The 72,089-nt window shown below is 39.3% G+C and overlaps 1 protein-coding gene and 2 long non-coding RNA genes across 4 annotated transcripts; 1 reads left to right on the top strand and 2 right to left on the bottom strand.

Moving 5' to 3' along the window:
* Positions 1-15,739: 15,739 nt before the first annotated feature.
* Positions 15,740-19,638, bottom strand: LOC140837094 (uncharacterized). 2 transcript variants are annotated; one of them, XR_012119215.1, is made up of 3 exons: positions 18,273-19,638; positions 16,738-16,812; positions 15,740-16,028 (listed from the first exon to the last, which is right to left on the bottom strand). It is a non-coding gene; the product is annotated as an uncharacterized lncRNA (long non-coding RNA). The 2 variants fall into 2 exon arrangements; XR_012119214.1 differs by having other exon boundaries at positions 16,738-16,830; positions 18,281-19,638.
* Positions 19,639-31,952: 12,314 nt separating this feature from the next.
* Positions 31,953-42,009, top strand: LOC140836096 (uncharacterized). Its single transcript, XR_012118978.1, has 2 exons — positions 31,953-32,398; positions 41,810-42,009. It is a non-coding gene; the product is annotated as an uncharacterized lncRNA (long non-coding RNA).
* An 18,735-nt stretch (positions 42,010-60,744) lies between these two features.
* Positions 60,745-62,452, bottom strand: LOC140835658 (uncharacterized). Its single transcript, XM_073201057.1, has 3 exons — positions 61,723-62,452; positions 61,344-61,611; positions 60,745-61,207 (listed from the first exon to the last, which is right to left on the bottom strand). Exons 1-3 carry the CDS (start codon positions 62,450-62,452, stop codon positions 60,745-60,747), a joined length of 1,461 nt encoding a protein of 486 aa, XP_073057158.1.
* Positions 62,453-72,089: the final 9,637 nt, after the last annotated feature.

Here is a 72,089-nt window from a genome sequence, read left to right as displayed (position 1 = left end):
TTAAAAGAAAAATGATATATATATAGGCATGAATTTTTATAAGTGACGAATATAATGAAAGGTTGAAGGAGGTGACTTGATTGTGACTAATACGATGATATGATGATATGTAAGGCCAAGACTCAGTTGACGAGTGAGAGTGTCGCTGATGTCCCCACCATCTGTTACCATGGTTTTACGTAGATGGATCCATCGACCTACACCTGATACGAAAGTCACAATTAATGATCTGAATTCATTAAAAGGGAAACGTATACATATATGATGAAAGGAAAAGGGGTTTAAAGTTTATGCATGTTTATGAAAAGCTATTTAATTAAAAGTATTTTCACTATTGCATGTGAATGTATATGTACTACTTGCTATCATTGTTAAGGTTTGCTGAGTCACTAGACTCACTAGGTGTGATCGATGCAGGTCAGCAAGATTTTGATAGAGGACTTGATGGTTGAACTGGTTGGACTGAAGGTGCACATAGCACGAGGACCGTCGCTAGTTTTTCCGCATTAGTATGATTTAAAATTATTTTAAAGATTTTATAACGTTTATGACTTTTGAGGCTTTTGAGAGTTTTTGAGAGGATTTAAGATTTTATGCTATTTTGAAAAATATTAGTTTTAGGTTTTGGTTGACAGTTTACGATTTTAAGTTACATTGCGTTCGGTTGGATTTTCAAATAATAGGTTGGTTGGTTTATTTTAAATGATACAAAAATATATATATGTAAGTATATATTTCGGCCGAGAGGTTTAAAGGTTTGAAAAAAAAAATTTCTAGTATATTTTAAAGAAAAACGAGTAGTAGACATTTCAGTTGATATCAGAGCAAGCTCTCCTGTAAAGGGTTGTGCCACCACCAGTTCCGGAAAGCTCAATCGTCAAGCCTCAAGTCTGTAAGTTTAAATATTTTAAATGATTTTAATGATAACACCTGCATGTTTACATGATTCATATGTTTAAGTTACATGTTTAAAAGCTTTTTGAAGTTAATAGATATTCATGCTTAAGTGATCGATAAAGGATTTTTATATGCCACATGGTTTGAAGCTTAGATATAAATGCATGTTGGTTACGTTTAGAATTTGAAAAACATTCAGATATAATACCCCCTAGACGCACGCCTAGTACTGATAGGCAAGTTGACACTAATGAGGATCGTAGAGAGAATGTACCACCTCTCAGTGGAGATGCTGCTACTCGTGTCCTAGAGGGATGGCATGTTTCTTTGAGCAGCAGGCTCCGAGGTCACAGCACGACATGTATAATCAGTTCCGGAGGCTAGGTCCGAAGTAGTTTTCTGGCACCATCGACCCATTTGCTGCCGAGGGTTGGATTTGATCTCCTGAGGTGCATTTCCGTTATCTGAATATAGGAGATGCTGACCGAGTTAGATGTCCTACTCACATGCTGCGAGATGATGCTTTTCTTTGGTGGAAAGGAGCTGAACATGTAATTAATCTTGCCACCCTCACTTGGGTGCAATTCAAGAAAATCTTCTATAAGAAGTATTTTACCGCTGACGTCCGAGGACGCTTGAAGAAGAAGTTTATGAGCCTCCGTCAGGGAGATATGTCTGTGGCTGAGTTCATTAGGAAGCTTGATAGGGGTTGTCACTATGTTTCCCTTTTTGCTAGGGATGCTGCTGAGAAATTGAGGCACTTCATTGATGGCCTTCGTGTAACTTACCGTACTTTTTACTACTTAAAATTTATGGAAAAATTAAAAATTTTCTTAAATAATACGTGAACCTTCAAAATTTGATAGAATAAACTGTACGTCTCCAAAAGTTGAAGCAACCAAAGATCTCAAAATAATGTTTGCCAAAAGTATTTGCTTGAACCTCAAAACAGTAACATAAATCAGAGTAATTTGAACATTTTCATAAATTCTTAAAACTTGGGAGGTCCTCGGGTCTAGCCTCTTGCTCAGTTTAAGCCTGCTCTTTGGTCCCCATCCCTCGTCTCCTTGAAGTCATACTCACCTGCATCGATCAAGTCTAGTGAGTCTAAAGACTCAACACGTATAAACTGGAAGTAACAAGTACTACATAATAAAACCACAAGCAACTTCAAAATAGAGCATGCATACATAACATAGACGTGCCATAACGTGAAAACTTTTCATAAACGTGCTTGCATACTTGTACATACATAACTTCATCATTTTGCGTAGAGGCATGTTTCAAAGCAAGTGACCCATAACATAATCGCCTGATCAGACTAAACCACAGTACTAGGCTGACAGGGAAACATCCACTGCCACATACATGAGATCCTCGTTCACGCTTTAACGGGCGGATTGGTCCTCGTTCATGATTTAACGCTTTCCAATCCCGATCTAAACTCGTTCATGCTTTAACGGGGTGGAGAGGTCCTCGGCCACGTTCACCGACTTCCAAACCCATTCATAATTTGGTCACAAGACATTTAGCATACCTTAAAAACTTAAAATATTTTCTTTGCACGTCAAACATACTTACTTGGCGTTGAGGGATTCGTTGGATTTCACTTGGGGCCGCTGCTGCACATACAAACATGAATTTAAATACTTAACTTGCATAATTTAGATGTAGCTAATCATGCCCACCACCAAAGTAATTAAATAACTTATGACATTCTAGAACACTCGAGACTTGACCTCATTTAAATCATCGTACTAAACCATGACGTGAAACTCCCATGAACACAATACATATTTCCCAAAATAGGTGGTACACGGACCCCGTGCACAGGTCCGGCTACGGGTCCGTGTATGTTCGCTACAAGACCTACCGAAAAGAAGGAAGGACATGGACCTCGTGCTAGGGTCCGTGTAGGTGCGTAAATGAAATACTCGGGAAGAAGAAAGGACACGGACCCCGTGCCCAGGTCCGGCTCTGGGTCCGTGTACGTGCGGTGAAATTTATCGTGAAGGAAAGAGAAGGCATGGACCCCGTGCCCTGGTCCGTGTGGGGGTCCGTGTTGGCTCGCAAAAATGGCACCAAGAAGAAAACGAAGGCACGGACCCCGTGCCCTGGTCCGTTTGGGGGTCCGTGTACCCTCGCTGGATGCAAACTCACGAAATTTCTGTACATGTGTTGCTTAACCTTCTAAACTCGATTGTACGGACCATGCACCGACACCCCGAGACCCATCCTAGTATACCATAACATTGAATCAACTCGTACAAACACCCCAAAGCAACGACGTTCACCCTATGACACATACAATTCAAAAACACGGCAATTGACACCAAATCGTTTCCTACGACTTCTAATGAATTCCAGTGCCTATCGACACTAACCGACATATCAAATACAAACCCGACATCATACTAAGCATACCTAGATGCAACAACGATCACCCGTAGATCCCCAACGAAGCCTGCAACAATAAAATCTCAAGAAAACATCAATACGTAATTTTCTGAAAAAAACAGTTTGAGCAGTCCCACGAAAAACGCCATAACTCACTCAATTTCTATGCAAATATTTCGAATTTACTGTCAAATCGAAGGTATCAAAAAGTTCTACCGAAAAATTTTAGTTTTAAATATGACATCAAAAACGTGATTTGAGATCCAAAAACCGTTTCAAAATTGATCTAAACATCATTGCTCAAACTTCCACACATCGCACATGTATCTTTACGCATAAATAACAACACAACGCATAATATGACGAAATCGATGCATAAACGAAATAATATACGTGCCTTTGATATTTAAAAATACCAATACGACGATACCGACGCGGGAAAGAAGCTATATTGATCCGGGACGACTTGCGGCTCGACTCTTTTGCAATAAAATCACCGAAAACTGCTGAAATTATTTGAAGGGAGGGCGGCTGCTGAGTTTCTCAAGAACCCTAGGTTTTCACTCTTTAAAAAAATAAAATTAGAATGAATTGTGATAGTGTGTGTGTGTTACCGAAATCGGTGTGTGTAAAAATGTGTAAGTCTGTGTGTCTAGCGTGAGTTTAGAAATAATTAGGGAATGATTTTGCTTAATTATACCATTAACCATGCTAATCAAGATACTAATTAAAATGTTAATTCAATTAACCAATTAATTAAAATACTTTCCGTACAAATCTTTAAATATAATCCCCTAACAAAATAAAGAGCACAAGCACTAAATCTTGAAAGGATTTAAAATCTTAAAAATCACCTAATAAATAAATTAGGCTTTAAAATGCTAAACTAAATAAATTATTTAAAATGCCCCGTCCTTGACTTAAAATAAAATACTGCATTTTAAATTTCCAAAAATCGTCACCGGTCTTTTCCTCGTCCTCGCCTCGAATAATCGCCTGAAACATGAAACTCGAAAAATATTTTAACGTGCATCGCATAAACATAAATAATTTAGAATAATGCATTTAAATAAGTCATGGCATGGCTAATACTCATTTAAATTTAAATAAATGATTTAATAATTAAATAAATGCATGGGTTTTACGCGTACTGATTTTGGGCACTACAGTTCCTCCCCCACTTAAATAAATTTCGTCCTCGAAATTAAATCTTACCGAACAAATCCGGGTAGCGACTTCTCATATCTGATTATGTCTCCCAAGTGGCTTCCTCCACTGACTGATTTAGCCTCCGGACTTTGAACAACTTGGTCACTTTGTTCCGAAGTCTCCGCTCCTGTCTATCTAGGATTTGGACATGTCTTTCCTCATATGACAGATCTGGAGCCAACTGCAATGGCTCGTAGCTCAACACATGCGAAGGATTAGCTAGGTACTTCCTCAGCATTGAGACATGGAACACATTGTGTACCCCAGCCAGATTCGGCGGGAGGGCAACACGATAAGCTAGTGTCACAACTCTGTCAAGAATCTCAAACGGTCCAATAAACCTCGGACTGAGCTTGCCTCTCTTCCCAAATCTCATAACACCCTTCATGGGTGCTATCCTCACGAAAACGTGATCACCTACGGTAAACTCTAGATCTCTTCTTCTCTTATCAGCATAGCTCTTTTGACGACTCTGGGCGGTCTTCATTCTGTCTCGAATCTTGACCACCACATCTGCAGTCTGCTGAACAATCTCTGGACCAATTTCTGCTCTTTCACCGACTTCGTCCCAATGAATCGGCGATCTGCACTTCCTTCCGTACAATGCCTCGTAGGGAGCCATACCTATAGACGATTGGAAGCTGTTGTTGTAGGTAAACTCCACTAAAGGTAGCTTCGATTCCCAAGTCCCCTGGAAATCTATTATACAGGCTCGCAATAAATCCTCCAAAATCTGAATCACTCGCTCAGATTGGCCACTGCATGCGGGTGAAAAGCTGTACTGAAAAGCAACTTCGTCCCCATGGCTGCATGGAAACTCTTCCAAAAAGACGATGTAATCACCGGGTCCCTGTCGGACACAATAGAAACTGGGATCCCATGCAATCGAACGATCTCCCTGATATAAAGCTCCGCATACTGGGTCATGGAGAAAGTCATCTTTACTGGAAAAAAGTGCGCTGACTTAGAGAGTTGGTCCACTATGACCCATATGGCATTAAAACCTCTTACTGATCTTGGCAACCCAACGACGAAGTCCATGTTGATATTCTCCCATTTTCACTCGGGGATAGGGAGCGGCTTAAGCATTCCTGCTCGCCTCTGATGCTCTGCCTTCACCTGCTGACAAGTGAGGCATTCAGACCCAAATTTGCGGATGTCTCGCTTCATCTCTGGCCACCAATACAAAATCTGCAGGTCCTTGTACATCTTGGTACCCCCTGGGTGAATAGAATACGAAGATGTGTGTGCCTCTGTCGGAATATACTCTCTGATCAAATCAACACTAGGCACCCACATTCTATCTCTGTATCTCACAATACCATTCGAAATTGTGTAGAGTACACTGCCCTTGGCTTCATCCTTCAGTCTCCATTTCTGTAACTGCTCATCTGAAGACTGATCAGCACGAATACGGTCTACCAGAGAAGATTGGACTATCAGATTAGACAGCCTCGAAGCTCTGCCCTTACGATAAAACTTCTATACCAAACCTCTGTATCTCGGACTGAAAATGTCTCTGCACTGACAACTGTGCTACAACTGCCACTTTCTGCTCAAAGCGTCTGCCACAACATTAGCTTTCCCCGGATGGTAGCTAATTTCACAGTCGTAGTCCTTCACTAACTCCAACCACCGTCTCTGTCTCATATTCAACTCTTTCTGCGTGAAGAAATACTTGAGACTCTTGTGATCAGTGAAAATCTGACATTTCTCGCCGTACAAGTAGTGTCTCCAAATCTTCAACGCAAAGACAACAGCGGCTAACTCCATGTCGTGAGTCGGGTAGTTCTTCTCATGCACCTTCAACTGCATGGAAGCATAGGCTATAACCCGAGCCTGCCGCATCAAAATTGCACCTAACCCGAGCTTAGATGCATCGGTGTAGAACACAAAATCACCTTGCCCTGTAGGCATGGCTAACACTGGTGCTGAAATAAGATCTTGCTTCAAAGTATTGAAGCTCTTCTGACACTCGTCACCCCACACGAACTTAGCATTCTTCTTGGTCAGTGAAGTGAGGGGCACTGCTATCGAAGAAAACCCCTGAATAAACTTACGGTAGTAACCGACTAAACCCAGAAAACTGCGGATTTCTGATGAATTCTTCGGTTCCACCCATTCTCTAACTGCTGCCACCTTGGCTGGATCCACCTCAATCCCACTGCTAGATATAATATGACCCAAAAACGATACCTTCTCTAACCAAAATTCACACTTACTGAACTTCGCAAACAACTTACGACCCTGCAGAATCTGCAAAACTGTACTCAGATGATGGCTGTGCTCCTCATAGCTCTTTGAGTAGATGAGAATCTCGCCAATAAATACTATGACGAACTGATCAAGGTAAGGTTGAAATACTCGGTTCATGAGGTCCATGAAAATTGCTGGAGCATTAGTCAGTCCAAACGGCATCACTAAGAACTCGTAATGCCCATACCTGGTCCTGAAGGCTGTCTTGTGAACATCTGCGTCCTTCAGCTGATGATACCCTGATCGAAGATCTATCTTAGAGAACACTGTAGCTCCCTGCAACTGATCAAACAAGTATTCGATTCTAGGAAGTGGGTACTTGTTCTTGATCGTTACCTTGTTCAACTCTCGATAATCAATGAACAGTGTCATACTCCCATCCTTCTTCTTTACAAAAAGCACTGGCGCGCCCCATGGTGAGAAACTAGGGTGAATAAATTCTTTGTCGAGAAGCTCCTGAATCTGCTTTTTGAGTTCTAACATTTCAGCTGGAGCTAATCGATACGGTGCCTTAGAGATTGGCACAGTGCCTGACATGAGATCAATCGCAAACTCCACCTCTCTCTCTGGTGGAAGGCCGTGACGTCACCAGGAAAGACGTCTGGGAAGTCTCTGACTACTGGCACATCTGATAATGACGGAGTGGGAATGTCAGGTGCGAAAATAACACTGGCCCAAAAAGCCTGACACCCTTTAGAAATAAGTCTCCGTGCCTGCATGCACGAAATCATGCGTGAAAAACTCCTCCATCTAGCTGGCTCAAAGAGAAACTGCTCCATATCCAAAGGTCTAACCAACACTGATCTCTTCTGAAAATCAATCAGGACTTTGTTCTTTGTTAGCCAATCCATTCCCAAAATAATATCAAACTATGGCATCGGTAAGACGATCAAGTTGGCATACACTAGGTGGCCGTGCAATTCTAGATCAATGTCTCTGACCACACTAATAGCTGATAATTCTTCCCCTGATGGGATTGTCACTGAATAATTCATGCCAAGGCCGATAGACTTGATATCTAAATGACTAGTGAACGTTTCTAAGATAAAGGATTGAGTGGCTCCTGAGTCTATCAGGGCCTTCGTGGATACTCTCTTTATTAAAATATTTCCTGAGATACGTTAGCACAACACAAAACTTATATCCCCAAAATTATAACATTAACCTCAAGCATAGTAGAAATTTCTATCCCAAGTCACCAAAATATAATTAACATCCTAATAATGCCAAATAAAATTCCAACATGCAAGGCAAAATAATACTGAGTTTAAGTAGAAAAGTTTACCAGTCAGTAATGTCGTGCCTGGGTTCGCCTCATGTGCATGCATGGCGAACACTCTTCCCTGTGTTGGTTGCGTCCCCTGTGGGCAGTCCTTCAACATGTGGCTACTGGCTCCACATTTAAAGCATTTCCCTGATCCCCATAGACACTGCCCCGGATGTTGGCGATTGCATTTCTGACACACTGGGAAATTACCGAGCTTCTGAGGCGCCCCCTGCTGCTGAATTGGAAGCTTGCCCTTTGGCGGTCCCTGATATGGCTTCTTCCCTGGCGACCCCTGGTAAGGCCTCTTAGGCTGGGGTCGCTGATGCTGCTGCTGGTGCGGTGGTGTCTGGTAGAACCTCTTATCCTTCCTGTCAATCTCGATATCCCTCTGATCCTGTTCTGCCGCCAAAGCTCTATATATTTCAACGACGTAGGTAGTCGGACCAGCAACCCTCACATCGCAACGCAAGATCGGTCGCAATCCATCCATAAAATGCCTCAGCTTCTCCCGGGCATCATTAGCTATTAAAGGCACAAAGTAACACCCTCTCTCCTCATTCCTAGCTTCCCTGTCCTCATCCCTTGATTCACGGTTAATCAAACGTCTAGGAGGCATACTGTTCCAATAATTTACCCAACACGTAAACCCAATATGCATGAATATAATAACAACAACATAAGATGCACATACTTTGAACTAAAAATGTGAACATGCTGAAATCATGACTCAATGCTTACTACATGACATAATTCAAAACTTTAAAAACTTACAAACTTGAGGTGTGACTTCGTGAGCTTCTTGCGACTGGCAATAGGAATAGCCCTTTACAAGAACACCGTTCTGATACCAACTGTAACGTACCGTACTTTTTACTACTTAAAATTTGCGGAAAAATTAAAAAATTTCTTAAATAATACGTGAACCTTCAAAATTCGATAAAATAAACTGTACGTCTCCAAAAGTTGCTACAACCAAAGATCTCAAAATAATGTTTGCCAAAAGTATTTGCTTGAACCTCAAAACAGTAACATAAATCAGAGTAATATGAACATTTTCATAAATTCTTAAAACTTGGGCGGTCCTCGGGTCAAGCCTCCTGCTCAGTCCAAGCCTGCTCCCTTGTCCCCACCCCTCGTCTCCTCGAAGTCATACTCACCCGCATTAAACGTGCTTGCATACTTGTACATACATAACTTCATCATTTTGCGTAGAGACATGTTTCAAAGCAAGTGATCCATAACATAATCGCCTGATCAGACTAAACCACAGTACTGGGCTGATAGGGAAAAATCCACTGCCACATACATGAGATCCTCGTTCATGCTTTAACGGGAGGATTGGTCCCCGTTCATGATTTAACGCTTTCCAATCCCGATCTAAACCCGTTCATGCTTTAACGGGGTGGAGAGTTCCTCGGCCACATTCACCGACTTCCAAACCCATTCATAATTTGGTCACAAGACATTTAGCATACCTCAAAAACTTAAAATATTTTCTTTGCACGTCAAACATACTTACTTGTCGTTGAGGGATTCGTTGGATTTCACTTGGGGCCGCTGCTGCATATACTAACATGAATTTAAATACGTAACTTGCATAACTTAGACGTAGCTAATCATGCTCACCACCAAAGTAATTAAATAGCTTATGACATTTTAGAACACTCGGGACTTGACCTCATTTAAATTATCGTACTAAACTATGACATGAAACTCCCATGAACACAATACATATTTCCCAAAACAGGTGGTACACGGACCCCGTGCCCAGGTCCGGCTACGGGTCCGTGTATGTTTGCTACAAGGCCTACCGAAAAGAAGGAAGGACATGGACCTCGTGCTAGGGTCCGTGTATGGGTCCGTTTAGGTGCGCAAATGAAATACTCGGGAAGAAGAAAGGACACGGACCCCGTGCCCATGTCTGGCTCCGGGTCCGTGTACGTGCGGTGAAATTTATCGTGAAGAAAAAGGAAGGCACGGACCTCGTGCCCTGGTCTGTGTGAGGGTCCGTGTTGGCTCGTAAAAATGGCACCAAGAAGAAAACGAAGCCACGGACCCCGTGCCCTGGTCCGTGTGGGGGTCCGTGTACCCTCGCTGGATGCAAACTTACGAAATTTCTGTACATGTGTTGCTTAACCTTCTGAACTCAATTGAACGGACCATGCACCGACACCCCGAGACCCATCCTAGTATACCATAACATTGAATTAACTCGTACAAACACCCCAAATCAACGACGTCCACCCTATGACACATACAATTCAAAAACACGGCAATTGAAATCAAATCGTTTCCTATGACTTCTAATGAATTCCAGTGCCTATTGACACTAACCGGCATATCAAATACAAACCCAACATCATATTAAGCATACCTAGATGCAGCAACAATCACCCATCGATCCCCAACGAAGCCTGTAACAACAAAATCTCAAGAACACATCAATACGTAATTTTCTGAAAAACGCAGTTTGAGAAGTCCCACGAAAAAAACCATAACTCACTCAATTTTTATCCAAATATTTCGAGTTTACTGTAAAATCGAAGGTATCAAAAAGTTCTACAATTTTCATGTTGAACGTTTTCTCAAAATCACGATTGAAAATCGCACTTTTAAATATGACAGCAAAAACGTGATTTGAGATCCAAAAACCGTTTCAAAATTGATACAAACATCATTGCTCATACTTCCACACATCGCACATGTATTTTTACGCATAAATAACAACACAACGCATAATATGATGAGATCAATGCATAAACGAAAGAATATACGTGCCTTTGATATTTAAAAATATCGATACGACGATACCGATGCGGGAAAAAAGCGAGGTTGATCTGGGACGACTTGCAGCCCAACTTTCTTGCAATAAAATCACCGAAAACTGCTGAAATCCTTTGAAGGGAGGGGCGGCTGCTAAGTTTCTCAAGAACCCTAGGTTTTCACTCTTTAAAAAAATAAAACTAGAATGAATTGTGATAGTGTGTGTGTGTGTGTGTGTGTTACTGAAATCGATGTGTAAAAGTGTGTAAAATATGTAAGTGTGTGTGTCTAGCGTGAGTTTAGAAATAATTAGGGAATGATTTTGCTTAATTATACCATTAACCATGTTAATCAAGATACTAATTAAAATGTTAACTCAATTAACCAATTAATTAAAATATTTTTCCTACAAATCTTTAAATATAATCCCTAACTAAAATAAAGAGCACAAGTACTAAATCTTTAAAGGCTTTAAAATCTTAAAATCACATAATAAATAAATTAGGCTTTAAAATGCTAAACTAAATAATTATTTAAAACGCCACATCCTTGGCTTAAAATAAAATATCGCATTTTAAATTGCCAAAAATCGTCACCGGTCTTTTCCTCGTTCCCGCCTCGAATAATCGCCTGAAACATGAAACTCGAAAAACATTTTAACGTGCATCGCATAAACATAAGTAATTTAGAATAATGCATTTAAATAAGTCATGCATGGCTAATACTCATTTAAATTTAAATAAATTATTTAATAATTAAATAAATGCATGGATTTTACGCGTACTGATTTTGGGCACTACACTTCGACTTACCATACGCTGTGATCTGAAGTTGATGCGACCGACGGATTATGCAGCTGCGACCACTTGTACATTCCAAGATGAGCAAGCCCTGAAGGATATTGATTTTGAGATGCAGCGCAAGAGGCAGCAGCACCAGCATAATTCTCAGCCAAATAAGAGACAATTTATGGGACCTCCCAAAGCTCAAGGGCAGCAAAATCCCCAAGGACAATGGAGGAAACCGGGGCAATCGAAGCCACCACAGCTGAAGCACCAAAACCTGAAAAGAAGCTACTGTGCAAAGAATGAAATCGCTTGCATTTTGGCAAGTGCATGTGGGGAACATAAAAGTGCTTCATATGCAAGGAGGAAGGACATAAAGCTGCTGATTGGCCAAAGAAGAAATGACCAACTGTTGGCAGAGCTTATGTCATGCTTGCTGAAGAAGTCGAGGAAGAGCCAGACACGACTCTGATTACTGGTAACCTAGTTATTTAACGTCTTTATATTTCTTTTATTGCATAAAATGTTAAATTGGTTATGAGAATTGATTGAGATAATGAAGAACTTAGAGGAAAATAGGTTGCATGCTCTACTTTAGTTGGAATTAAGGGATGACAATGAAAATTATAGAAATTGAGCATAAAATATAATCTTTAATAATGCAATGAATGAATTGGACCAAATTAAGAATTTTGATACTTGAAAATGGGGAAACTGAGAAATTGGGACTTATATGGCATAAAATCGAAAACTTAGGTACCAAACTGCAAAAATCACAAATTTAAGGGCTTAATTTCTTAAGACCGAGATTTCAAGGGCCAAACCGTAATTTCTACGTAGTCCGGGGACTGAAATTGAGAGGACCGAAAATTCTAATCTGGAATTTGGAATATTCGAAAATTCAAGGACTAAATTGCAAAGTTTTGAAATTTCAGGAGCTCTTTTGCGAATTCTAGAAAATCATGGGCTATTTTCGCAATTTCTTGAATTCTATGGAGCAAAACAATGATTTTCGAGATTTTAGAGCCTAAATTGATGGAATTCGAAATTATATGGGGCTAGAATGCAAATTTTGAATTTTTAGGACTACATTGAACAAATTCGAAAATTTTAAGAGTTTGAAATGCTATTTTCGAAAATTATTTGGGGTAAAATTGTGAAATTTTTTAGAATTAATAGGGTTAAGCATGATAGTTTTTGAAAATTTTGGGTAATTAACGATAGAAATTCATCAAGTTTCAACACGATTGGATTTGATTATATATTTGTCGCATGAAAGATATTCATTTTAGGTGTAGCTACCTATGCGTTGCTGGATTTGAGAGCTACACACTCATTCATATCTGAAACGTTTGTCAAGTGACTAAAGATTATACCCGAGGATATGGAATTGGGCTTCAAAGTTTCTATTCTTCTGGTGATCAAATGCTTACATCGAGCATTATCAAGAATTTGGAGCTTCTTTTGCAAAAACATGTGGTTCGGGCAGATCCTTGCATTCCACCGGACCGAGAGGTGGAATTTTCTATTGAGTTAATGCCAGACACTGTGCCAATTTCTAAGGCACCCTATCGTCTAGCACCTTCCGAAATGAAAGAGCTGAAAGATCAAATTCAAGAGTTGCTGAAAAAGGGTTTTATTCGCCCGAGTTGTTCTCCGTGGGGCGCACTGGTGTTATTTGTGAAGAAGATGGATGGTAGCATGCGACTCTACATCTATTATATAGATCTGAATAGAGTCACCATCAAGAATAAGTATCCTTTGCCTAAAATCGAAGAATGATTCTATCAGTTACAAGAAGCATCAATTTTCTCGAAGATAGATCTTCATTCGGGATATCATCAGCTGAAGGTAAAGGAGTCCGATGTTCATAAGACGACTTTCAAGACTCGATATGGGTACTACGAGTTTATGGTCATGCCATTCGGGTTGACCAATGCGCCAGCGATCTTCATGGATCTCATAAATCGTTTATTTCAGTCGTATTTAGATCAATTTATGATAGTCTTCATAGATGATATTTTGATTTACTCAAAGAACCGAGAGAAGCACGTTCAACACTTGAGAACGACGCTACAAATATTGCAAGACAGAAAATTATTTGCTAAGTTCAGCAAGTGTGAGTTTCGGCTCGAGAGAGCGGCGTTCTTAGGTCACATTATTTCTAGAGATGGAGTCGAGGTCGATCCCAACAAAGTCGAGGCAGTTAGGAAATGGCCAGTACCTAAGAGCGTAACCGAGATCCGCAGTTTCTTGAGTCTAGCCGGGTACTACCAGAAGTTCATTCAAGGTTTCTCATCTATCGCGGTACCCTTGACCGCCTTGATAAAGAAAAATGCGAAGTTGATTTGGGGATCTGAATGTCAAGGGAGTTTTAAGAAGCTGAAGCAAGCTTTGGCTTCAGCGCCAGTTCTAGCGATGTCATCAGGGCAAAGAGAGTATGTTATCTATACAGACGCTGCGAAGCTTGGTTTAGGCGGAGTCTTGATGCAAAACGACCTAGTGATAGCTTATGCATCTAGACAGTCGAAGGTTCATGAGAAAAATTACCCGACTCATGACCTCGAGCTTGCAGCAGTAGTTTTTACATTGAAGATTTGGAGACATTACTTATGGGGAGAAATGCAAGATTTTCACTAATAATAAAAGCTTGAAGTACTTATTTACCCAAAAAGAGTTGAATATGAGGCAACGAAGATGGTTAGAATCGGTAAATGATTACGACTGCGATACTAGCTACCATTCGGGCAAAGCTAATATAGTTGTGGACACTTTGAGAAGAAAGACAACAGTCATTTCTCAATTATCACTTCAGAGACCACTGCAATCCGAGATCCAGCGATTCGAGCTTGCAGTGTATGCAAGGGGCGAGGCCCCTAATCTTTCTACTATGACAGTTCAGTCGAATCTGAGGGATAGAATCCGAGAAGGTCAGTCTTCCGATGAGCAGTTACAAAAATGGAGACAGAGAGACGAGTCTAAAGGACGGAAGCTGTATTCCGAGGAGGATGGCATAGTTCGATGTCGAAATCGACTTTGGGTTCCTAGTGGTGATTCACTGAGAAAGGTTGTCTTGAAAGAAGCTCATAATACACCGTACTCTATTCATTTTGAAAGCACAAAGATGTACAAGGATTTGCAATTATTGTACTGGTGGCCGGGCATGAAGCAAGACATCTTGCGTTTTGTATCCGAGTGTTTTACATGCAAGCAAGTTAAAACAGAGCATCAGGGGCCAGCCGGGAAGCTTAAGCCACTTCCTATTCCCGAGTGGAAATGAGAAAATATTACTATGGATTTTGTAGTGGGGTTGCCGAGGACTATCAAGGGATTTAATTCCATTTTAGTGATAGTTGATCGTCTTACGAAGTCAGCGCACTTTCTACCTATTAAGATGACATTCACTATGACACAGTATGCAGAGTTGTATATCCGAGAGATAGACCGACTGCATGAGATTCCAGTATCGATTGTTTCTGACAAAGATCCGAGGTTCACATCATCCTTCTGGAAGAGTCTGGACACAATGATGGGGACAAAATTGATGTTCAGTACAACATTTCATCCTCAAACCGATAGTCAGTCCAAAAGGGTGATTCAAATTTTGGAGGATCTACTCCGAGTTTGTGTGATCGATTTCCTAGAAAGTTGGGAACCGAGGTTACCTCTAGTGGAGTTCACATATAACAATAGCTACCAATAGTCTAGAGAAATGGCTCCTTACGAGGCACTTTATGGAAGGAAGTGTAGATCACCGATACATTGGGACGAGGTTGGTGAAAGAGGAGAATTTGGTCCGGACTTGATCAAGAAAATAGCGGAGCAAGTAGTCAAAATCCGAGATAGGATGAAGACTGTACAAAACCGAAAAAAGAGCTACGTCGATAAGCGATGAAGAGAACTAGAGTTTGCCATAGGTGACCACGTATTTGTGAAATTAGCGCCTATGAAGGGTGTCAGTCCGAGTTCATAGGACCATTTGAGATCCTCGAGAGAGTTGAAACACTAGCTTACAGAGTTGCACTGCCACCGAATCTGGCTGAAGTGCATAATGTGTTCCATATATTGATCTTGCGAAAGTACATGTTGAATCTCTCACATGTACTAAATTATGAACCTCTGCAGTTGACTCCAAATATGTCATACGAGGAAAGGCCTATTGTGAAGGCCCGAAAATCCTCGCTTTAAAAATTTGCGGAAAATTAAAAATTTTCTTTTTAAAGAACTTAAATGGCCTCATTCATAAAATCACTGATGAATCAAGTTCAATGTTTAAAATTTAAAACAGCGGAAGAAAATAAAGTTTGTCAACAAGTACAATTTAAAAATATCTAACGACTGATAAAATAGTTTGCGGAAAAATAACAACTGCTGCGCTGAGGTCCTCGGGTGCCACTACTGCCGACCCAAGCTGGCTCACTGGTCTCCGTCCTCTACCCTGACCTCATCAGTACCTACAACAATCAAGTCTAGTGAGCCTAAAGACTCAGCATGCATATATCGCAGGTAACGAGTAAAATCTGAGGTAAAATATGCATGTGATAAAATATCATGTCATGAGTCATGCTGAAAATAATTTGTACTGATGCTGAAAATAATCTGTACTGATGCTGAAAATAATCTATACTCATGCTGAAAATAATCTGTAATGATACTGAAAATAATCTGTACTGATGCTGAAAATAATCTGTACTGCTGCTGAAAATAATCTGTACTGAGCAATTATAATACGTGCATAACTGAACTGATAATCACGGTAAAAACGTTTGCTCCTTGGAGCCCTGTACTGAAATAACTGGTAAAATTTTCTGTTGAGATTATGTTTTACGCCTGTGGCCATTGCACTAAGCTGAACTGATCGGTAACTGACTACCGGGGAGCCTGAAACTGAGCTGGCGGTCACTGAAGACCCGATGGTACCATCCGTAACTGATAGGTCACTGGCGACCTGATGATACCAACCTGAACTGAGCGGTCACTGGCGACCGTATAAATAATGCTCCCACATAGTGAATGAACCACAAGCCATATCGCATAAATCTCAAAAATGAATATTTTCTATGCACGTAATATAATTAAATATGAACAATTAAAATCATGTACTTGCGATATTTAAAAATACCTATATGACTTGATTGAGGTTTAGAAAAAGTATATACATGCCTTGGTTTGTTTTGACAGAAAACAAACGAAATAACGACGCGGCGCGGCGGAGACGGAGTGCTCTTCATTTTCTTACTTTTTCTCTTTTAATTCCTTTAAACCAAGAATGCACCATAATTATTATAATAGCGTAAAAAGCGTAAACGTGATGCATGAACATTTAAAAATATTATGATTTGTGCTCAGGGCGCTGCTAGGACCAAAATATCACCCGGGGTGCAAAATGTCCATTTTGCCCCTGAAAAAACCCAAAATGACCGTTTTGCCCCTAGACGTAAAATTTCACGTTTTTGACATTTTATTAATTCCATTGATTCTAAAATGTCCCAAATAATTATTTAAGCCTACATGAATTTTCTCATATTTATATTTGGCTTAAATCGATGACTTTTACATTAATATCTAAATACAACATATTAATGCATTTTAATTCTCGAATTAAACCAAACCTTAGCATAAAATTCCCAAATAAAAAAAAAACTTAGACTTCTAATAATTATTTGAGCTTAAATATAATTTCCCATAATTTTATTAAACTTAAATCTAGGCGTTTCAATTAATTATTTAATTAGCGTTTCGTGCGGCGATTAAATCCCGAAAATTCCAAAACTCTTTATTTTGATCCAAAACTTACCAAACTCCTAAAATTGTCCCAAAACATATTTAAAAGTATTCCTAGATGTAAACTCGAGCCCATTTCGTAACTTAACCGAATTATTTTAAAACTTGTACCGGAGTCCCGGTTTTAACCCGAATCTAACCGAAACTAAATCAAAATCCTCTCAAATTTTTGCCATCTTTTAAAAACACTATGAAGCTCATAACGCTCCCAGATTTGACCCAAAATTCTCGGCTAAATAATTAATGACCCAAACCAACCATCGGCCCCTTTCTATTTACTCCACTTCATGCATTATTTTATCCCTTATCCCACGCCACTACTCTCAACTCAATGCACCAATCACGAGTTCACACCAGGGACTTAGATCAGCGCTTAAGGCACTCTACCGACTCATCCCACCGCTCCCATGCAAGCTGGAAAATCGCAGCACCACTATCATCCACCTCATGCGCCTATTCTCCTCAAACTCACGACTCAAGCTATCCCTCTCGTTCCAGCCATGAACCCACTTACCGTAGGCCTAGACCAGACACAGAGGAACACCTAACAGCACCAAGTTCTCGGCCTCGTCACGCATCTAACAGTTAGCAGCCAAGAAACAGCTCAAACCTCCTACCGAGACCCTTGCTTCTCTACAAGGTCCGATCGAGTTTCCACTCCAACACATCTACACTCGACCGATCTACACACCAGCATTTACATCTTATCAGTCACGATCTAGACAGCCCCTTACCAATCTAATACAGCAGCCCCTTTGCAACAAACAGAAAAACGTGAGTAGCAAATGTAAGAATACAATGAACCCATGAAAATTCACTGATCTTCCCTACACATGCATGGACCGAGAGTTTTACATGCTTAAACACATATACAACAGTGCTATAACATGGATGATGCAGAAAATAAGAGATACAAGCGTGCCTGATGATGGGAGAACCAAACGATGCAAAGAAAGGAGGCCCGGGTGAAGTTTACTTTAAAAAAAAACAAACCAACAACCAAAGCTTTAGGCTGCTGGGTTCAGAAACTGAGAGAGGATGTTTGAGGGAGGTGGGTGTCGGCTGATGCACAAATAATGGTGTAAGGCATGCCATGTGATGATCTTTAATGATAGACAAACACATGAGAGGGACTTTTTCATTCAAGGGTGGGAAGGAAACCGATGGGCCTCAATCTTTAAGATGAAAACATGGGTGTGTTGGCTACTCAGGAGGTGTCGGCTATTGGAATCATTAGGTGTAGGATAAATGATATTTAAGGATTAATTAAGTAGATAACAAATTAGTTTATGGGCTTAAATTGTTTAATTAAAAGATTAAAAAGATAATTAATCCCTATAAACTCGAAATTAAGATCATTAAGCTCAAACTCACTAATGAAAAATATTTCGAGTTGAAAAGATTTTGAAATGATTAGTCGAACCCTTAAAAATTCCCCCGATTCGATAAAATTTGAGTACCGATTAAAAATAAAATCTTATGGGTAAAAATACCCAAAAATTCCCATTTTTGTAAAATACACTTAAAAATGCTTTACCTTAATTTATAAAAATAACTCATGTAATAAAATAATTTTTCTGAAAATTCTCCGGTCTCCGATCCTCGTCCGAACGTGAAACGCAACTTAAAAATCTTAATGCACGAACTTTTAAAATTTCATGAACTAAATTCCATCATGCATTTATTATGCATAAATTACATAAAATAATTAAAAACATAATTTAATGAAATAACATGCTAAATTACCACTTCTTAAATAAGTTTTTATTCACTTATCTCAATACTCCATCTCCAGTCCGGCCTCACTGAAATAACTGAAATACTAAAAAAATCAACTACTGAACTGAACTAATAAAATAATTAACTTCAAAGAAATGCATTTAAATTAATAATGCAATGAAGTTAATTAAATTTAAAAATCTAGAATTATGCATGACTTATACGTAGACTGATTTACGGGTTCTACAATCCTTCCCCCCTTAAAAGAAATTTCGTCCTCGAAATTCGCTTATCCTCATTAAACGAAAAGTTTAGACTCTTAATTCTAGAATCATAATAATCCACGCTTCCGCTGCGCTACTCTGATAATATAAATGTTAATCTGTCTTTATGTCTTCTCAATTCTAATTAAATTGTCTACTGAAACCTTGATTGTGAATCGCAACTTAAAACGACTTGGGTGACTTAGTTCTAATCTACTATGACCTCGAATTTGGCTTATCTCGCAATTCCTCAAACTAGAGATGGATGTCCAAACTTACCGTGTGGGGACCCGGGTTCTAATTCGAATCTATCTGGGATTAATCAGATCTTTATAATAAATTACGGGTCAAATTTTTCTGATTTTACATTAAATCAAACGTAAATAAAACATAACATGTTCGGTATTATTATATCAAACATAAGGTACATACAAGATCTGTTTGGTACCAACATACAACTAGTGTTCAAGTCTCAAATACAAGTAGTACAAATCTCAACAGAAACTACTAGTAATCTGCGGCTACACCCGGCGTCACCACGCTATCCACTCTCTCATCCTCGTCGTGACCCTGATCCTGCCCCACCTGTCGTCATGCACACATACAGACACGACAACAGCCGGATAACTCCGGTGAGAACAAATCCCAGTATAAAACATGTATGCATGCAATGTAATAAATCATATACAAAAGCATAGCATAAATCGAATAACATGAATTAAAATCTAAAACATGCAAAGGAATACAAATCTGTATTCACATAAAATTCTTGACTCGACTCATTTCTAATCTAGGGATCCCGGTGTGAATAAGACGGTCTGTCACCTACCCAACCACTCGGGGTAACGGTACGTCTTATTCCTAGACTTCGGTCAACTCTGTATCGAGTGTCTACACGTAGAGAAAATCTGCAACTACGCGACGATACACCGAACGTCTAGTCTGACACATCTGTCAGTCTCGCCTATCTCAGGACTCAAATACAAATCAATAAACAAGATATTACGTAATAAAAAGTAATACCAATCGAGTATGTGATTTAGGGAAACTCGTATCAAATCAGAATCGAGTTGTGCAATCCCACGATCACATGAATTATACTTTCTTGTCAAACAATATCTGTCGAGATCGTGAAGTCGGGATGTCACTCTGTCAAGACAATCTGAAATGACAATACACAAGTGCTCTATATCAAAATACAACTCAACCAAGTCTTGAACAATTCAATAATCATTCTCGGTCAATAAAACGCAAGTAAGGAAATATTGCTCATTCTTCTATCCAAGGTTGGAGCTACACATTTAAACTCAAGGCTATCCACACCAAATCTGGAATGCTTCATTCGAACTCCACCATATCAATATCAAATTCCATTCAAGTCATGACATTGATTAAAACTCATTCTATATCAAATTCGACGGCATAACGGTGCAATTTCGGTCTCCCGATAAATCAAATACCAATCAATTACTATCACCAACTCATAATTCCCAACAATACCAAGCCAAAACATAACAAATCCACACCTCCAACTTTCGGCCCACATGCTGGAATTTTTATAAATTGTATACGACATCCGATCAACGATTCGTTTACGGTGTTATGATCGCTATCTACTCAAGAACACATTGCACCAATAAAATCATAAATCCTCCAACATATTATTTTCGAAACATGCTGAAAATTGATGAAGTTTACCTCACCTTGAAGCCCTTGAGTTGAGGAGCAAGAATCTAAAATTAGTTTCAAGAATTTACGGTTGGATCATCTCAAGGAAATTAACAAAATAAGAAAGAAACTTTGAAGCTTTCTCCATGGAGCATTTCGGTCCAACCCTTGCAAAATCTGAATGAAATGGAGTGGAAAGATAGCAACATGGCACGTTTCAAGCTTCATCTTGCATGGCATGACAAGTGTCAATTCCCACTTATTGCACTTTAGTCCCTCAATTTCTCATAAATTGCAAATCAGCCCCTATTCAATCTTTTAAATCCAATTTCAATCCTAAATAAATTCAAACCTCTTGGAATATAATTCAACACTCCAAAATTCTCTAATTCAATAATCTCGGTTTAAAATAATATCATCTTTATTATTTCGGGCCTTACAATTCTCCCCCTCTAAGACATGATTTCGTCCTCGAAATCTCAAGCAATCATATCATAGGCAATCAATTCAGAAATAATAGAAACTGAAATAAGAAACTCACATCAGTAGAATAACTCTGGGAATTCCTGTCTCATATCTGATTCAGTCTCCCAAGTAGCTTCTTCAATTCCATGACGAGTCCACTGAATCTTCACAAGCGGAATGGTCTTGGTTCTGAGCTGTTTCTCTTTCCGATCAAGGATCTGTACCGGTTTCTCAACATAGCTCAAAGTCTGATCTAACTCGGCTTCGTCAGGATGAATGACATGAAAATCATCTGGCATATATCTGCGTAGCATCGACACATGAAATACATCGTGTATCCCAGATAATGAAGGAGGAAGAGCAAGTCTGTAAGCTCGATCGCCAATCTTCTCAAGAATCTCATACGGACCGACATATCTAGGAGACAACTTTCCTTTCTTGCCAAATCTGACAATGCCTCTAAAAGGAGAAATCTTCAAGAATACTCTGTCTCCAACTTCAAATACCAACGGTCTGCATCTGACATTGGCGTATTTCGCTTGCCTATCTTGTGCCGTCTTCATTCGCTTCTGAATGATCTTCACTTTCTCAGTCATCTCACGAATCATATCAGGCCCCAACTCTGGTACCTCAGAGATATCATCCCAGTACAACGGAGATCTGCACTTCTTCCCGTATAAAGCTTCGAACGGTGCCATCTCAATGCTAGTCTGATAGCTGTTGTTGTATGAAAACTCACACAACGGCAATGAATCTTGCCAGCTAGTACCAAAATCTAGTACTACAGCTCTCAGCATGTCCTCTAAAGTCTGGATAGTCCGCTCTGACTGTCCGTCTGTCTGAGGATGATAAGCAGTGCTTAGGTGTAAAGTCGTACCCAAAGCCTGCTGCAAGCTGTGCCAAAAGTGAGAAGTGAATCGTGGATCACGATCTGATACAATCGACTTCGGCACACCGTGCAATCTGACGACCTCTCTGACATATAACTCTGCCATCTGATCATATCGATATGTCATCCTGTACGGAATGAAACAGGCAGATTTGGTCAATCTGTCAATGATGACCCAAATCGAATCACAGCCCCGGGATGATCGAGGTAACTTCGTCACGAAGTCCATGGAAATGTGGTCCCATTTCCATTCAGGAACAGACAAACTCTGAAGTAAACCTCCGGGCTTCTTTCTCTCGGCCTTCACCTGTTGGCAATTCAGACATCTAGACACAAATTCTGCAATATCTGTCTTCATCTGCTTCCACCAGAATTGCGTCTTCAAGTCATTGTACATCTTCCTGCCACCAGGATGAATGCTGAACCGACTACAGTGTGCCTCTGACATGATCTGTCATCTCAAATCTGAAACATCTGGCACCACTAGACGGTTATTCACATACAGAACAGAATCTCTAACCTGATACTCGGATATATGACCAGCTCTGACCATATCAATCGATCTCTGAACGCTCGGATCAGTTCTCTGTGCCTCTTTGATCCTCAAAATCAAATCTGGCTCAATCTGAATCGTAGCAAGTCGCAACGGTCTACTATCTGTATCAAATGTCAACCCAGACAAGCAACAATCTTCTACCAAACTCGATACACCTACTGTCGACAAGGAAAGAGCACATACCTTTCGACTCAAGGCGTCTGCCGCTGCATTCGACTTCCCTGGGTAGTACTTGATCTCGCAATCAAAATCTTTCAGCAGATCAAGCCATCGTCTCTGCCTCATGTTCAACTCTGACTGAGAAAAGAGGTACTTCAAGCTCTTATGGTCAGAATAGATCTCGAATTTCTCGCCATAGAGATAATGACGCCAGATCTTGAGTGCAAACACAATCGCCGCCAATTCAAGATCATGAATCGGATAACGGGTCTCGTGCGGCTTCAACTGTCTAGAGGCGTACGCTATCACGTGTCCTCGCTGCATAAGAACACACCCTAGCCCTCTGTGAGATGCATCACAATATACAACGAACTCACCTGTACCTGAAGGAATCGTCAAGACAGGCGCACTAGTCAGCCTCTTCTTCAGCTCTACAAAACTGGCCTCACAATCCTCCGACCACACAAACGGCATGTTCTTCTGTGTCAACTGGGTAATAGGCTTCGCTATGCTGGAGAAATCTCGGATAAAACGACGATAATACCCGGCTAGACCCATGAAACTGCGTATCTCAGGCACTGAAGTCGGTCTCGGCCAACTGATAACAGCCTCAACTTTACTCTGATCTACTGCAATACCATCTCCAGATATGATGTGCCCCAAGAAGACAACCTGTCTCAGCCAGAATTCACACTTGGACAGTTTGGCATACAACCGTTCCTGTCGCAAAGTCTTCAGCACGATTCTCAAATGATCTGCATGCTCAGTCAAACTTTTCGAATACACCAAAATGTCGTCAATAAACACAATCACAAAATCATCTAAATATCTCTGAAAAATGCGGTTCATCAAACTCATAAACACCGCGGGTGCATTTGTCAAACCAAAAGGCATAACAATAAACTCGTAGTGCCCATACCTGTTTCGGAATGCAGTCTTCGGAATATCAACACTCTAACTCTGAGCTGATGATACCCTGATCTCAAATCAATCTTCGAGTAAATCGAAGATCCCTGTAGCTGATCAAACAAATCGTCGATGCGAGGCAAAGGATATCTGTTCTTCACTGTTGCCTTGTTCAACTGCCTATAATCAATACACAGTCGCATCGAACCATCTTTCTTTCGAACGAAAAGCACCGGAGCACCCCAAGGAGATACACTGGGTCTGATATATCCCTTGGAAAGAAGATCCTCCAACTGTGCTTTCAACTCTTTCAGCTCTATCGGCGCCATCCTATACGGAGCTCTCGAAATAGGAACAGAACCGGGCATAAGATCTATGCTGAAATCAACCTCTCGAATCGGAGGCAACCCTGGAATCTCATCGGGAAAAACATCTGCAAACTCGCAAACCACTGGCAGATCTGCCAATGCTGGGCTCGACTTCAGTAGATCTACTGAATATACGAGAAAGCCCTCTGCTCCTCTCTGAAGCAATCTACTCATAGTCAGAGCAGATACCAAGGGAATCCGAGATCTGGAACCCTTTCCAAAGAATTTCCACTCTTCTGTCAGTTCAGGTCTGAATCTGACAATCTTGTGGAAACAATCGACAGTGGCCCTGTACTTGGTTAACATGTCTATACCAACTATACAATCAAAATCAGATAAACCAAGTACTATACAATCAAGATCAATCTCATGCCCCTCAAACTGAAGCATACAATGTCTAACAGTAGTCACAGATATCAGACCACTTCCCAACGGAGAAGCTATAGACACTACTGTCGACAAAGACTCAGCAGGCAATGAATGTCTCAATGTAAAATGCTCAGATAAGAATGTATGAGATGCACCTGTGTCAATCAACACATATGCAGGATAACCGCAAAGAAAACAGTTACCTGCGATCACGTCATCTGGCGCATCCTGGGCCTGCTCCTCTGTCAAGGCAAAAACACGTGCCTGCTGTCTGGGAGGTTGACTCACAGTCTGACTACCTCCGGGCCTCTGCTGTGTCTGTGTAGGAGGCTGGAATGAATGTACAGAGGATGCCTGTCTCTCCACCTGTGGCACTGGTGCTGATGACCCTGTACTCTGGAATCGCTGTGCACCTCTCTGGGGACAAACTCTGGCAAAGTGTCCCTGTTGCCTACAGATGTTGCAGCGTCCAAAAACTCCTTGGCACTGCTCCGTGGCATGTCGCCCTCCGCACGAACTGCAGCGTACACCACTGTAATCTGAGCCCTGACCTCTCTGTCGAGCTCCACTCAAACTCGATAAACTACTCCCCGATTTCTTAAACTGTTTCCCCTTGGCCTTCAGAAAATCCTTCTTGCCACTACCACTAGCTCCACTGTCAAAACGAGGAGGAGGAGGTGGAAGCTGAACGGCGGTAGGCTGTGGCTGTATCTGCCCCTGAACACTGTAAGAAGCTCCTCGCTGCCTGATCAAGCCAGCCTCTGCTCCCTTTGCTCTGTTCAGTGCCTCTGAAAAAGTATTAGGCCGTCCCGTGTTCACCAAAGTAAAGACATCTGGATTCAACCCGTTGATGAACTGATCGGCCGTTGCCTCGTCGTTTCCTGCCACATGAGGTGCAAATCGTAACAATGCAGAAAATTTAGCAACATACTCCTCGATGTTCCACTGTCCTTGCCTCAGATTCGCAAATTCAGCCCCTTTATCTTTCCGGTAGGAGACAGGGAAAAAGCGCTGATAGAACTCATCCTTGAAGACTTTCCACGAAATCTCAATGCCTCGATGCTCCAAGGCTCTCTTGGCAGTCAACCACCAGCTCTTCGCTACCTCTTGCAGCTGATGCCCTATCAACTTCACGCGTCGCTCATCAGTATAGGCCAAGGACTCGAACAACATCTCGATATCATCAAGCCAGCTCTCGCACTCTACTGCACTCTCTGTGCCCTTCAAGGTAGGCGGATGGAAAGACTGAAATCTCTTCAATAAGGTCTCCATCGGCGTAGCGGTAACATCCATCTGTGCACCTGATGTGCTACCCTGCTCTGGCTGTGGCACTCGTCTAGGCGGCATAAATCTGATCATAAAACTGATTAGTACACAACTAATATCATCTGTCTCAGCCCTCCTCTGATCATATACCTCTGATCGAGAATCGGTTCTGATTCAGGCTTGGAATGCTGTAAATCAATTCAGATAATACAACAACATATAATAGGGAAAGCAATAAATCATGCTAGCAAGGAAGATGACTCGATCTACCCCGCTCATTCTATTCTATCTCAGTCTACAGAACCTACAGCTCTGATACCACCTGTTGTGGGGACCCGGGTTCTAATTCGAATCTATCTGGGATTAATCAGATCTTTATAATAAATTACGGGTCAAATTTTTCTGATTTTACATTAAATCAAACGTAAATAAAACATAACATGTTCGGTATTATTATATCAAACATAAGGTACATACAAGATCTGTTTGGTACCAACATACAACTAGTGTTCAAGTCTCAAATACAAGTAGTACAAATCTCAACAGAAACTACTAGTAATCTGCGGCTACACCCGGCGTCACCACGCTATCCACTCTCTCATCCTCGTCGTGACCCTGATCCTGCCCCACCTGTCGTCATGCACACATACAGACACGACAACAGCCGGATAACTCCGGTGAGAACAAATCCCAGTATAAAACATGTATGCATGCAATGTAATAAATCATATACAAAAGCATAGCATAAATCGAATAACATGAATTAAAATCTAAAACATGCAAAGGAATACAAATCTGTATTCACATAAAATTCTTGACTCGACTCATTTCTAATCTAGGGATCCCGGTGTGAATAAGACGGTCTGTCACCTACCCAACCACTCGGGGTAACGGTACGTCTTATTCCTAGACTTCGGTCAACTCTGTATCGAGTGTCTACACGTAGAGAAAATCTGCAACTACGCGACGATACACCGAACGTCTAGTCTGACACATCTGTCAGTCTCGCCTATCTCAGGACTCAAATACAAATCAATAAACAAGATATTACGTAATAAAAAGTAATACCAATCGAGTATGTGATTTAGGGAAACTCGTATCAAATCAGAATCGAGTTGTGCAATCCCACGATCACATGAATTATACCTTTCTTGTCAAACAATATCTGTCGAGATCGTGAAGTCGGGATGTCACTCTGTCAAGACAATCTGAAATGACAATACACAAGTGCTCTATATCAAAATACAACTCAACCAAGTCTTGAACAATTCAATAATCATTCTCGGTCAATAAAACGCAAGTAAGGAAATATTGCTCATTCTTCTATCCAAGGTTGGAGCTACACATTTAAACTCAAGGCTATCCACACCAAATCTGGAATGCTTCATTCGAACTCCACCATATCAATATCAAATTCCATTCAAGTCATGACATTGATTAAAACTCATTCTATATCAAATTCGACGGCATAACGGTGCAATTTCGGTCTCCCGATAAATCAAATACCAATCAATTACTATCACCAACTCATAATTCCCAACAATACCAAGCCAAAACATAACAAATCCACACCTCCAACTTTCGGCCCACATGCTGGAATTTTTATAAATTGTATACGACATCCGATCAACGATTCGTTTACGGTGTTATGATCGCTATCTACTCAAGAACACATTGCACCAATAAAATCATAAATCCTCCAACATATTATTTTCGAAACATGCTGAAAATTGATGAAGTTTACCTCACCTTGAAGCCCTTGAGTTGAGGAGCAAGAATCTAAAATTAGTTTCAAGAATTTACGGTTGGATCATCTCAAGGAAATTAACAAAATAAGAAAGAAACTTTGAAGCTTTCTCCATGGAGCATTTCGGTCCAACCCTTGCAAAATCTGAATGAAATGGAGTGGAAAGATAGCAACATGGCACGTTTCAAGCTTCATCTTGCATGGCATGACAAGTGTCAATTCCCACTTATTGCACTTTAGTCCCTCAATTTCTCATAAATTGCAAATCAGCCCCTATTCAATCTTTTAAATCCAATTTCAATCCTAAATAAATTCAAACCTCTTGGAATATAATTCAACACTCCAAAATTCTCTAATTCAATAATCTCGGTTTAAAATAATATCATCTTTATTATTTCGGGCCTTACATACCGCACCTTGCTTTTCTTATATCATGTCCGCGATGTTCATCGACCTATTACCTTAGCATTTATGCAGTTCAACTTAAGAAGTCTTGGCACCAAAAGTTACTGATCGACTACTATCCTCGGTAATACACTAAAAAAATTAAACCTTATCTCACCCCATAATAATATTAGCTTAAGATATTTGAATCGAATCTTTATCTTATGGCACCAAACTTACATAACTTAATTATTTACAAGTAAATCCCAAATATAAAATTGTTGTCAACCTTTAATTTCGAGTAAGGGATACGACAAGTATAAAAGTCTATAAGATTTTTAAACAAATAAATTATGACATCTCATTATAATAATGAGATATGATATACATAATTATTTAAACATATCTAATATTATATACACCATATTATTACCATAAAATTATACAAATACATACATATACCAACGGTCATAAAACGGTAACAAACGGCTATATTTTTCTTTCTCTCTATAAATACCATCTCACAAATACATTCAATCACTCCAACTTTCTCTACTTCTCTAAAACTTATTCTTCATCAAATTATTCGAAGAAAAAGAAGATGGCTCTTGCAAATTTATTTTTAATTATTTTAGTTATTATGTTTACGATTCTTGTATTTATCGGAGAATATCCTCCTCAGGTTTTTTCTTTATTTTTAGGATTACTTGTAATTGTTGTTTATCCATTACTTTGTATTACAATCTTCATTAATTATTAAAATGCATCGTGATTTATCGTACCACCATGGCAAACTTTTAGATTTCTTACTCAATAAAAATCTTAATATTCATTGATTGATAACTTATGTTGAACACCACTAATTCCCTTTTGTGTTTATTTCACCCAAAATTTCGTATGATCAATTATACCATAAATTTGAAATTCAACCTTATGCAACCCAAATAGTTTTGGATACATATTTCCAACACACATTCACTTATTCCCAAGTTTCTTCGTAACTTACAAAAATTTCTCAAGACAAAATGTCTACCTTAATTCTTACATGCGTCTACCAATTAAACTAACCATCATCGTACTCAATTTTCCTAAAAATTTAAATTCTCCCAAGGTATAATCTTAACTGTTAAGATGATGACTAAAACTTGTGACACATCAAACTTATGTTTCCAAAAATTTACTAACTCAAGGTTTATTCTTATAACTTAACTAACCGATCAAATTTACCTTAACTCGCCATCACTTTAAATTCTTAATTTGCCACAACATTATTTCACTAACGCTTAAATTTTTACGCCAAAGATTGATTCATCCTACAATGTCCTTGGTTACCATTCATTGTAACATTATAACCCAAATATCTAAATATTTTATATTTCATTCGAGCCTAAATAACCAAAAATTTCTATCATTTAAACCGTTCCATTCTCACTTACTACTAAATAAGTTCTCAAGTTTCTTAAAATTGAAAAATTAAATCTTAATTTCCTCGAATATCGTCCATTTTTTTTATAATCTCGAAAATTGCACAATTATCCATGAGTCCTCAGTATTCCCAATTTCATTTTATAGATTTCCCGCATCATAAGGTTCAATAGCCTTAAGTTTATTAAACCCAAAATTAATTCCCATAACACGTCTTACATTTCTATAAATACTTAAAATCTCAAGTGTTTCTCAAAAGCTCGCAATTACATCCTTAAATTTTTTGGAACTTGCACTCTGGCCCTTACAGTTTTCCAAATTTACATTTTGGCCCTACAACTCTTCGAAATTTGCATCATTGTTCCCATAAAATTTTTCATCTTTACCTCATTAAACTTTTAAATTCTCAAACTCAGAATTAAATCCCAAAATATTGTAAATTCAAAAATAGTCCCTTAGAATTTTGTTTTGCACCTAGGTCCTCAAATTATGGGTTATTACAATTGGATCCTTAAAATTCTTACTTTATGCAATTCAATCCTTAAATCTAACTAGGTAGAGCATGCATCCGAAATAATTTCTACAATTTTTATACTTCCCAAGAATCGTCGTAGTCTTCGAACCATTAATCCTTACAGGGAATCCTCAAAATTTAATTCAACTAGCAACCATGAACCATCATTAATTTCTTGTAAATTCTACAATTCCCGAAAACATTCATAATCTTTAAGTTTAACTTATAGCCCATAAGTAGAACATCAGTACTACTAACCCAAAAATTTATATAGTTAAATATTTTACGACCTCTCCTAATGCCCAATAGAAAAATTCGAAAAATTCTTATTTATGTCCGGTGGGGGTGGAGATGCATTTCCCTCCTACCTCTGATACTCACCGTCCTCATGACGGCGTTCATCATCCCTCGCACGCTAAACAAGGCGTCTAGAAGGCATATTGTTCCATACATAACCCGTACGTAACTACATGCATAATTCCATAATTTATTTTAACTGAACTCTGAAATACTGAAAATTTGGAAGCATACTGACAAAATAATTCATGCTTTAAATAAAATGCTGAACAAAATGCTGAATTGTAAAACTTACAGACTGAAGACGTGACTTCGTGAGCTTCTCGTGGTCAGTAGTAGTGTAACCCTTTACAAGAACATAGGCTCTGATACCAACTGTGAAGGCCCGAAAATCCTCGCTTTAAAAATTTGCGGAAAATTAAAAATTTTCTTTTTAAAGAACTTAAATGGCCTCATTCATAAAATCACTGATGAATCAAGTTCAATGTTTAAAATTTAAAATAGCGGAAGAAAATAAAGTTTGTCAACAAGTACAATTTAAAAATATCTAACGACTGATAAAATAGTTTGCGGAAAAATAACAACTGCTGCGCTGAGGTCCTCGGGTGCCACTACTGCCGACCCAAGCTGGCTCACTGGTCTCCGTCCTCTACCCTGACCTCATCAGTACCTACAACAATCAAGTCTAGTGAGCCTAAAGACTCAGCATGCATATATCGCAGGTAACGAGTAAAATCTGAGGTAAAATATGCATGTGATAAAATATCATGTCATGAGTCATGCTGAAAATAATTTGTACTGATGCTGAAAATAATCTATACTCATGCTGAAAATAATCTGTAATGATACTGAAAATAATCTGTACTGATGCTGAAAATAATCTGTACTGCTGCTGAAAATAATCTGTACTGAGCAATTATAATACGTGCATAACTGAACTGATAATCACGGTAAAAACGTTTGCTCCTTGGAGCCCTGTACTGAAATAACTGGTAAAATTTTCTGTTGAGATTATGTTTTACGCCTGTGGCCATTGCACTAAGCTGAACTGATCGGTAACTGACTACCGGGGAGCCTGAAACTGAGCTGGCGGTCACTGAAGACCCGATGGTACCATCCGTAACTGATAGGTCACTGGCGACCTGATGTGTAGAACCCGTAAATCAGTCTACGTTTAAACCATGCATAATTCTAGATTTTTAAATTTAATTGACTCCATTGCAGGATTATTTTAAATGCATTTCTTTGAAGTTAATTATTTTATTATTTCAGCTCAGTAGTTGATTTTCAGCATTTCAGTTATTTCAGTGAGGCCGGACTGGAGATGGAGTTTTGAGATAGAATTTTAGATTTCGAGAAATATTTCCGGGAGTTAAATTAACTAGAAAGTAAGTTCATTCAAGTTAGTAAGAAGATTTGAGGATTTAATTTAAGTTGCTTGAGGTGATTAAGAAATGAGCTCATTTAAGTTACTTAATTAAGGGTTTAGCTCACTAAATTAATTAAAGGGTTAGTAAGGCTTTTAAGGTTTATTAGTTGACTAGATAACCAACACCTCCCACTCAATTTTTTTTTTATTATGAATTTCTGCCACCCCAATTGCCAAGGCAAACTCATTTCCAACTCATCAACTTTGACCAATTCTTTGACATCTTTAAGCATGCTAATCTTTTCAATTATTAACCAAACCTTAATTAGTTAGTCTTAAGCATGATCCTAGCATTGGATACCATACAATCCATCGGTCAAGGCATTCCCCAAGGAGAGTTGACAAGCATGTGCAAAAATATTAAATGAGAGGTGGGCTTGGTATTGCATTTATGCCCTTTGTTTGTGGATCTTGTTCCTCACCTTTCATACCATCATCCTCACTCCTCCATGACTGAAATTCAGAGAGCTTAGAGTGTAAAATTTCGTGAGGTGCTTAGCCAAAAAGAGAGAAGAAAAATAGAGAGAAGGGAAGGAAAGGTAGTGAAGCAAGCAACTCCGTCTCCTCCGCGCCGGATCGTCTCATTCTTTTCGTTTTCTTTCGAAACGAATCCAAGGCATGTATATACTTTTTCTAAACCTCAATCAAGTCATATTATCAGTATTTTTAAGTGCATGATCAGATTTCATCATGATAAAACCGAAATGTTTCAAGAATTTTTCAGAAAACCAACATGCAGATTTTTTCGGTTTTCTTGGGCAGCTTCACGGTTTGCTTCGTGTTGTGGATTTCAGGTTATGGTTCGACTCCAGGCTCCCAAGGCTGTTCCTAGACATGTAATAGGATGTATTAGGACCATGTTGGTCCATTCATTTAGCCCCCACCCTTGCTGGAAACCGAAATGATAGCAAGTTCCCCATAGGTGCAGGAAATGGTGTTCGAAAAATTTCAGTTTCTTGTCTTGAGGGTTGGATCTGATCTTGGCTGCTCTAAGGGCTCTTAGCCATGGTTGGATCACTCCCCTAGCATGTCTAAGACATGACTAAGTCTCCATTTTGGTGGCTTGGTCCATGACTCCTCGGTTTTTAATTAAAACATCACAACAGCCCCTCCCCTCTCGGCCCTTCAGTTTTTGGACAGCATATGTATTTCGAGTTTGGTGGTTTGGTATGGATCTTGGTTGGCCTATGGCCCTTAGCCACGGTTCATACCATGCCCCTATATGTCTAGATTGTGCCATGGTCAATCAAATGGCCAATGGAACGATCCGTGACAGCAAAACAAGAACAATGTCCGACGCGCAGAATTTGTGCTCTCGGGTGAATCTTTTCTGATGTTTGCTGGATTGGTGCGAATTGTGGCTGGTCTTGTGCCCTTAGCCATGGTTCAAATCATTCCTTAGGATGTTGGTAAGGGTCTCTGGTCGGTGGTGTAAGCCCCAATGGCCGGCGGACTCGAAAACGACACAAGGAAAACAAGTGCGCAGCTGCTGTATTTTTTTGACAGCAAGTTGCTGTGTCGGTTCAGAGGCTCGTTCGAGTTCTTGGTCGGCTTTTAGCCTATGGCCTTGGACTGGACAGTGCCCCTTTAAGTTAGGAAGGTCATGTTTTTGGCCGTTCGTCATTCGAATCATTTTTGAAGTCGTACGAGAATTTATGGTGCGATGTGCCAAGTTGCGCAGCTGCTGGAAAATTTTACAGCAAGTTGCTGTGTCGGTTCAGAGGCTTGTTCGAGTTCTCGGTCGGCTTTTAGCCTATGGCCTTGGACTGGACAGTGCCCCTTTAAGTTAGGAAGGTCATGTTTTTGGCCGTTTGTCATTCGGATCATTTTTGAAGTCGTACGAGAATTTACGGTGCGATGTGCCAAATTAACTCTCGAAAGAGCGTTTCTTGTTTTGGCCTCCATTCCACCTAGATTTCGACCATCATAATTTTGGGAGCATTATTTCATTATTTTCAGCGTATTTTAATCATGACTATGTTACGCCTTAAACGCATACAAATCTCGAGGATGAGATTAATGTTTTTAATGCTGTAACATATCCCAAAGTTTTTGTTTTGATGATACCAAAACTTGGCTTAAAAATGTACTAATGTTTTATATTGAGGCATGCAGGAAATTAAGAACAAAGTTAAGTTCGGAAGATCCGAAGTTGGTTCGGACGTTCCGAAACGGTGCCGATCAGAAGCAAAGTGGAAGCTGTTCGGAAGCAGCGAAGAGCCAGTTCGGACGTTCCGAAGACGTGATCGGACGTTCCGAACACAAGCAATCAAATCACTTCAATGCGGAGACGAATTGATATGACTGATTGATTGAGTAAGATTTCGGACGCTACGAAGAACATGATCGGACGCTACGAAGTGTTGAAGATTTCAAATCTCGGAAACGCGGGAATGTTCGGACGGTACGAACCTGAGTTCGGACCTTCCGAAGTTGTTCATCACTGTCTGAAAGAACTGTTCGGAAGCAACGAAGTTTGATCGGACCCTCCGAAGCATATGTTCGGACGCTACGAAGTCACGAACGGACGATCCGAAGTCATCCCAGAATTACGCAAATTGATTTCAATCACATCGGACGTTCCGAAGTATAAACAGAAGATCCGAACCTTGGCGTCCAAGACTAGTATAAATAAGCCTTTGAGGATGCATTCTAAATCCAATCCAATCCCACTCCACTCCATTCTCTTGTCTCCTACAAAGCTTTCTACTATCTCTTGTGTGCGTTGATTAAAAGATTTGTAATATCAAAAGAGTTGTAGAAAAAGAGTGAAAGTAATACTCTCGAGTGGGTTGTAAAGTTCGTGGCTATCCTTGGAGCCCTCAAGGCCAAGTAGACGCATCGAGGCGTGGTTGTAAAAGCTAACTTGGAGCTCCTAAAGCCAAGTCGATATAGTGATACCTCGATCCTCATCGAGAAGGGGAGACGTAGACGATTCTTCGTCGAACTTCCATAAACATCTCTATCCCTCTTTACTTTACGCATTTACTTTTCTACGCATTTATTTTACGCACTTACTTTACGCATTCATTTTTATTTGTGATTGTCCCTCAAGTCTTCCGCTTGCAATTTTTGCAAACTCGTTTTAAAAACGCTAAAGGGCCTAAAAGAACCTATTCACCCCCCCCCCCCCCCCCCTTTAGGTTCTTCAAGTGGTATCAGAGCCATATTTTTCAAAATCTTTTAAATGGCCAATCTAGCAAGCGAGTATGCCCAAGGACAATCCACAAATCGTCCCCCTCTTTTCAATGGTACTAATTACGGATATTGGAAAAATAGAATATCTCTATACATCCAATCCGTCGATTACGACCTTTGGAAAATAACGGTGAAAGGTCCCTATATCCCCATGAAAACGGTGGATAATAAGGAAATTCCTAAGGGAATGGATGACTTCACCAAGGACGATATGAAACTTATCTCTCAAAATGCTAAAGCTATGAATATTCTTCATTGTTCCCTAGATATGAATGAATACAACCGAATCTCGGCGTGTACCTCCGCCAAAGAGATTTGGGACAAATTGGAGATTTGCCACGAGGGAACCAATCAAGTCAAAGAAACAAAGATAGATCTTCTCCAACTCAAGTACGAGACCTTTGAGATGGAACCCAAGGAGGATGTCGACACCATGTTCCGGCGGCTCACCCAAATCATCAATGAACTTGCCCAACTTGGTGAGAACTACCCAACTAAACAAGTGTGGAGGAGAGCCCTTCGAGCACTACCGGCGGAATGGGATGCAAAGCGCACGGCTATCATTGAATCCAACAAGGGAGATGCGGCATCCTATGACCTTGATCAACTTCATGGGACCCTAAAGACCCATGAACTTGAAGTATCTACTCGGAAGGAGACAAAGAAAGATGACGACAAAGTAAAGGCGAAAGGGATCGCCTTAACCAGTCAACTTGAAGATAGCGACGATGAAGAAATGGCACTCCTCACTAGAAAGTTCAAAAGATTCATACGGAGTTCCAACTTCAACAAGAAGGACAAAAAGATTGAGAAGGAAGTGACCTGCTACAACTGTCAACAAAAAGGTCACTATGCAAACGAGTGTCCCTCCAAGAAGAAGGCCGGCAAAGACAAGAAGAAGGCCCTTCTAGCCACGTGGAGCGACAGCGACAACGAAGAGGAGTCTACCCTATGCTTCATGGCGAAGGAAGATCATCTGACCGACTCGGATGACGACGAGGTACCCTCTTACGATGAATTACTCTCCGCTTACACTAGTATGTACAATAAGGCTAAGTCACTTAGAAATGAGAATAAGCAACTTAAAACTGAACTAGAAGCTAGGATGCATGACAACACTAAGCTCAAGACAAACCTAAGAGACTTAGAGAAAGCCTTCAACAAGTTCAATGTGAGTAGCGGTAAACTAGAAAACCTCTTGAGCATGCAAAGGTGTAACTTCGACAAAGGAGGTCTAGGATATGAAAAGAAATCAGTCAACTTCGCTAGTCTTATCGCAAAGGCAAAACCAAGAACACCACCAACATGCACTTACTGTTGTAAGATAGGCCACATAAGACCTAAATGCAAGAAACTTAGACACCAACACAACAAGAATAGTTATTGGAAATGGATCCCCAAATCCCCAACTGCTACTAACCTCAAAGGACCCAAAGAAACGGGTACCAACTATCAAACTGTATCTCAACCTTGTAGGGACAAAGGGGAGACAAGTCATCGAGCACTTGGTATCTTGACAGTGGATGCTCTCGACACATGACGGGAGAAAAGAAGCTGCTACAATCCATTCGACCAAAAGAAAAGGGATCGGTGACCTTTGGAGACAACAACAAAGGGATCATAGAAGGCATCGGCTCGATAGGTATATCTAACTCTACTATTATTGATGATGTACTTCTTGTGAAAGGACTTAAACATAACCTCCTAAGCATTAGTCAATTGTGCGATAGGGGTTATGAAGTCAAATTCACACCTCACGATTGCACTGTATCACTCACAACTGACAAATCCATTAGTTTCAAAGGTTATAGAAGTGAAAATGTTTACAAGGTCGATTTAAAGATTTCATCTTTTTCAAAAATAAAAAGCCTTGTAACATTAAATGTTGATGACAACATTCTTTGGCATAGACGACTTGGTCATGTTGGGATGAGCACCATAGAAAAACTTTTAAAACTTGACCTAGTTTCCGGAATGCCAAAACTGAATTTAAAATTAGATTCTTTTTGTGATGCTTGTCAACTTGGTAAACACACAAAGGAATCTTTCAAAAATAAAAATTTTGTATCCACTTCTATGCCCCTTGAATTACTTCACCTAGATTTATGTGGTCCCTCGAGGACAACTAGTCTAGGAGGTAAATCCTATGCTTTTGTCATTGTGGATGATTTTTCACGTTTTACTTGGACATTGTTTTTAGCCCACAAAAGTGATGCCTTTGATCATTTCAAAATTTTTGTCAAAAAGGTTGAAAATGAGAAAAATCTTTTGATCAAACAAATCCGTAGTGACCACGGAACGGAATTTCAAAATGAAAATTTTTCAATTTTTTGTCAAAGCAAAGGCATTGGTCACAATTTTTCTTGTCCTAGAACTCCTCAACAAAACGGTGTCGTTGAGAGGAAGAATAGGACCCTAGTAGAGATTGCAAGGACCATGCTATGTGAGCATTCTCTACCAAAATATTTTTGGGCTGAAGCGATGAGTTCTGCTTGTTACATCATCAATCGCGTATCAATAAGGCCAATTCTCAAGAAAACTCCATACGAACTATGGAGAGGGAGAAAGCCTAACATTTCTTACTTCCGCGCTTTTGGATCAAAATGCTTCATCCACAACAATGGTAAGGACAACTTGGGTAAGTTCGATGCTAAATCGGACAAAGGTATCTTTCTTGGTTACTCTACTTCTAGCAAAGCATATAGAGTATTTAATAAACGCACTTTACTAGTTGAAGAATCTATTCATGTCATATTTGATGAAACTAACCCTTGCTTGCCTAGACCTATTGTTTCTGATGATGATGATATAGATATCCTTGGCGAAAAGTTGGAGTCCACAAGCCTAGATGATGTTCCTAAAGATCAAGAGGACGCACCTCTTCCAAAGGAGTGGACTACGCACAAGGATCATCCCATGGACCTCATCATTGGTAGCCCATCGAAGGGAGTATCTACTCGCTCTTCTAATATGTGCAATTATCTTGCTTTTCTTTCTCACATAGATCCTAAAGACATAGAAGAAGCTTTACTTGATGATTCTTGGATTATTGCTATGCAAGATGAACTAAATGAATTTAGAAGGAATACAGTTTGGAATCTTGTACCTAGACCCACTGATAGACCTGTCATAGGAACTAAATGGGTATTTAGGAATAAGTTAGATGAGCATGGTACAATCACTAGAAATAAAGCTAGACTAGTAGCTAAAGGATATAGTCAAGAAGAGGGAATTGATTATGATGAGACTTGTGCCCCTGTTGCTAGACTAGAATCCATTCGCATGCTACTTGCTTTTGCTTGCTCTAGGGACTTTAAATTGTTTCAAATGGATGTTAAAAGTGCCTTTCTTAATGGCGATTTGAAAGAAGAAGTGTATGTTGAGCAACCTGTTGGTTTTGAAGATGTGCACTTATCTGATTATGTGTATAAACTTGATAAGGCTTTGTATGGTTTGAAACAAGCTCCTAGAGCTTGGTATGAGAAATTATCTACATTTTTGCTGTCTAATGGTTTTTGTAGAGGTAAGGTTGATATTACCTTGTTTACCTTGACTAAAAATAATGATTTGCTGATAGTACAAATATATGTAGATGATATTATTTTTGGTGCTACTAATGAACACTTGTGTAGAGATTTTTCTAAGCTTATGCAGGATCACTTTGAGATGAGCATGATGGGCGAGCTCAACTACTTCCTTGGTCTCCAAATCAAGCAATGCAAGGATGGTTTCTTTGTCAACCAAGGGAAGTACATCAAGGAGATGCTCAAAAAGTTTGGAATGGAGTCTTCCAAAGCCTCATCCACACCTATGAGCACGACAGTCAGACTCGACAAAGATGAGGGAGGTAAACCTGTTGACCAAAAGTTATTTCGTAGCATGATTGGCTCCCTACTCTATGCGACTGCTAGTAGACCTGACATTATGTTTAGTGTTTGCTTGTGTGCACGATTTCAATCATGTCCAAAGGAATCACACTTATTCGCCTTAAAACGCATTTTCAAATATCTTTCAAATACTCCAAATCTCGGATTATGGTATTCTAAGAACTCATTTTTCGATTTAAAAGCTTACTGTGATGCCGACTTTGGAGGATATAAGGTGGATAGAAAGAGCACTAGTGGAACTTGTTTCTTTTTGGGAAATTGCTTGGTGTCATGGTTTTCTAAAAAGCAAAACTGTGTTGCACTTTCAACGACCGAGGCCGAGTATATGGCTGCCGGTAGTTGTTGTGCACAAATTCTTTGGATGAAGTATCAATTACTCGACTATGGTGTTACTTTTTCAAAAATTCCAATCTTTTGTGATAATACAAGCACCATATGTCTAACAAAGAATCCAGTTCAACATTCTCGTACTAAACATATTGACATTCGACATCATTTCATTCGTGATCACATTGAGCAAAATGATGTTGAACTTCACTATGTAGACACCAAGAATCAAATTGCTGATATTTTTACAAAACCACTAGATGAATCTACTTTTACTCGTTTGCGTGGTGAACTTGGCATGATTGAGTTGTAAACATTAGTCAAATACTCTCGTACATATTTGTTAAATTGAGGGGGAGTATTATTAATGTGAGCATTATAATGTCGGATAATACAAATTAATTGTATTTATCCATAATTATGGCTCAACATTCATTTATGTGCTAAATATTTTAAATTTTAATAGTGGATATTTTACCTGTTTATTTGTCTCTCTTTATATTTATGTCTTTTTGATTATCGCAAAAAGGGGGAGAATTTAATTGGTTAAAATTGTTATTAAATGGTTATTAAATAAATTCGCCTTAATTCAACCTCTTAGACTTGTTATTTGATTAAGGGGGAGTTATTTAATAACATTTAGATTATGTTGATTATTGTTTCTCAATTTTTAACCAAGTTTTGTGATCATCAAAAAGGGGGAGATTGTTACGCCTTAAACGCATACAAATCTCGAGGATGAGATTAATGTTTTTAATGCTGTAACATATCCCAAAGTTTTTGTTTTGATGATACCAAAACTTGGCTTAAAAATGTACTAATGTTTTATATTGAGGCATGCAGGAAATTAAGAACAAAGTTAAGTTCGGAAGATCCGAAGTTGGTTCGGACGTTCCGAAACGGTGCCGATCAGAAGCAAAGTGGAAGCTGTTCGGAAGCAGCGAAGAGCCAGTTCGGACGTTCCGAAGACGTGATCGGACGTTCCGAACACAAGCAATCAAATCACTTCAATGCGGAGACGAATTGATATGACTGATTGATTGAGTAAGATTTCGGACGCTACGAAGAACATGATCGGACGCTACGAAGTGTTGAAGATTTCAAATCTCGGAAACGCGGGAATGTTCGGACGGTACGAACCTGAGTTCGGACCTTCCGAAGTTGTTCATCACTGTCTGAAAGAACTGTTCGGAAGCAACGAAGTTTGATCGGACCCTCCGAAGCATATGTTCGGACGCTACGAAGTCACGAACGGACGATCCAAAGTCATCCCAGAATTACGCAAATTGATTTCAATCACATCGGACGTTCCGAAGTATAAACAGAAGATCCGAACCTTGGCGTCCAAGACTAGTATAAATAAGCCTTTGAGGATGCATTCTAAATCCAATCCAATCCCACTCCACTCCATTCTCTTGTCTCCTACAAAGCTTTCTACTATCTCTTGTGTGCGTTGATTAAAAGAGTTGTAATATCAAAAGAGTTGTAGAAAAAGAGTGAAAGTAATACTCTCGAGTGGGTTGTAAAGTTCGTGGCTATCCTTGGAGCCCTCAAGGCCAAGTAGACGCATCGAGGCGTGGTTGTAAAAGCTAACTTGGAGCTCCTAAAGCCAAGTCGATATAGTGATACCTCGATCCTCATCGAGAAGGGGAGACGTAGACGATTCTTCGTCGAACTTCCATAAACATCTCTATCCCTCTTTACTTTACGCATTTACTTTTCTACGCATTTATTTTACGCACTTACTTTACGCATTCATTTTTATTTGTGATTGTCCCTCAAGTCTTCCGCTTGCAATTTTTGCAAACTCGTTTTAAAAACGCTAAAGGGCCTAAAAGAACCTATTCACCCCCCCCCCCCCCTTTAGGTTCTTCAGACTATATGTTGGTTCAGTGTTGGTTCGGGTTGGTTCGGAGTCACGATTAAATACGAAGTCATTAGACATCATAGCCGCATCTTTTGAACGTAAATTGCATAGTTGGTCAAGTTTAAGCTATTGCATATTTTCATGGCACCGTTAGGTTGCAGCGAGCCTGGGGGACGATCCAACCCACTCCAGTTGGTAAAATTACAGGATATTTTCATTATCGCTAGTTAATTATTTTACGTGCATGAAAACAGAAAATGATTATTTTTGAGATTTATGCGATATGGCTTGTGGTTCATTCACTATGTGGGAGCATTATTTATACGGTCGCCAGTGACCGCTCAGTTCAGGTTGGTACCATCAGGTCGCCAGTGACCTATCAGTTCAGGATGGTACCATCGGGTCTTCAGTGACCGCCAGCTCAGTTTCAGGCTCCCCGGTAGTCAGTTACCGATCAGTTCAGCTTAGTGCAGTGGCCACAGGCGTAAAACATAATCTCAACAGAAAATTTTACCAGTTATTTCAGTACAGGGCTCCAAGGAGCAAACGTTTTTACTATGATTATCAGTTCAGTTATGCACGTATTATAATTGCTCAGTACAGATTATTTTCAGCATGAGTACAGATTATTTTCAGCATGCCTCATGACATGATATTTTATCCCATGCATATTTTACTTCAGATTTTACTCGTTACCTGCGATATATGCATGCTGAGTCTTTAGGCTCACTAGACTTGATTGTTGTAGGTATTGATGAGGCCAGGGCCGAGGACGGGGACCAGTGAGCCAGCTTGGGTCGGCAGTAGTGGCACCCGAGGACCTCAGTGCAGCAGTTGTTATTTTTCCGCTAATAATTTTTATCAGTCGTTGGACAAATTTTAAGTTGTTATTTTTGGCAACTTTATTTTTATTCCGCTGCAATAATTTGAAACATTGAACTTGATTCACCTGTGATTTTATGAATGAGACCGTTTAAGTTCTTTTAAAAGGAAAATTTTAAATTTTTCGCAAATTTTCAAAGTAAGGATTTTCGGGCCTTCACAGTTGGTATCAGAGCCTATGTTCTTGTAAAGGGTTACACTACTACTGACTCCGAGAAACTCACAAAGCCACGTCTTCGGTCTGTAAGTTTTACAGTTCAGCATTTTGTTCAGCATTTTATTTAAAGCATGAATTATTTTGTCAGCATGCTTCCAGATTTTCAGTATTTCAGTGTTCAGTTAAAATAAATTATGGAATTATGCATGTTAGTTACGTACGGGTTATGTATGGAACAGTATGCCCCCTAGACACCAGGTTGGGCGCCCGAGAGGTGGCGCGAGGCGCTGTCATGAGTACGTTGAGGATCGTAGGCGGGAGGAAGACTTACCTCCACCCCCTCCGCCTGATATGAATGCCCAGATGCTAGCTGGGATGACGCAGTTCTTCGCACAGTTTGCGGGGAACAATGCCGTTGTCGCTGCCGCAGCCAGGCCGGCAGGACCCGAGGCTGTTTATGAGCGATTCATGAAGATGCGTCCGAAGGAATTCTCTGGGACGTCCGACCCCATGGTTGCCGAGGGATGGATCAAATCTCTCGAGGTCATTTTCGAGTTTATGGAGCTAGGAGACGCAGACCGAGTCCGATGTGCCACCTACCTGTTCACCGGAGACGCTCGCTTATGGTGGGAAGGAGCTTCGGTAGCCTTGACTTTGGCTACACTTTCTTGGAACCGCTTTACGGAGGTTTTCTACTCCAAGTATTTTGCTGAGGAGGTTCGCGCCAGACTGACCACAGAGTTCATGAGCCTGAGACAGGGGGATATGACGGTTACGGAGTTTATCCGTAAGTTCGAGAGGGGCGGTCACTTTGTGCCCTTGATCGCGAATGATGCCAGAGCGAAGCTGATGCACTTTCTAGTGGGTTTACGGCCGATCTTGCGCCGGGATGTTAGGGTGTCTGACCCTGCCACTTATGAGATTGCCGTCTCCAAGGCCTTAGCCGCAGAGCAGGATCTGCGGGACATCGAGAGGGATCGCCAGGGCAAGCGCCCAGTCCAGGTACCCCACCGCCCTCCTCCTCATCAGCATCAGCAGCAGAACAAGAGGCCTTTCCATGGACCGCCGAGGAACAGAGGCCAGCAGCAGCAGCAGGGACGCTTAGCCCCGAGGACTCAGGAGCACCCAGTCTGCCCCAGGTGCTCACGTCGTCATCCTGGAGCATGTATGTCTGGCTCAGGAAAGTGTTTCAAGTGTGGCAGCCTAGACCACATGTTGCTGCAGTGCCCTCAGAGGAATCTGCCTACTCAGGGCAGGGTTTTTGCGCTCCATGCCGCAGAAACCAACCCGGAGACCATGTTGTTGACAGGGAGAATTTTCATAGCCGGCAAAGCTACCAAGGCCTTGATAGATTCAGGGGCCACTCACTCATTTATATCGGAGGTCTTCGCAAACTTTCTCAAGATCAAGACCATTGGGCTAGACATAGCCTTTTCAGTAGTGTTGCCGTCAGGCGAGGAGATGGCAGCTACCAATGTTATCAGAGATATAGACCTTGAGCTGCACGGTAATCTTGTTTATGCGGATCTGATTGTGCTACCGATGCCGGAATTTGACATCATCCTAGGGATGGACTGGCTCCTGAAGAACAGAGTGTTGATAGACTTCCAGCGGAGATCTGTTCTTGTCCGACCACCTGGAATGGAGCAGTTCTTATTTGAGCCGGACAGGTACTTTTCGTTACCGCGCATTATTCCATATGTTCAGGCTAGGAAACTCATGCATAGAGGGTGTCGAGCATTTCTAGCGACCTTTTTATCTGTCCCCGAGGAACCCAGCCAGTCAGCCTCAGATGTTCCGATTGTCAGAGAATTCTTAGACGTTTTTCCCGAAGACGTCTCTGGTATGCCACCCGAGAGAGAGGTGGAGTTTTCCATTGAGCTTATGCCAGGTACGGCTCCGATATCCAAAGCGCCATACCGACTTGCACCGACAGAGATGGCAGAGCTTAAGAAGCAGATTCAGGAACTTCTCGACAAGGAATTCATTCGCCCGAGCTTTTCACCATGGGGCGCGCCAGTCTTATTTGTAAAGAAGAAGGATGGCTCCATGAGGCTTTGCATTGACTATCGGGAGTTGAACAGGGTTACAGTTAAGAACAAATACCCGCTGCCGAGGATTGAGGATCTGTTTGACCAATTGCAGGGAGCTTCGATTTTCTCTAAGATAGATCTGCGTTCTGGTTATCATCAGTTGAGGGTGAGAGATGATGATGTCTCGAAGACAGCTTTCAGGACTCGTTATGGTCACTACGAGTTCCTGGTGATGCCGTTTGGTCTGACAAATGCTCCAGCGATCTTCATGGATCTCATGAATCGCGTATTTCAGCCGTATCTTGACCAGTTTGTGATAGTGTTCATAGACGACATTCTTGTCTACTCCAAAAGTCAAGAGGATCACAGCAGACATTTGACCACAGTGTTGCAGACCTTGCAGAAACACAAGTTATTTGCAAAGTTCAGCAAGTGCGAATTCTGGTTAGAGAAGGTGGCGTTCTTGGGCCACATTGTTTCTAGCAGTGGTATTGAGGTAGACCCCGCAAAAGTTGCAGCAGTCCGAGATTGGGTTGTGCCTCAGAATGCATCCGAGATCCGCAGTTTTCTTGGGCTGGCAGGATATTACAGGAAATTCATTCAGGGATTCTCCTCCATTGCCGTTCCACTCACAGCACTGACCAAGAAAAATGTGAAATTTGTGTGGAGCAAGGAGTGTCAGAAGAGCTTCGATACTTTGAAGCAAGCTCTTATCTCAGCACCAATATTGGCCATGCCAGCAGGACCCGGTGAGTTTGTCCTTTACACAGATGCTTCGAAGCTTGGTTTAGGTGCAGTTCTGATGCAGCATGGGAAAGTGATAGCGTATGCTTCTCGACAGCTGAAGGTCCATGAGAAGAACTACCCTACCCATGATCTGGAGTTAGCGGCTGTAGTTTTTGCCTTGAAGATTTGGAGGCACTATCTGTATGGAGAGAAATGCCAGATCTTTACCGACCACAAGAGCCTCAAGTATTTCTTTACGCAGAAGGAGCTGAACATGCGTCAGAGGCGTTGGTTGGAGCTTGTGAAAGACTACGATTGTGACATTAGCTACCACCCGGGTAAGGCTAATGTAGTTGCGGATGCTTTGAGCAGGAAAGTCGCAGTGATGGCTCACCTGACGATTCAGAAACCTCTTCAGATTGAGATACAGAGGTTTGATCTTGAGACTTATCCTCGCGGTAGAGTTACTCGTCTATCTACCTTGACGATTCAGTCCTCTCTTCTTGACCGTATTCGCAGCGGTCAGTCAGCAGATGAGCAATTGGCACAGTGGAAGAAAAGAGATGAGGCCAAGGGCAGTGTCTTATATTCAGTCAGCGACGGTATTGTGAGATACCGAGACAGGATATGGGTTCCTAGCAGTGATTCTATCCGAGCAGACATCTTATCAGAGGCCCATACGTCCCCGTACTCCATTCACCCTGGGAGTACGAAGATGTACAAGGATATGCAGTTATTGTATTGGTGGCCTGGTATGAAGAAGGACATCAGACGATTTGTGTCCGAGTGCCTGACCTGTCAGTTAGTGAAGGCCGAGCATCGGAGACCAGCAGGTTTGCTCAAGCCCCTTCCTATTCCTGAGTGGAAGTGGGAGAACGTCACCATGGATTTTGTTACCGGTTTGCCGAGATCAGCCAGAGGATCGAATGCCATATGGGTGATTGTAGATCGTCTTACTAAATCAGCGCACTTCTTGCCTATTAAGACGACATTCACCATGATTCAGTATGCAGAGCTGTATATCCGAGAGATAGTCCGACTCCATGGCATCCCAGTTTCTATCGTATCTGACAGAGATCCCAGATTCACTTCCTCATTTTGGAAGAGTTTGCATTCGACTTTGGGTACAAAGTTGCAGTTTAGCACCGCTTTCCATCCGCAAACAGATGGGCAGTCAGAGCGAGTTATTCAGATCTTAGAGGATCTTCTTCGTGCTTGCGTCATTGATTTCTCAGGGAGTTGGGAGTCGAACTTGCCATTGGTAGAGTTCACCTATAACAACAGTTTCCAATCTTCTATTGGTATGGCTCCATATGAAGCACTGTATGGCCGCAAGTGCAGATCTCCTGTTCATTGGGATGAAGTAGGAGAGAGAGCAGAGTTGGGTCCAGAGATTGTTCAGCAGGCAGCAGATGTAGTAGTCAAGATCCGTGATAGGATGAGGACTGCTCAGAGCCGACAGAAGAGTTATGCCGATCAGCGGAGGAGAGACTTAGAGTTTGCAGTGGGCGATCATGTCTTTGTGAAAGTGGCACCTATGAAGGGTGTCATGAGATTTGGGAAGAAAGGGAAGCTCAGTCCGAGATTCATTGGACCATTTGAGATCCTTGACAGAGTTGGGACGCTAGCTTATCGTGTTGCTCTTCCGCCGAATTTGGCCGGAGTACACAATGTCTTCCACGTCTCTATGCTGAGGAAGTATATGGCAAATCCTTCGCATGTCTTGAACTTTGAGCCGTTGCAGCTTACTCCGAACCTATCTTATGAGGAGAGACCCGTGCAGATCCTAGACAGACAGGAAAAGAAGCTTCGGAACAAGCTGGTTAAGCGAGTCAGAGTAAAATGGCTCAACCATTCAGAGGAGGAAGCTACATGGGAGTCTGAGCCGGAGATGAGGGAGCGTTACCCCGAGTTATTCGGTGAGTTTCAATTTCGAGGACGAAATTTCTTTTAAGGGGGGAAGGATTGTAGAACCCGTAAATCAGTCTACGTTTAAACCATGCATAATTCTAGATTTTTAAATTTAATTGACTCCATTGGAGGATTATTTTAAATGCATTTCTTTGAAGTTAATTATTTTATTATTTCAGCTCAGTAGTTGATTTTCAGCATTTCAGTTATTTCAGTGAGGCCGGACTGGAGATGGAGTTTTGAGATAGAATTTTAGATTTCGAGAAATATTTCCGGGAGTTAAATTAACTAGAAAGTAAGTTCATTCAAGTTAGTAAGAAGATTTGAGGATTTAATTTAAGTTGCTTGAGGTGATTAAGAAATGAGCTCATTTAAGTTACTTAATTAAGGGTTTAGCTCACTAAATTAATTAAAGGGTTAGTAAGGCTTTTAAGGTTTATTAGTTGACTAGATAACCAACACCTCCCACTCAATTTTTTTTATTATGAATTTCTGCCACCCCAATTGCCAAGGCAAACTCATTTCCAACTCATCAACTTTGACCAATTCTTTGACATCTTTAAGCATGCTAATCTTTTCAATTATTAACCAAACCTTAATTAGTTAGTCTTAAGCATGATCCTAGCATTGGATACCATACAATCCATCGGTCAAGGCATTCCCCAAGGAGAGTTGACAAGCATGTGCAAAAATATTAAATGAGAGGTGGGCTTGGTATTGCATTTATGCCCTTTGTTTGTGGATCTTGTTCCTCACCTTTCAGACCATCATCCTCACTCCTCCATGACTGAAATTCAGAGAGCTTAGAGTGTAAAATTTCGTGAGGTGCTTAGCCAAAAAGAGAGAAGAAAAATAGAGAGAAGGGAAGGAAAGGTAGTGAAGCAAGCAACTCCGTCTCCTCCGCGCCGGATCGTCTCATTCTTTTCGTTTTCTTTCGAAACGAATCCAAGGCATGTATATACTTTTTCTAAACCTCAATCAAGTCATATTATCAGTATTTTTAAGTGCATGATCAGATTTCATCATGATAAAACCGAAATGTTTCAAGAATTTTTCAGAAAACCAACATGCAGATTTTTTCGGTTTTCTTGGGCAGCTTAACGGTTTGCTTCGTGTTGTGGATTTCAGGTTATGGTTCGACTCCAGGCTCCCAAGGCTGTTCCTAGACATGTAATAGGATGTATTAGGACCATGTTGGTCCATTCATTTAGCCCCCACCCTTGCTGGAAACCGAAATGACAGCAAGTTCCCCATAGGTGCAGGAAATGGTGTTCGAAAAATTTCAGTTTCTTGTCTTGAGGGTTGGATCTGATCTTGGCTGCTCTAAGGGCTCTTAGCCATGGTTGGATCACTCCCCTAGCATGTCTAAGACATGACTAAGTCTCCATTTTGGTGGCTTGGTCCATGACTCCTCGGTTTTTAATTAAAACATCACAACAGCCCCTCCCCTCTCGGCCCTTCAGTTTTTGGACAGCATATGTATTTCGAGTTTGGTGGTTTGGTATGGATCTTGGTTGGCCTATGGCCCTTAGCCACGGTTCATACCATGCCCCTATATGTCTAGATTGTGCCATGGTCAATCAAATGGCCAATGGAACGATCCGTGACAGCAAAACAAGAACAATGTCCGACGCGCAGAATTTGTGCTCTCGGGTGAATCTTTTCTGATGTTTGCTGGATTGGTGCGAATTGTGGCTGGTCTTGTGCCCTTAGCCATGGTTCAAATCATTCCTTAGGATGTTGGTAAGGGTCTCTGGTCGGTGGTGTAAGCCCCAATGGCCGGCGGACTCGAAAACGACACAAGGAAAACAAGTGCGCAGCTGCTGTATTTTTTTGACAGCAAGTTGCTGTGTCGGTTCAGAGGCTCGTTCGAGTTCTTGGTCGGCTTTTAGCCTATGGCCTTGGACTGGACAGTGCCCCTTTAAGTTAGGAAGGTCATGTTTTTGGCCGTTCGTCATTCGAATCATTTTTGAAGTCGTACGAGAATTTATGGTGCGATGTGCCAAGTTGCGCAGCTGCTGGAAAATTTTACAGCAAGTTGCTGTGTCGGTTCAGAGGCTTGTTCGAGTTCTCGGTCGGCTTTTAGCCTATGGCCTTGGACTGGACAGTGCCCCTTTAAGTTAGGAAGGTCATGTTTTTGGCCGTTTGTCATTCGGATCATTTTTGAAGTCGTACGAGAATTTACGGTGCGATGTGCCAAATTGACTCTCGAAAGAGCGTTTCTTGTTTTGGCCTCCATTCCACCTAGATTTCGACCATCATAATTTTGGGAGCATTATTTCATTATTTTCAGCGTATTTTAATCATGACTATATGTCGGTTCAGTGTTGGTTCGGGTTGGTTCGGAGTCACGATTAAATACGAAGTCATTAGACGTCATAGCCGCATCTTTTGAACGTAAATTGCATAGTTGGTCAAGTTTAAGCTATTGCATATTTTCATGGCACCGTTAGGTTGCAGCGAGCCTGGGGGACGATCCAACCCACTCCAGTTGGTAAAATTACAGGATATTTTCATTATCGCTAGTTAATTATTTTACGTGCATGAAAACAGAAAATGATTATTTTTTAGATTTATGCGATATGGCTTGTGGTTCATTCACTATGTGGGAGCATTATTTATACGGTCGCCAGTGACCGCTCAGTTCAGGTTGGTACCATCAGGTCGCCAGTGACCTATCAGTTCAGGATGGTACCATCGGGTCTTCAGTGACCGCCAGCTCAGTTTCAGGCTCCCCGGTAGTCAGTTACCGATCAGTTCAGCTTAGTGCAGTGGCCACAGGCGTAAAACATAATCTCAACAGAAAATTTTACCAGTTATTTCAGTACAGGGCTCCAAGGAGCAAACGTTTTTACTATGATTATCAGTTCAGTTATGCACGTATTATAATTGCTCAGTACAGATTATTTTCAGCATGAGTACAGATTATTTTCAGCATGCCTCATGACATGATATTTTATCCCATGCATATTTTACTTCAGATTTTACTCGTTACCTGCGATATATGCATGCTGAGTCTTTAGGCTCACTAGACTTGATTGTTGTAGGTATTGATGAGGCCAGGGCCGAGGACGGGGACCAGTGAGCCAGCTTGGGTCGGCAGTAGTGGCACCCGAGGACCTCAGTGCAGCAGTTGTTATTTTTCCGCTAATAATTTTTATCAGTCGTTGGACAAATTTTAAGTTGTTATTTTTGGCAACTTTATTTTTATTCCGCTGCAATAATTTGAAACATTGAACTTGATTCACCTGTGATTTTATGAATGAGACCGTTTAAGTTCTTTTAAAAAGAAAATTTTAAATTTTCCGCAAATTTTCAAAGTAAGGATTTTCGGGCCTTCACATGATGATACCAACCTGAACTGAGCGGTCACTGGCGACCGTATAAATAATGCTCCCACATAGTGAATGAACCACAAGCCATATCGCATAAATCTCAAAAATGAATATTTTCTATGCACGTAATATAATTAAATATGAACAATTAAAATCATGTACTTGCGATATTTAAAAATACCTATATGACTTGATTGAGGTTTAGAAAAAGTATATACATGCCTTGGTTTGTTTTGACAGAAAACAAACGAAATAACGACGCGGCGCGGCGGAGACGGAGTGCTCTTCATTTTCTTACTTTTTCTCTTTTAATTCCTTTAAACCAAGAATGCACCATAATTATTATAATAGCGTAAAAAGCGTAAACGTGATGCATGAACATTTAAAAATATTATGATTTGTGCTCAGGGCGCTGCTAGGACCAAAATATCACCCGGGGTGCAAAATGTCCATTTTGCCCCTGAAAAAACCCAAAATGACCGTTTTGCCCCTAGACGTAAAATTTCACGTTTTTGACATTTTATTAATTCCATTGATTCTAAAATGTCCCAAATAATTATTTAAGCCTACATGAATTTTCTCATATTTATATTTGGCTTAAATCGATGACTTTTACATTAATATCTAAATACAACATATTAATGCATTTTAATTCTCGAATTAAACCAAACCTTAGCATAAAATTCCCAAATAAAAAAAAAACTTAGACTTCTAATAATTATTTGAGCTTAAATATAATTTCCCATAATTTTATTAAACTTAAATCTAGGCGTTTCAATTAATTATTTAATTAGCGTTTCGTGCGGCGATTAAATCCCGAAAATTCCAAAACTCTTTATTTTGATCCAAAACATACCAAACTCCTAAAATTGTCCCAAAACATATTTAAAAGTATTCCTAGATGTAAACTCGAGCCCATTTCGTAACTTAACCGAATTATTTTAAAACTTGTACCGGAGTCCCGGTTTTAACCCGAATCTAACCGAAACTAAATCAAAATCCTCTCAAATTTTTGCCATCTTTTAAAAACACTATGAAGCTCATAACGCTCCCAGATTTGACCCAAAATTCTCGGCTAAATAATTAATGACCCAAACCAACCATCGGCCCCTTTCTATTTACTCCACTTCATGCATTATTTTATCCCTTATCCCACGCCACTACTCTCAACTCAATGCACCAATCACGAGTTCACACCAGGGACTTAGATCAGCGCTTAAGGCACTCTACCGACTCATCCCACCGCTCCCATGCAAGCTGGAAAATCGCAGCACCACTATCATCCACCTCATGCGCCTATTCTCCTCAAACTCACGACTCAAGCTATCCCTCTCGTTCCAGCCATGAACCCACTTACCGTAGGCCTAGACCAGACACAGAGGAACACCTAACAGCACCAAGTTCTCGGCCTCGTCACGCATCTAACAGTTAGCAGCCAAGAAACAGCTCAAACCTCCTACCGAGACCCTTGCTTCTCTACAAGGTCCGATCGAGTTTCCACTCCAACACATCTACACTCGACCGATCTACACACCAGCATTTACATCTTATCAGTCACGATCTAGACAGCCCCTTACCAATCTAATACAGCAGCCCCTTTGCAACAAACAGAAAAACGTGAGTAGCAAATGTAAGAATACAATGAACCCATGAAAATTCACTGATCTTCCCTACACATGCATGGACCGAGAGTTTTACATGCTTAAACACATATACAACAGTGCTATAACATGGATGATGCAGAAAATAAGAGATACAAGCGTGCCTGATGATGGGAGAACCAAACGATGCAAAGAAAGGAGGCCCGGGTGAAGTTTACTTTAAAAAAAAACAAACCAACAACCAAAGCTTTAGGCTGCTGGGTTCAGAAACTGAGAGAGGATGTTTGAGGGAGGTGGGTGTCGGCTGATGCACAAATAATGGTGTAAGGCATGCCATGTGATGATCTTTAATGATAGACAAACACATGAGAGGGACTTTTTCATTCAAGGGTGGGAAGGAAACCGATGGGCCTCAATCTTTAAGATGAAAACATGGGTGTGTTGGCTACTCAGGAGGTGTCGGCTATTGGAATCATTAGGTGTAGGATAAATGATATTTAAGGATTAATTAAGTAGATAACAAATTAGTTTATGGGCTTAAATTGTTTAATTAAAAGATTAAAAAGATAATTAATCCCTATAAACTCGAAATTAAGATCATTAAGCTCAAACTCACTAATGAAAAATATTTCGAGTTGAAAAGATTTTGAAATGATTAGTCGAACCCTTAAAAATTCCCCCGATTCGATAAAATTTGAGTACCGATTAAAAATAAAATCTTATGGGTAAAAATACCCAAAAATTCCCATTTTTGTAAAATACACTTAAAAATGCTTTACCTTAATTTATAAAAATAACTCATGTAATAAAATAATTTTTCTGAAAATTCTCCGGTCTCCGATCCTCGTCCGAACGTGAAACGCAACTTAAAAATCTTAATGCACGAACTTTTAAAATTTCATGAACTAAATTCCATCATGCATTTATTATGCATAAATTACATAAAATAATTAAAAACATAATTTAATGAAATAACATGCTAAATTACCACTTCTTAAATAAGTTTTTATTCACTTATCTCAATACTCCATCTCCAGTCCGGCCTCACTGAAATAACTGAAATACTAAAAAATCAACTACTGAACTGAACTAATAAAATAATTAACTTCAAAGAAATGCATTTAAATTATCATGCAATGAAGTTAATTAAATTTAAAATCTAGAATTATGCATGACTTATACGTAGACTGATTTACGGGTTCTACACCTCGAATTTGGCTTATCTCGCAATTCCTCAAACTAGAGATGGATGTCCAAACTTACCGTGTGGGGACCCGGGTTCTAATTCGAATCTATCTGGGATTAATCAGATCTTTATAATAAATTACGGGTCAAATTTTTCTGATTTTACATTAAATCAAACGTAAATAAAACATAACATGTTCGGTATTATTATATCAAACATAAGGTACATACAAGATCTGTTTGGTACCAACATACAACTAGTGTTCAAGTCTCAAATACAAGTAGTACAAATCTCAACAGAAACTACTAGTAATCTGCGGCTACACCCGGCGTCACCACGCTATCCACTCTCTCATCCTCGTCGTGACCCTGATCCTGCCCCACCTGTCGTCATGCACACATATACAAATTATGGATAGACAAGAAAGAAGACTCCGAAATAAGGCTATACAAATGGTCAAAGTAAAGTGGCTAAATCATTCGGAGGAAGAAGCTACTTGGGAAACCGAGAGGTACATGAGGAGTTTCTACCCAGAGTTATTCGGTAAGTTTTAATTTCGAGGACGAAATTTCATTTAAGTGAGGGAGGAATTGTAAGGTCCAAAATACGACAACGTAATCCAACTACATGCAAATCTAGGAAATTGAAAATTGACTAATTAAATTATTTTAATTGCATGAATTAAATGTGGTAGGCATGTTTACATGTTTAAAATGTGATTTTCTACTAAAATGTATAAAAATGTGTTTTAAAGGTCATTCGTGACGCGATCGAAGAACGGAGACAGAGGACCGTAAAGGGAAAATATTTTTATTAAATGATTATTTTTAATTATTTAATATATTGTATATTTTATATGGTATTTTCGAAAATGATAACTTTTGAGATGTTTTTACGGGCCGAGTCGTATTTTAACCTGGTAATCGATTTTTGACGAAAATAAGCATTTTTTGAGAATTCGGCTAATTTTTTCGGCATGCCCCGAGACCGGGGTTAGTCGACATCGGCGTTATTCAACAATCACATAATTGCTAAACAACAAGCCTCGTAGTACAGTATAAACCAAAACCATTTTATTTCATAAATACCATAAAATGGAATCATTTTTACAATAGTAACTTCGAAAACGATAAAAATATGCGAAAGCGTTTACAACTTGAATTAAAAACTCCAAAGCACATACTCTTAATTAAACTTCCTCATGCGTCCACTACCAGTCCCAAAACTGTTGTCTGATTCTTCTTTCTATATTTCTTCTTCTGATTTATCTAGGGAGGGTAGAGTAAGGGGTGAGTGATATGGTCGTCACTCAGTAAGTGGAGGCCCTTCGATCACAAGATAACAACATGCATAAGAAAAAATCGAAACATATACCATGCATAACATGACTCATACCACATACATACCATTGATCAGGCACTGAGATTCATCTACTTTTCATGGTTTACTGATATCAGTCCCTAATTTTACTCTTCTAAGGGGCGAGGCCATATAGCGGTTACATCATCACCGCGTAAGGGTTATATCATAGTTGGGATTCCCCTCCATATCCAATCGAATCCTCACAGTGCCAACACATAACTCATGCAACAATCATAACCAAAATGGGGTAGAAGAAGAATTTATACTCGTCCAAATTTTCAAAAACAAAGAAAATGCACATTACCTAAAATTAATCTTTAAAATAAGCCCACTTACCTAGGGGTGGGTACGGTATGGTATATCGTACCGAACTACGGTACCGTATACCGTACCAAAAATATCGGTATGGAATTTTTCCATACCGATACCGATACCGAAAATTCGGTATACCGAATTTTCGGTATGAAAAAAGTTCATACCGGTACCGTACCGACACCGAAAATTTTGTCGGTATACCGAAAATGTTTTCGGTATACCGAACTTAAATTTTAAAAAATAATAATAAAAAATTATTTTCGGTATTTCGGTATACCGAAAGTTCGGTATTTTTTCGATACGATTTTTCGGTATTTCGGTATTTTTTCCCACCCCTACACTTACCTTAGACCTAGAAGAAAACACGAAGAATTCGAAAAATAATAGAAGAATCGTTCAACTGACACTTCGAAAATGCAGCAGCACATCGCTAGAAAATCAGCCGTCTTGAAAAATTCGTTGCGCATTATTGAATTGTTGGATCAGACTCATAATTTCACAGTATGTTCAAAAATACGTCACTAAATTATGAACGGTGGAGATCGGGTTTGGACCTCGTTTTGACTTGCTTATGTACGAAACACCGGTATGTTGTTCCCGCCTAAAATCTAAGCAGTTTTCTTGCAAATGCTATAAACAAAAAACTAACCATTGGATTTGGTTTAAATTTGGATATGTTATTTGAAACATATGGAAGCATATTCTGAACGGTGAGATCGGATTCCGAGTACCCGAGCGAGAGAAACAAATTTCTGAACTTGAACAGTATTTTAATGACTTGTGCAGAATTTTTGGGAGAGAATTTCGAAAATTGGAGAGGAATTTCGAAATTTGGGGTGTAAATTCTGAATGAGAGCTTCTCCTATTTATAGAGGGTTGATTGCTATCCAGACCGTGTATTATCATATCGTTTAAACTTTTGAATTAAATTTTGTATCTAGGATAGATTATCATATATTATCTATCATATTGTTCTTATACAAATATATATTAATTATCTCTCATCTTATACTAATATCTTGTATAATCTTTTCAACTTTGAATTTATATATCAATATTTATCTGCTTATATCCAAAAATTCCTTATTTAATTTCTTAGATCATGATCTATTTATTTATCCCGAGTTCAAAATATATGCGCAATATTATCTTAAATTTCAAGCTCCAAAAATATTGTACACGATATAACTATCCACATATCTTTGGATAAACTTTTAAATCTTACATCTTAAATAAAATAATGAGATAGATACTCAAAGATTGAATAATTCTAGCACAATTAAATTACAAAAATATTATCACGGTTACAAAATCTTGAGTTTTACATTTTCAAAAAATTTCTAAAAGAAATATTATAACTACATTATAATGGGCCTAATATACTATAGTTATTAGGCCCAAACTTGTACCAAATATTTATTTAAAACAAGCTTCTAAAAACCCTAACCTATAACACAAAACACACACACACATCAAACAAAAAACACTAGGACTCCTAGGACAGCAATCTACACGATCACACACTCACTTTTTCAAGCAAATTCATGCGATTTTGAAGGGAATTCAGCAAGGTCTTCTCTCCGCCAACGTTCCTCGCATCGCAAATTGTTTTTCGTGCGTAAAATATGCAAACACACGTTTTAATCTTCTTTCACTCATCGTTCATATCATATTATGTGTATTTGACATGATTGCATGAAAAATATGATACATTTTCTCATATTTTCGTTTTTATGGCTAGTACATGATGAAACTTGAGTTTTTATGCTTTTAAATCCATGTTTATGTTGCACAAATGGGCCGGCATGATAGGGCTATGGGAAAGGACGTTTTTCAGCATGATTGAGGGTCCATAGAGGCTTGGATAAGGGTTGGACAAGAGGGGAAACATGCTGAACAAAATATAGGTTTGTAGGTGAACTAGGGTTTCGTTTTTGGTCCTTAAAGGGTGCGGCTGCTGTTGGGGCACGTTCAGGAGTCCTATGAGGGTGGTCCTGTGGTCCTAGGTGAGAGGAGTTAGGCTTAGTATGGTTAAGGAAGAAGGCCGATTGGGTTTAGGGCTTATGAAGGCTAGGGCTCGACTTTTGGGAAAGATAATAGGAAAGAGACTGTGTAAAGGCTGGCCAGGTGAAGGGCTGGACTTGTAAGGGTCCTGGACATGAGTCATGGTGGTCTAAGGGCGGTTGGTTAAGGTAGGCGCACGGCTAGGGCCCATCCTAGCCATGGTCGCGCGATTTAGGGAGGAATTTGCATGTTCGTGTGTATGAGCCGTAGGGGATGATCCAAGTGGGTCCTAAGGAATTCTTTCTAGGTTCTAGGAGGGTTTTTCATGGTCTGGTCCACTCGGTTAGAGTCTAGGTCGAAGGAATTCATGGCTTGGTTGAACTAGGGTTTGGTTCGAAGCTAGGGAAAAAATTCCAGCAGGTATCTAGGGTTGTTAAAAGGTTTTAATTGGCTTGATTTGGGTTGCATATGGCATGGTTAGATGTTAATAAGCTATGGTTCAAATTTGGTAAAGTATGGTTATGTTTCGAGACAATTCGGGTTAAAATCGAGACGTAGGTTTAAGTTTTAAAATGAATTTTGAAATTAGTAGAAGAGCTTAAGTTTACATCTAAGAAATATTTATGGGTGTATTTTAAGGTGTTATGATAAGTTTGGATGGATTTGGGTCGTCGTTTTAAGGTCTAATGATAAATTGAGAAAGTTAGGGTTTCAGGGGCAAAACGGTCATTTTACACCTGAAAAATGTTAGACGTCCTGGCAGTGCTTTGAATGTTGTAATGAATGTTAAAATGTTTATTTTGAAAGTTTATGGAATTTATTTATGAAAACGGTAATGCTAAAAGACGTGTTGCATGTTTGGTTCAAAAGAAAAATGATATATATATATATATATGAATGAATTTTTATAAGTGATGAATATAATGAAAGGTTGAAGAAGATGACTTGATAGTGACTAATACCATGATATCTAAGACAAATACTCAGTTGACGGGTGAAAGTGTCGTTGATGTCCTGCCGCCTGGTACCATGGTTATACGTAGATGAATCCATCGACCTACAGCTGATACGAAAGTCACAATTAACGATATGAATTCAATAAAAAGGAAACGTATACGTATATGATGAAAGGATAAGGGGTTTAAATTTTATGCTTGTTCATGAAAATCTTGATTCTTTCTTATGAAATTTCCAAACTTTTTCACAAGCAATGACATTGCGTCATTTCTCAGCTGTTCTGCTGACTTCTCGACTGAAACTGCTGGTTCTAGTTTTAGTGCGGTTAGAGCAGTTGTAACTGGTGGAATTACTGGCTCGCCTTCTCTGGTTTGCATCTCAAATTCATAGGCTTTTAAATCAGTAAATAAATCATGCAGTTTCACATTATTCAGTTTTTTAGATTCCCTCATGGCCATGGTTTTAACATCCCACTCCTTGGGAAGGCCACACATCACTTTCAGGGAAATCTCTTTGTTTGATTGTACTCTTCTAAGTGCATTCAGTTCATTCACAATGTTGCTAACCCTTTAATCAAATTCACTCATCGATTCTCCGGCTTTCATATTGATGTTATCAAATTTCTGAACAGCAACTGATAATTTGTTTTCTTTTGTCTACTCATTTCCTTCAAATAGCTGAATCAGCTTTTGCCAAATTTCCTTAGCTGATTTACACATTTTGATTTTGCTAAATGTGTTTTTTTCCAAAGTCTTATACAAGATGTCCTTGGCCACATTTTCCAAGTTAGCCTTTCTCTTATCTTCTGAAGTTCACTCATCTTGTGGCTTCTCTATTCGATTTGGTGTTCTATCAGTAAGAGCAACAGTTGTATTGGCTTTCATAATCTTCATCGGGCCATCTGTAATGATATACCACAAGTCATCATCTCGCGCAGCCGCACACATGCTACTGTTTTCTGTAGCTGCGCGCGCAGGGGCGCAGGTTTCTGCGCACGTGCTACTGTTCACGAAATATTTTTTTTTTGTGTTTGCGCTTCCTCTGCTTTCTTGTTCGGCCCTTCATTCTTACATTTCAAATTTTAGTTTATTCCTCGTTGATCACAAGTTATGTGCCAATTCTTGATTCCCACAATGACATAAACAACAGCAAAAAACACGTAAATTTGCTCAATAACCACACACTTTAACGCCAATTCCTTGGGTAATTTAAGTGCAAAACTTACACTTATCAAATCCCCCCAAACTTAAAGTTTGCTAGTCCTTAGAAAATTGAAAAAATACATTCAATGTTTTTCTAGGAAGTTAACAAAACACAAGCGGTGGAAGAGCGTAATCACTATGACCTCAAATATCACATGGTTTTCACATTCGATGCATGCACACATTACTTGAAAGTTCACGTGTGTGTGTTTTGGATCACCAATCTCATCTACCCAACCCAACATAGCGATAGATTTAAGCTTCTATTTTACCTCATAGTAACATGGAATGTTTAACTCAATTTTCAAAATATCATCAATGGAAATAATTATCTACGCACACAGATCATCAGGACTTGTGGTTAAACATTTGGTTCGAAAGATATTAAGGAGAATCATACCAAAGTGTAACGTGATGTCATGAAATGTGTATGTGTAAACGGTCAAATTCCATACTCGTTGACAGTGCTTTTGAAGTGTCCATAGGCATAACTTTAACGACTCTTCTCCACTAGTATATTGGATACGCGTGACTCGGTTAATAGGTCTTGTAACCTTATACCGTTAAGCTACGGCTCACGGCTTCAATAAAGGTATGAAAATCAAAGATAAGATAAAAAAAACAACTAATTTTTTTTTATTTTTTTCAACAACTCCTCCATCTTTCATATTCCCACTTTAATTGATTTTTTTTTTCATTTTTTTCATTTCCAGCCTATTTATTTTCTCATGTTCACCATCTCCACACCATACATTCTTCCTTTTACTTCACTTTTTTTTTCCTATCTTACTCCTCTTTTCTACCACGAGTAAATTTTTTTTTCCATTTTGAAAGTGTTAAAAGGTTCATTTCTCTCACATTCAGGCATGAATTAGTGTATAGGCTTAGAATTTTTAGTAGTTGACATAGGACAAAGAAAATGTACGAACGGGGTTATTGTGTGCCTTGGCACACACCGTTCAATTTTTTTGTTGGCTCAGACTAGGACACTAGAGATTAAAATAATGTATTGGTAAGCTGGAAAGGCTCAAACGATCCAAAAATTGCCTAACTCATCCCAAAGTCACACATTATTCGTATTTCGTCTCGAAGAGTGTTAAACCAAGTTCTAGACTACTTTTATTCACTAATCAACTTGTACAAACCGACCATATGCATCAAAATAATGATATTACGTTTTTTTAATAAATTCAATTACACGTCTCCTTTTTGTGAGGCTCAAAGGGCTTCAAATGATATGTTATTACAATATAAATAGGCCCAACGAAACTCAATGAATTCCTAGATCATTTCTGTGCTTATAACATTTATTTCATATCAGATAGAAATCACAAAAAGTCTCAAAATTATGTCGTCTATTCGGTAATACATAGCATGCAATAAATGTTCTCTACTTATCATGTGTATCAATGATCATGGAGAAAATGCATAAATGGTTGTGAACTTATAAGAATTTGTACACATGCACGATGATTCAAACATTTTAGCAAGAATTATCGTCATTGGCCTACTGATTCTTCTTCCACACTTGGCTGACTAGACATTTATTAATAACTTTTTTTTGGCATAAATCAGACTAACTAATTTCAAGAATTCAAGTAGCAATAATTAAACCCCCCCAAACTTAAAACATGCATTGTCCTCAATGTATGTAAAATAAAAAAAATTAGGACAATTCATACTTGTGGCGACGATCGTCAGTACTCGTCGTTATCATCATTTTATTTCATCGTTGGGATGTTCCGCTCATCATACAGATATGCTCATTAAAATATTATTAGTCTAAATGATGTTAAAACATGTAACTAAAAAAAATTATAAATAAAATGAATAAGTAACTAAAATAAATTACAGAAAAATAAAATTTCGTGGGTTGCGTCCCACACAATGCTTTGTTTTAAGTCATCAGCCTGACTCACCTTCATGTTCAAGGTGGATCGTGCGATCTCTTGGATGCCATGATTACCACCCTCTGGCCTTCAACCTCCATGGTCAGCCTTCCTTGCTTCACGTCAATGATGGCTCCAGCAGTAGCTAAGAATAGTCGTCCTAGAATGACAATAAAATTCTGATCGTTCTCCAAGCACAACGAAATATGCTGGAAGCCTCAGTTTATCGATATGAACTTCAACATCTTCCACAAAACCCAACGGTACATTGACAGATTTATCTGCCAACTGTAAGATCAGTTCTGTAGGCTTCATCCTGCTTAGTCCAAGTTTCTCATAAAGAGAACTTGACATTACATTCACGCTCGCCCCTGAAAATATCTTTACACTAATTTGGCCCCATATTGCACATGGTACAACGAATTTTCCGGGGTCTTGAAGCCTCTGTGGAAGATTTCTTTGTATCTCCTCAACTCCTTCAGTAAGTGCCACTTCCTCCAGATCTGCGGAATGAATGTCAATGTGTAGGTTCTTGAAATCTTCAAAAACTTTTTTCTTTTGAAACTCAGCATTCAACTGTATAAATCTATGAGGGGTATGGAAGTAAAGATATATTAATACACTGATCCAAATCGTAGCTCTTACCTTTCTTACCTCGGATGCCTTTGCTTGTAGTTGACTCTTCTTCCCGGATGGGTGTAGGATCAACATTTTCTTCTTACCCATCTACCATTCCAATCTCCTCTTGTTGTATGAAAATGTAGTTAACTTCTCTCAGATTCGTGTCTGCAGTCTTTAGTACTGCACCTGAAGATTGAGACGTGAATTGACTCGTTATCTGCCCAAACTGCGACTCAAGGATTTTCAAGAAAGCACCAACATTGGCCATGTGTGTCTCTAGGTTGTCAAACCTAGTCTCTTTCCGCTCCATCCTCTTTGAAGACTCACTCACAAAAGTAGTGACCAAATCCTCAATATATGGTTTGCCTTCTACTTTTTGTGCATTGAACCCCGGAGGATTCAACACATTTTTGTCGTTGGCATACAAAAAATTTTAATGGTTACGTAGTCTAAGATGATATTGATTAGGAAAAGTGTTACCTAGATAGCCGCCATATCCATGATTATTGATGTAATGTGTTGTTTCCATGCTTGGCCCTTCTTTTGCAGCTGTAGCTGCTATTTCAGATGTACATTGTCCTTTATTCATTGCCGCGAGTTGGATAGTCAGTGCAGAAACTTGCGCAGTAAGTGAAGTGATGGGGTCTACTACATACAATCCGGCCTTCTTCTTCACTCCTGATATCTCATTGGGCCACTGGTAGCTGTTGATTGTCATCTGCTCAAGAAAATTGTATGCTTGGTCAGGAGATTTCGAAAATATTGTACCACCAGCTGCTGCATCAACCGTCGTCTGTGTCTGGCCATTCAACCCGATATAGAACAACTCAATCAACGCCCAATCTTTGTATCCATGGTTTGGGCATCTTCTGAGCAGTTCCTTGTAACATTCCCAAGCTTCGTACAACTGCTCATATTCGTTCTGCTGAAAGGTGCTGATCTCGATCTTCAGCTGTTCAGACATGGCAGGTGGGAAATATTTTTCAAGGAATTTTGTAGCCAATTCCTGCCAAGTAGTTATGCTCCCTAGCGGCCGTGATTGGAGCCAACCTTTAGCTTGATCCCCGAGAGAAAACGGAAATAGGCGCAATATAATAATATCATCAGGAACCTTATTAATTTTTATCATGTCTGCAATCTCCAGGAACATCCTCAGATGAAAGTGCGGATCTGCAGTTGATGTTCCCCCAAACTGGTTCTGCTGAACCATGTTAACAAGTGGTGGCTTTAGCTCAAAATTGTTAGCATTTATCGTTCCGCGAGATCATTGGTTTGAAATGGCCTCTGATAGGCACCCAGGATGGAGTGGGTTTTCGTTCTCTCTATATTCAGCCATTGATTTAACCTCTTCTCTTCGTGCTTTCCTCAATTCTCTTGTGGTCTTTTCAATTTCTGGCTCAAAAAGCAACGAGTCGAGGCTTTGAGTTTTTCACATAAACTACACAGAGGAGAACCAGTTTAGTGAATAAGTAAATAATATAAAAAACAAATATAAATTAAAGTCTAGACTAATTGGTAGCGATATTAATATTAAAATTAATTAGAGCATTCCTCGACAACGGCGCCAAAAACTTGTTACGTTATTTGCTACCTGTATGTGTATTGTGTTAAGTTTTAGTACTCGGTAGAGCACATATGTTGATTCCACAGGAAGTGCAATTTAATTATAAATTAATTACCACAATTAAAATAATTAGAATTTATTTAGAAAATTCATTAGACTGTTTGTTATTAATTATGAACTAAAATTAATTAAAGCACGCAAACGTTTTCAAATCAGTGAAAATAAGAATCTAGAGATACGATTTCACTTTGTCTTCACTATAGTAAATTATCATTGACAACAACATTTATAATTTCGACACATTTACTACACAAGAATTCTCAACTATTTCTATTTTCTTTCCCAAGTGGTGCGTATAAAACAATTATCTAAAGTCAATTTCTATCAAAAATAAAACCATAAATAATTTCAATTGCACAATAATTCTTTTAATCAATTTGTTGGAGTTATCGACCTTCCGAGCTCTATAAACACCAATGATATATTTTGCTACGGTTCTATTCAAAATCCCCTCTCCCGAGTGATAGATCTCAAATAAATATGACAATTCAATTATTGATCAAGTAATTGGACGCAATAAAATCCAGAAAATTAAAATAAACAAGAAGAACTTTGCATATTACAATCAACAATTCATAAATAAAGATTCGACCAAGCTACGTCGTCATCTAGATTAAAGAAATTAGTTCATAACGGAAAAATGATAAAAATAAAAATTCATGTTTTTCGACATCACTAACGGACTAAAATTAAGTAAGAAGAAGGAAGAAGAATCGAATCAGAATTATGACTCCATCCCGGTAGATGCGGTCTTCGTCTTCGTTTTTCGTTCTTCTTTCTCGCTCTCTTTCATGTTCTCTGGATTTTTTTTTGTGACTGCGGCTCTCTCCTCCTCTTTCTTTCATGGCTAAAGGTTTAAATTATTAAAAGTGCGTGAATGGTTGTGAAAGCCCAATAAAAGCTCGTCAAATTCTGTGCTTTTCGCTTGAGTTATTAAAAGTGCGTGAATGGTTGTGAAAGCCCAATAAAAGCTCGTCAAATTATGTGCTTTTCGCTTGAGCGCGCGGATTCTCAAGATCTCGCACATCCGCGCGCATGCTTATGTTTTATGCAGCTGTGCGCGCAAGTGCGCGTGTTTCCACGCAGCCGCACGCGTGCTATTGTTCACAAATTTTATTTTTTTTTGCGTTTGCGCTTCCTCTACTTTCTTGTTCGGCCATTCATTCTTATATTTCAAAATTTAGTTTATTCCTCGTTGGTCACAAGTTATGCGCCAATGCTTGATTCATGCAGTGACATAAACAACAGCCAAAAACACGTAAATCTGCTCGATAACCGCACACTTTCATGCCAATTCTTTAGGTAATTTAAGTACAAAACTTGCACTTATTAGGAACCCACACTTGGATCAACCTGACTAGCCGACCACTTTGTTTGCTCAGAAAAGGTTGTGCAAAAACATGTGTTTGTGTTTGATGATCTATGTGCATTGGAAGTTGTATGTTGTCTCGTTTTTCTATCATCATTGGTCTTCATGTATCGTTTTTGAACAAACTTGCAGTTGTAGTATCGGTAGGGCTTACCTCTCATTGAGTTATGCCTTGTCGAACTGAATCTAATTTTAGCCCAGTTAGGCTTAGCATTAGAACTCTCAAGTTCATAATCAATATCAAATTTTTTGCCTTTGTTCATCTGTTTAACAGGTATCTCAATTTGAACAGTTGGCTCCTAATGTTCATGAATCGTACTATGGTACTTAAACTTTACAAAGTGAATGTATTTCCCTTTGCTTTGTGGCTCCTGCATTTTCTCTAGATTAACTGAAGACTTGTTCCAAACTTTAATCAGTTCAGCTAATGTTTTGTTCTCAGACATAAGCTGTTGATGCTCAAACTGTAACGCCCGAAAAACCAGTCTACGTAAATCACATGCATGCTGAAACGTCTGCTTATTCTTTTTGTTAAATCGTGCTATAATTTTTTTTTTTAAAACCTCACTTAGCATCGGCCGAACCATAAAATATTTTTGACATCATTTTAAAAATAAAATAACCAACTTTATAATTGAGAAATACAGCCCATACTATAATATCTCAAAAATCTCTCAATACATGAATAAAAAGTCGTAAAAATATCTTTAACATTACTTAAAATCATAAATAATAACTAGTGCGGAAAACTAGCGTCTGTCCTCGGGTTATGTGCACCTTCAGTCCAGCAAAATCAACCATCAAGACCTCCATTATCATATTCATAATCAATATCACCTGCATCAATCACACCTAGTGAGTCTAAAGACTCAACACATCATATCCTTGATAACGAGTAATACGTAATACAGTTAACATATAACAGTGAAAAATACTTGTACTTAAAATATCGTTTTTCATGAAGATGCATAAACATAACATTTTCATAAACATTTTCATGATGTATAAAACTTTTAAATAAAAAACATTTTCATAATCTTATGCATAAACATTTTCATATAAACATAAACATATTCATATTCATATCCATATTCATATCATCATATTCATGTCCTCATATTCATGTCCTCGTATTCATATTCATATTCATATTCATGTTCGTGTATGTTGAATTCAGATCGTGATTGTGACTCGTATTCTTAAACGTATTGGGCGATGGATCCATCTACATGTAACCATAGTACTGGGCGGCGGGGACACCAGCGACACTCTCACCCGTCAACTGGGCCTTGGCCAAAGTATTAACATATTCGTATTCGTATTCGTATCACGTATTCATATTAGTATCACGTATTCGTATTCGTATTCGTATCTGTATCCAAGGAAACACGATCGTCAGGCTCCCACTGGGACCATAACCCTCACGATATTTCCAACATATTTAGTCACAATCCTTCGCATCCTTCAACATGTCATATTCCCATCACTTAATAAAACATGCATATAATATCATTTTTATTTTGAAACCAAGCATGTAACATGTCTTTTAAATGCTCATCTTTAAAACAAATCATAGACATTTAAAAATCATAACTTAACATATTAAAGATCATAAACATCCATGACCATTTTGAAATAAACATTTTAACATCGTAAATGTTTGAAATAAACATTTAAAATAAACGTTTTAGCATATTAAATCATAAAACATTCTTCCTTCAACGTTTCATATTCTCATCACTTTAAAAAAATTAAACATGCGTATAACGTTTTTCTTTTAAACCAAGCATGCAACATATCTTTTAAATTTCCGTAATTAACCATAAAATCCATAAACGTTTTAAAAATAACATTTTGACATATAAATAACCATGAAAATTTAAAATAAAATTTAAAATAACATTTTAACATTTTAAATCATAAACATTTGAAATAAATCTTTCGTCATAAAAATCCCTAAATATATAAAATTCCATCAACATTTAAAATAATCATATAAAACCCCATAAACATCCATAACCATTGAAAATAATCATATTAGCATATAAAACAGCATTTCGGGCACTGCCATGACGTTTACTAATTTCTAGCTGTAAAAAGATCGTTTTACCCCTGGACGTAAAATTTCTCGTTTTTGACCTTTTCTTAATTTCATTGACTCTAACATGTCCCAAATAATTATTTAAGTGTACATGAATTTTCTCATATTTTTATTTGTTTTAAATCGATAACTTTTAATTTATTCTTTAAATGTGACGTATTAATGCGTTTTAATCCCGAATTAAACCAAACCTTAATATAAAATTCCCAAATTAAAAAATTATACTTATAATAATTATTTAAGCTTAAACCTTATTTTTCATAATTTTATAAGGCATAAAACTAGGCTTTTCAATTAACTCGTTAATTAGTGTTTCGTGCGGCGATTAAATGCCGATTAAATCCAAAACTTGATATTTTGATCCCAAATTTTAAGCATAGCATTTTTAATATTTATTCTACCCTTCCAAGTCATGAGCCACCCCCGTGGACCCTTGGATCAATTTTTCCTTCTTTAATTTTCGAAATAGACACCTTATCGAACGCACCGAGCCATCTCCTAATTTACTCGAGCCACGCCCGAGCCGCCTTGAGCCAAACCCTAGACAACCCATCTATGAACCCTACTAACCAGCCCAAAGCCCAAGAACCAGCCCCTGGACCGTGATTAAGCCCCTGAACCCTGGACCCAAGTGCATGCATGTGTACAAGTGTGTCTCCTAGTTGCATTAGGACTCCTAATTGGACTAGGACTCAACCAGCTGTGAACCACTCGACCTCTCATGAACCTAACCATCCCTGGACCACGTCTAGACCCTACCCAGACCAGCCCAAGCCCTGTACCCAAAGCCCGAAGCTTCTGAACATGTAACACAACCTGCGCGCTAGCTGCTCCCTCTCGGTTCCATCTTCTCCTCGAGCCAGCAGCAACCCATGCCTCTCCAGCCCCTGCCCCAACCCTTGACCATCTCCCTTAGACCCTATCGGACCCACCTGGCTCGCCCCCAGGCCAGCCGCAAGCCCCTAACTTTCCCGACCAAAATCTGCGCAAGACTTGGGGGAGAGTCCCCTTCACGTGGGCTCTTCCCCAGCCCATGGCTCTAGCCCTAGCCCTCCTAGGACCCATGCTAGGACCTAACCATGACCCCTAGGACCCAACCACAAGGCCTGGTCGAGCCACCTTCCCCCATGCATCACTTTCCCTTTAACCGATCACACATGCTACGAAAATACACAAGGTTCCAGCTTGTTTCCAACTACTGTGCAGCAAGGTGTCTTGCATCCTAGGACCCATATTTTCATGTAAAAACATCCCCTAGACATCCCCTAATCATGGCAGCCCTTATTACATGTGAACAACAAAAGTTTGAATCCAAAATCATGCTTAAACTTTCATGTATTGCATAGAAACGAAAATACTTCAAAGTGTGACTTGTTTTTCCATAAAAATTTATACATAAAACATATTATGGTGTGATGATGAGTAAAAGGAGAATATGACGTGCCTTTGCGTTTAAAACGCACGATTTTACGTTGACAAATCGAAGAACGACGACGAGGAGGACCTTGGCTTGAAGAATTAAGAAGAACTTGATGCTTTCCCTTCCAATCTCCTTGTGTGTGCCGTGTAAATTTGGGAGAGAATTTGAGGGTGCAAAAATTCAGAAAGTGGCGTGAACAAAAGTGTAGGTTTAGGTTGAGTTTTATATATTAAATACTAATTAAACATTAGGCCTATTAAGCCAACAATTAAGGCCCGTTAGTCTAATTAGGATTTAAATAAAATATTATCAAAGTTTTTTTTTTAATTAAATATGTGAATTTATTAGCCGGGTTGCCAAAAAGCTCGTATTTTAGTTGCAAAACCAACACCGATAAAATTTACGTCCCGGCGTATAAAATCACCTCAAAACCCTTTATTTTCAAAAATACTTAAAAATCATCGACAATATTTTAAATAATTAAAAATAATTATTTAATACAAACATTTTACATTTTTCAGCCCTCGGTCTTCGTTCCTCGATCGCAACTCGAATAACCTTTAAAAATACATTTTAATGCAACAATGTAGAAAAATATATTTTAAACATGTAAACATGCACAACATAATTAATTAATGCAATTAAAACAAGTAATTAAAATACAAGAGAATTTAATAATTGCATGCATGTGATTTTCGTGAACTATTAAATTTTCGGGGCGTTACACATGCAAACTTATTAAATTTCTTACGTAAATTGCATAATTGATTTTAAATGCTTATATGATGCATATTAAATGATTATATGATATGATTACATGGATAATGATTATATGTCATGCTTACATGAAATAGAAGATTTTATCCGAATATTCGATAATAGGCGGAGGAAAAGAGACTGGAGACGACGAAGATAAAAAGGAAGATTTTTCAATAAATATTTTCAAGGCTTCTTAATATGATTAAAAATAATTAAATTTTTCTAAAGAAGATAGAATTTAAATTATTTTACGAGACGAGCATGATTTTACCCGGGAAGCCGATTTTGGGCAAGCAAGAAACTTTTAAAATATCCAAGGGATTATTTTTGAAAATTAATTTTCATAAATTTTTATCTTTAAATTAAATAAGTGTTATTGTGCCCAATTTAATTATTTTAAGTATGCCCAATTGATCCTAAACTTAAAAATCCACAACCCAAGCCCATTAACATGTTTATTAAAATTATAAATAGATAATTAGGGCTTCATTAACCCCATAATTCATTCACTACCAGCCGAAATACACACACCACACACACACATATTTTCGAAAATTCAAGGGAAGAAAAGCTAGGGTTCTTCGTTCGTCCTTCTTCGCACCCACGCCAAAAGTTGAATATTCGAGCGTTATAAACGCAAATGCACGTTTTCTAAACTCTATGACACAATATTCAAATCATAATATGCATGTTTCAATTGTTTATGCATGAAAAATATTTACTTTCGATGGGTTTTACGAATTCACGCTTATTTGCAAAGTTTGAATGTTTTTACGATTATATAGAAAACGTTATGAATCCTAAGGACGCACTGCCATTGGGGGACGTTTAAGGAACGGAAAATAGTCACTAAAAGGTTGTATACATGCTGGAAATTGAAAGGGAAAACAAGGTAGATCAACTAGGGTTTTCTAGGACACAACTCATGCATGTGACTTTCAAGGGGCACGGCTTGGGCTAGGCGCGTCGGGGCTTGACTAGGTCTGGATGGTGGCTCGGTGAGGGACCGGTCTAAGGACTAGGAAGAGTCCTAGCCACGCTAGGACTCAAGGGCTGCCGTATAGGAAGAGTCCAAAATCGCATGGACTCTTCCCTATACACGCATGGGAGGCGCACGGTTGCAGGGGCTCGTGGTTGGGGCTGGACTGGTCAGGGTTGGTCCAGTATGGTCTAGGGAGGTTGGTCAAGGGTCGGGCCAGGGGCTGGTGCAGAGTGACTCGATGGTGGCTCGATTGTACATAAGGGAACTTGCGCGCATGTGCGCAGGTGCGCAGGGGCTGGTCTTGTGGCTAGGGACTGGTTCACTAGGTTAGGCTAGGACAGTGAGGGTCCAAGAGGCTCGGGTAAGGGTCTGGTCCATAATGGTTCGAGGGTGGCTCGATGAAATCGAGCCGTGGCTCAATGTGTTTAGGTTAGGGTTCGAATTGGCTAGGCGAAAGAAAAGGGTTTGCGACATGGTCCACGGGGATCGATTCATGGCTCAAAAGGGTAGAATAGGTAATATAAAGTTTATGTTTAAAATTTGGGATCAAAATATTCAAGTTTGAATTTAATCGGGATTAAAACGCTTAACGAACAAGCAATTCGGAATTTAATCGAAAACCCCGAATTTAAGATAATAAAAATTATGAAAAATTAGATTTAAGCTTAAATAATTATTTGGGATGAATCCATGTCAATAAAAGTAAGAAAAAGTTAAAATCGAGAAATTTTACGTCCAATGGCAAAACGGTCATTTTACACGTTGGTAATATGAAAAAGGAAAGGAAAAAATATTTTGAAGGATGTGAACTGATTGTGACAAAAAGTATAAAGGTATGTGAGGGATCTGTTCTAAGAAAGAACTTTGAACTTACGATTTTTATGAGAATATCGTAAGGGCCAAGGTCCCAAAGGGATCCCGACGATCATATTTCCAAGATAGTGCCTAGTGCTCTTCCCCATGCGCATTGTGGAGTTAAGGCTGATCAGTTGAAACAAAGGATAAATTAGTCACTTTCAAGAATCAAACCTCACCCAAAATGATAAAGGATGAAAGCCTTTATGATGAAACGATTTACGATGAAATGATTTTATGATTCATGATTTATGCTTACAAGCTTATTTCAAGGAAAATATGATTTTAATGAATTAAGATATAAAGAAAGGAAATGGTTGTGAGGATATGGAAAAGGTTTAAAGTTTATGCATTTTTATGAAAAGTTATTTTAAGTAAAAGTATTTTCACTGATGCATGTGCATGTATACATATTATTTGTTATTCATGTTTCGAACGTACTGAGTCATTAGAATCACTAGGTTTGAATGCTGCAGGTGATGATGATTTTGAGGGAGGCGCTGACGCTTGGGGTGGATCGAGTACAACAGTACATACCCGAGGGATATTTATTTTCCGCACTAGTTAAAGTTTTGAAAGATTAAAAGATTTTGTTAAATGATTTCATGAGAGATTTTTATGCTTTATTTTCAAAAGATATTTATTTCTTGTTAAAGGTTAGAGATGGGATTTTGATAGTTGACGATTTAGAGATTTGATGCACTTGAGATTTTATTGTTAAATTATATTAAGTTAGGGAAAAAGTGTTTATTTATATTTCAAGCTTTATAAAAAAAAAATAGTAGGATTTTAAAGTGTAAGATTGAGGGTTGTTTTACAAACAGTATTATTTCATTCTCAGTCTTAATCTTTGGAACTTCTACCTTAAGACATATCACTTTACCTTGCTGTTCCCAGTTAAGTTATGTACCAATGTCAATTGGGATTGTTTGCTTTGCTTTGACTTCCTTGAAAGTTTGAGAAAGTCTTTTGTACTCATTTACCGTATCTTATAGTGTCGTAATGAAATCATTTTGTGTAAAATCAGTTGAGCTAAAATAAAATAACTCTTCACTGTTGGATTCTAGCTAAGAATTGGCCATGAGGCACTAGACCTCTTCTCCATTACTCTCATTAGAAAAATATTCTGAATCGGATGAGCCAGAATCAAAATATGTCCACCTAGCCTTACTTTCCTCCGCCACAATACCTTATGATCTCTTTTCTTCCTAAATGACCTCTTGTCATAGCTGGACCTCTTCTTCTTCTCATGATATTGGCCTACTTTGTCAGTTGACGTTCTCTCATCCTTCTTCAGTTTCGGACATTCGGCTATGAAATGACCAACTTTTCCACAATTGAAACACACATTATCCTCATCATTGGACTCTTTCTTGTAATGATTGCATCTGCTTGGGCTTTGAAAATTGCTCTGGTTCTTCCTTGGAAACTTGCCAAATTTCTTCACAAAAAATGACATTGCATTGTTGCTTAACTACTCGGTTGACTTCTCTTTCGAGACATATTGATAAATGGATATAGTAGCCAGAGCCTGCATCAGTTTGGTTGATGATTCACCATTAGTTCTTGTTTCAAGTTCAAAATCATAAGTCTAAATATCTACAAATAAATCATGTAGTTCAAGCTTGTTAAGGTCTTTAGATTCACTCATAGCCATAATTTTGACGTCACATGTTCTAAAGTGTCCTCATCACTTTCAATGCTATCTCACAATTACCACACTCTTTGCCAAGAGCA

This window comes from Primulina eburnea, chromosome 7 (assembly GCF_022965805.1).
Source record: "Primulina eburnea isolate SZY01 chromosome 7, ASM2296580v1, whole genome shotgun sequence".
In the NCBI taxonomy this organism is placed as follows: domain Eukaryota; kingdom Viridiplantae; phylum Streptophyta; class Magnoliopsida; order Lamiales; family Gesneriaceae; genus Primulina; species Primulina eburnea.
The sequence above is the reverse complement of the archived record's forward strand: the minus strand, read 5'-3'. Positions and strand labels throughout refer to the sequence as shown.

Excerpts from the sequence above, each read along its gene's own strand:
- LOC140835658 (XM_073201057.1), bottom strand. The coding sequence starts at position 62,452 with ATGGTTCAGCAGAACCAGTTTGGGGGAACATCAACTGCAGATCCGCAC. Across the intron at positions 61,612-61,722 it reads TGGATATGGCGGCTATCTAG|AAGGCAAACCATATATTGAG; the intron begins GTAACACTTTTC and ends CACAAAAAGTAG. Across the intron at positions 61,208-61,343 it reads GAGATTGGAATGGTAGATGG|ATTTATACAGTTGAATGCTG; the intron begins GTAAGAAGAAAA and ends TACCCCTCATAG.